This window comes from Chenopodium album, chromosome 21 (assembly GCF_948465745.1).
Source record: "Chenopodium album chromosome 21, dcCheAlbu1.1, whole genome shotgun sequence".
Taxonomy (NCBI): domain Eukaryota; kingdom Viridiplantae; phylum Streptophyta; class Magnoliopsida; order Caryophyllales; family Amaranthaceae; genus Chenopodium; species Chenopodium album.
The window spans coordinates 40,368,033-40,438,758 of record NC_137854.1 but is presented as its reverse complement, the minus strand read 5'-3'; the positions used below and the strand labels follow the sequence as shown (position 1 = coordinate 40,438,758).

Here is a 70,726-nt window from a genome sequence, read left to right as displayed (position 1 = left end):
TTCTGCTTTATCTTATGATAATGTATTGATTTATATCTAAGTAATAATATACTTATCTGTTCTTCTTTATTTAACACACTTCTTTTATCACGTTTATCATTCAACAATCAAGTTGTCGCTATAAAAAAGTAAATATTATTATAGAATGATACTATTATAAAAATTTACGTACCATTACACGATTCTAATAAAATTTCAATACAACGTTCTCTCAGATGCTTATGTGAAGTCAGGCAAAAGCTTGAAAATGAGTAAGGGAAGCTTTGGGTTATAAAATGCTTTAAGAGGATCGAAACAAGAGAGGTTAAAGGAACATGAAACGGAGATATATACGTTTTTTAGTTAATGCTCCAAAACTAATGGAACTTTAGTGGCATACTATTTTCCTAAGTATCAATTTTATTATTAGAACGTAATTCAAAGTACTTAGCTTGAGTTAGTGTGGAGTACAGTGTTTACTAGTTCCCCACTTGTTTATTAGTTCCTACATTATAGCTTGTTACTCCCTTCGTTCTATAATTTCGTGCTTATTTCTCAAAAAATACGGTAATTAAGAAAAATGGTGGAAGTAGGAGGGTATTATATATATGTGGAAAAAGATAAAATGGTGGAAGTAGGAGAGTATTATATATATATATATATATATATATATATATATATATATATATATATATATATATATATATATATATATATATATATATATATATATATATATATGTGTGTGTGTGTGTGTGTGTGTGTGTGTGGAAAAAGATAAAAGGTTGATTTTTTGGGTATATTTATATTTTGTATGGGAAAGATGAAAAACAAGAAATAATTATGTGCTATTTTTAGTAACAAGCACAACATTTTAAGACAACTAAAAAGGAATACAGGCACGAAATAATGGAATAGAGGGAGTTGTTTTTAGAGTTGGAAGCCTATTTCTATGGGCATAGTATCTCCATTTGTAAAGTGAAAAGGAAATTAGATTAATTAAAAAAGTGTGTTGAGTTCAAGTATTCCATATTCAAAGTCCATCGCAATATGATTGTTAAAGTTAGCAGCAAATTAAGTTTAGCAATTATGTGTTAAGTTTTTGGAGCAAGGGAGGGAGAGATTATTAAGAGTATTATTATTGTTTGTTTTTCTCTATTTTATTACGCTTATTAATTCAACATGTTTTGCAGATTGTGAAAAATCAAATAGGAAAAGGAAAAAAAAAATAGTCAAAGAAAGTAAACAATATCGCATGTAGAGGCTTAGCAAAGCTAAGCAAGCTACTAGGAAGTATAAGATTTTTTTTTTTTTTTTTTTTTTTTTTTTTTTTTTTTTTTTGTACTAAGGGTTTGTTCTCTTCGATCGGCTTAATTCAGTTCAGTTCTCAGCTCCAATCAGATTAGTTCAATTTAATTCAATTCCTAATTTCCTTTTCTCACAAACAATTCATTTCAGCTCAGTTCAGTTCAGTTCATTTAAGTTAAGTTGTTTTTAGTAAATCGAAACATGCCCTACATACTCCAATAGCCTTAGCCGGATTATCCCTTCCCTAGCCCTTTGCCCCTTTCCTTTTCCTTTCCTCATACATGTCGAGGAATACAAGAAAATCTCAATTGGGGAGTGGACAATGGAGTAATTTTATGCAAAACTTAGCATTGGTTACTGGCTAGATTATCATTATTAATACCCTCATAAATTTTACCGCTGGTTAGTTGCATCAATTATGAATAATTTAAAAAGCGGAGGAACTGATTCATTAACATTGAAAACAATAAATTTTTGAAGAAAGTTAATACTCCATAAAAATAAGTAAATTTTACTCCGATCCATAGTTATTAAAGTGGATACAAAATACTCCATATTTTTTTATTAAAAAAAAAAGCAGATACTAAGCTATTATTATTATTATTATTATTATTATTATATTTTTTTAACTAAATACTACCTCCGTTACATATTAGTTGCAACTTTGAGGATTATTTGTGAGAGATAAAATATTCCAAAGTTGCAACTAATATGTAACGGAGGTAGTAAATTGATTTTCAGAGACATCAAAGATATTACATCCTATAATTTAGTCCATAAAGTAGGTAGGAAGGCTGTTTCTAGAGTGGACTGACGACATGTGCTAGGGTGGCCAAGACTTAGCTTTCATTGTAATGAGCTGGCCTTTAAAAAACGTGGACAATTACACTCAGAAAATTTTGTCGACCACAAGTGTGGCAGATGTAGAACAAGATTATATTTAATTAGTGGTCATGTTACGGAGTACCGAGTGTCCGAGTACATATTAAAAATCAATTTTTTTTTAATTTTATTTTTTTTAATTTATTGATTTATTTTAGGGTACGAAGGACAATAATATCTTGAAAAAATTGTCAAAAATAATACAACATTTGACTCATTTTTTATTAATAATACAACCTTTTGTAATCTCAAAATTCACAGAAAATTTGATTTTATCTTGTTTAAAATGAGCACCCCGAAAAGTTGTATTATTACAAAATAATTCAAATTTTGTATTATTAAAAAAGAATCGACCAAATGTTGTATGTATTAATTTTGATAATTTTTTCTATTATATTTAATATGATTTGTGAGGTTCATCTAATTAATCATAAGCCTAAAAGTCGAAGAGTTAGCCAATCATTATGAAATTAAAGATCAACTTGCTCTAGCTAATTCATAGTGAGTGATAGTGAGTTTAATTAATAACATTGATCTCCAACATATATTAAAGCCCAACACGACCAAATCCATTCTAATCAGATTAATTTGAAATAATAACTAAAAACATTTCAAGCATTGATCATCATTTCTACACCCTAAAAGCTTAGCCGGACTCGAGCCATGGTCATTTATTTGTACTACTTTATTCTTACCAAATTAAACAAGTCCCTAAAGAGTGGGAGAGAAAGTAAACTTCATAAATATGAAATTATGGAGTTTATAGTTTTTAGAATAATTCTAGCTTGGCAGTGGACTTGTAGTGGAAATTATCCAAAATCTGAAAATTCGTACATGTTTGGGAAAAAACTTTTGTGTACTTGGTTTACAATTATTATCTATTGCGCGCAATTGACGTTATATTGAATATAGTGACCTTAATTTAACATAGTGATCTTTATCAATACTTGTGTGACCTTTGATACTATACTGAACTTGAAGTGCATACGTGTAGGCATTATATATGTTGAACATAATGACCCTAATTATTGAATAACTTCTATTCTAGATTAAATATGTATGGTCATGGAAAGGTGAGAGGACAATAATGTTGGCCCCAAAATCAATTGAAATACACTCACATTTGTAATACCATATATGCCAATTAAATTAATTGCGTCTTTTATCCTTATAAAGTGTTTGATTATTTGTTTTATTTACAGTAGGACACTGAATTAAATGCGCGGTTGTGGTTGTTTAGTGCATTGAAGTTTACCACAGGTGTACCTGTAACTTTCTTTTTCACTTACCAAAACTGTTCATAAATTTCCTCTTCTAACATATAGTTTTAGTTCTATAAATAGCACCCTTTCATATTCATTTCTCATGCATCACACCCTAAACTAAAACAAAAAATGGCTTCCTTTCTCCTCAAAGTGACCGCAATCACTCTTCTTCTCTTCGTTCTCTCTCCTTCTCCTAGTGCCGCCGATCGTGTCGTAGACACGGAAGGCAACCCAGTAAGAAATGGCGGCAACTATTACATCCTTCCACACTCAAAAAACACTGGTGGCCTTATTGCATCAGACTCAACTAGACGCTTCCATGTCTGCCCTCGATACGTTGGCACCGCAGATTCCGGAGAAGATGGCTTGGACTTGAAGATCTCGTCACCGGTAAGAGTATTCGATCTCTTGACCTCTATTCCCGTCGAGTTAACCTTCAACACTTTCATCCCCATCTGCGGCTTGACGACCCCATTGCGGTGGTGGGTGGGTCCGAGTGATGCCAACGACAAAGCGCCGATAATTGTCGGTACTGATGGGCCGTTCAAGTCTAATTACGCTTTCTTGATTGAAAGATCTAATGTTGCTACAGATGTGTACAACATTAAATTTTGTCACTACCACGAGTTCAAGTTCGAGTCCAAGGCCAAGTCCAAGTCCAAGTCCAAGTCCAGAAGAATCAAAACTTCTGATGATGATGACGATGACGATGATGATTACAACGACGACGATGACGATGATTATAAGCAGTGTAGAGATGTTACCATTCTTGACGACGGACATTTGGGAGTCGCCAAAGATTCTCCATTCCCGGTTACTTTCAAGAAGAAGTCAAATTTCCCATTTTTAGCCGCCAAGATGTAGATTTCACACTTGCATGTGTCAATGTACGTGGTATTATATTATGTGGTTGTAATCTATGCTTCAAATAATTTCTCCTATAGTTTATGTATGTATAGGCTAAAGGAGAAAATTCCCCCTTTTATGTCATATTTTAGTTTTGAGTGAAGATATGTCATTTTATTGTGTTTGTTACTGTCTTTATTTCTTAGGTAGTTAGGTCTACTTTGCAAAATGTTCTAGCATTACTCGGTTTTTTGCAAATGTTAGTCTCTTTTTTGTTAGAGCGAACTGAGAAAAATGCTGACTGATATTAATCCTCGGGGTCGTCGGAGGGTGCGGTACTTGAGCTAAATTTGGAACCAAAACGTACTTAAGCAGTTAAGCTCATCATGTCAATTTAGCTAATGTTCGTTGGCGAATGGCGACAATGTAATCTTAACTCTTAAATGACCTAAAAAAAACAATTAGGAGTTGATACTATGATACTCCCTCCATCCCTGAAAGAACAACTCTTTTGGGTTGATTTCGCTAGTATTAAGAAAGTTAAATAAAAAGAAGTTAAAGTATATTGGAAAGATAAATTTACATATGGGCCGGGGTTTGTAAAAAAGTAGAAAGAGAAAGTATTAAAATACATGAAAAAAAATTTATATGGAGAAGCTAATTTTGTGCAAATATTGTTGTAAAATTAGTGGGTATTTTAATGCATTTAGGTCGATCATTTTGGAACTAAAATTACACTAAAAGGGTCAAACTTTAGGGGACGGAGGGAGTATATATTATTTGGTGCTAAAAACAAAAAAAAAAAAACAATTATTGAATTTGGAGACTATTTAAGAAATTTGGAAGTTACAATATTTAACTATTATAATGAAAGATTCATACCACGATGGATAGAAGGATATGTCACCTGTGTACTTTGTCTGAAATATCTTGGTCTTTTTATATTCTGTATTTTATCCCTTTTTGAAATTGCAAAATTGGAAATTTTAAACTATATAAACACTTATGACTTATCTAACTGTGATTTATGTGTTAGAAAAACATAGATGATAATGTTTTATAAGACTCTTCTCTATACATCACAATATTAACTTTTTATAACTTTTACATAAGTATAATTAAATATATAAGTGATATAAAATATCATTGGAAAACATAACAACCCCAATGTTGCAATTAACGTATGAAATATATGGACAATACAAAATTGACTCATGTACGTGATTACTTTACTTGAACCAACTCTACACTCATACTTGACACTATTTGACATGATCTGAACTAACCTGAAAATTGATGTATTCTAATGATGTATTGTATTTAAAATAAGTATTACGACCACATAATTAAAAATAATCCGACACGATTTGATTCGATCACGAAAACAACTCGAATAACTCTTAATTGAACTGAAACCAATCCAAATAACATTAATAAAATATTTTTATTGGAAAAAACCTTTTAAAAATTTTGTTGGAAGTTATAAATCTTTCTAATTATTAAATAATTAGTGAAAGTTATGACCAATTAGAATAATTAAGGGTAAATTAGTGATTAATTGAGTGATTAGAGATATCTGGTTGTTTTCAACAAAAGTATTTTACAATTTGGTTTCTCCTTGTCAAAAAAATTTATAAGGTTTTTCCCAACAAAATAGTTGTTATAAATGGTTTTTTCTGACAAAATTTCCTTTTTTTTTATTGTAGTTGCTCACTATTAAAATGTTAGTTTATTCCATTATTAATAATTTTTTGTAGGCGAGGATTGGAGAGGAAGTCCTAGTTTGAGTTAGCAGACAAGGCCCCTTGAGAGTGGGGGGAAAGAAAATAGAATCACCACTACCTCCAAAAACTCGTGAGATACAATTTTTATTATCAGACCAATCATTGATTACTAGTTGATAACTCTATTAATAATGAACATGCACGATATTATCTAATAGGGTTTAATCGCACAACCTCATAATTATGAATACTAACTTAATCAATAAAGCCTTATTCAATTTAACTTAAATTTTACAAAAATAATTTAACTTAAGTAAAATAATTTTATTTCGGTGAAAATAAGGTCAATACTACACAATTTCAATTCAGTAAAAATAATTCTGATTCATCAAAAATAAGGTGAAGTGTATAGTGCCTAAATCAAGCAACTTACTTTGTAATAACATGCATGATTGAGGCAGGTTGTATATGATAGAAGTTGCAACACATCAACAATAGAATTAAATAGTATAAGCAAATAATTCGCATACGATGTTTTCCGTTGCATTTGACAAAATAAAAGATATCACAAAGACCACCAATCAAATACTTGTACATCGTGTCCTACATATATCACAATTTTGTGGTGGACGACAAAAGTTTTGAGAGAGCTTAGTTATGTAATTACCCACGTTTTTCTATTCATATCCTTATCCAATTGTACTCCATGTTTCAACGAGAACAAGTGATGATCGATTCTCATATTAAAATCTTATCTACAACCTAAAATTATCTACCAACTTCTGCCAAATTAAAATAGATCTGATCTAATTTGCATGCACCTTCAATTTGCCCAATTTCAATATTTTTGATCTACCACAATAAGGAAAATAAATCATACGAAGTATCAGCTAGGGGTGTGCAAAAAATCAAGACAATTAAAACCTAATCCGAAAATGACAAAGGAATAATCGCGTCGTCAAACAACTATCCCTAGATCAAATACAATTTATACAACCTAAACAAACCTAATACGAGTATAAGGCAAGCATAGGGGTCGAACCACAGAGAATGGATAAACACCACCAAATGTTATCGACAATTAAGCTAGTCCGAAATAGGAGAAAAATAACTAAAGTCTAAATATGCTAAAACAAGAAATAAAACATTAAGGGAAATGGTCTAGGAGTAGCATTCACTTGAACATAAACAAAGGCATAGGAGTTGAATTAATTATGAACTAAACATGCTCGAATATCGAAGTAAGGTCCAATCTAACCGCCTTCCGGGGCTAATCGGCTTCTCCTAACATAGCCTCTATGTTTCCACATTAGAACCATATACTAGGAGGTACTATCAAATAACAATCGATATAAATGAACTTAGCTAAGTCAACTTCCGTTTCATGTTAGCAAAGATTCACTCCCAATCAACTAACAACATGCATTTTGCAAGTAGATTGAAGAACATCAAGCATATAAAGACTTTAATCACAATAAATCAATTCCAAACCCTTGAACATTCTCAAGATCCAACTACACCACAACCATCCCCTTAATGGGGAAATTACTCACTAATCATGATAATAACAAGATTAATCAACAAATAATCAAGAATCAACATGATCAACAAGCAATACCAACAACAAAAATAATAATCAAAATAAAACAATAAAAATAGAGGAGAGAGAGTTAGAGATTCTCATTGATTGAAGATGAAAGTCTACAAACAAGATGATCAATCTTCTTCTTCAAAATCCAAGCTCAACAATGGTGAAACCCTCACTTTCTCTCTCTAAACTACTCTAATCCTAAGCTAAACCTAGAGAGAGAAGCTCTCCTAAAACTAGGGAAAAAGATCTAAAAGAATGAAGTTCCTTTTTCATACAAAACAAGCCCCGCAATATATAAAGAATCGCGCAAAAACGCTGAACAGGACCCGCTGTGCGCCCGCGCAAGGATCTGTGCGCCCGCGCATGGTAGCTGTGCGCCCGCGCGTGCGCCCTCGCAGCGGTCTGTGCCCCCTCGCAGCAGCCTGCGCGCCCGCGCAAAGTAGCTGCGCGCCCGCGCATTTGTGGGTTGCGCGACTTGTGCTTTGGTGTGTGCGCCCGTGCTGCTGGCTGCGCGCCCGCGCACCGTAGCTGCGCGCCCGCGCACATGTCGCGCAAAACTTTCTGCCTCGATTCTGCAATTTCGCCAATTTTGCGCGGGTTCTCACAGGGCTGCGCGCCCGCACATTATTCGCGCCCTTGCACCTTGCTTTCTTCGATTCTTCTCTCATGATTCCTTGGCTTCTTCTTTGCAATCCAAGACTTCAAATACCTAAGCACAAACACCAAGGGAAGCAATAAGGTATAGGGAACGGTGCAAATACGCAATGAAGGCAAGCACACAACAATATACGCGATTTCATTAAAATCACATCGAGACATGTATGCACGCATTATTTGAACAAAACAACTACAAAACACCCTAAGACAAGCTAAAACAAGGCATAAACACTATCCTAGGAGTGACATAAATGTCACTCATCAAATTCCCCCAAGCTAAACCTTTGCTCGTCCTCGAGCAAAGCTAGAGCAAAAGAGAACAAGAGGAAATTATTGAAAGCAAAAGAAACAAAATAGAAACAAGGAGAAAGAATGTACACTAACTCACTATCGTAGGAATCACGGTTGTTTTTAGCTACAACAAGCCCTTAAAACCCCAAAGTCGCCTATGAGGACGAGTGAGGTCTCGTGAGGGTTTCCTAAGAGCTTACCCCACAACTCTTGAGAAAAACCAAGGCAAGGCAACAAAAGGAAAAGGAAAAGAAACATAAAGAGAAAAAAACAAAACACAAGCTCATATATGGACAAGAGATAAGGACAAGTACTAATGAATGCAAACCTTTCTAAATAGACAAATGTATGCACGTTCCAAGATGTCAGTGGTTGATTGAAACATAACACATGCTAAGCATAGAGAACTACTTAGGACTCAATCCACCCTAGCCCCAACCAAACGGGCCACGTTCTCTCCACTAGCTTCAAATCAACCCTTAAGCTAGTTTCTCAAGATTCCACGAAGGAACCGGAAAAAGATAAAGAAATGAAAAACTTTGAGAAGGTAATCCCGACGTCTCAACTATGCATACTCTTTCCATAGGTTTGAAGTCTATCTCCCTCCACCGTTCTTTTGACCTAACCCACTAGAGTCTAAGGGTCTTTTTATTAGTTGTAACGTAAGGCTAAGGGTTAAGGCGGGGTAAAAATTTTAAATTTGGTGATAATTCCTAAGTGAAGCAAAAAGTGCGGCCGACACTCAAAAATAACTCAAGAATTCACTAAATATCAAGCAAAAATACCACTAATGCCATTCCCCAAAGCTTATTCAACACAAACACACAATATTCCCCCCCAAGCTTGAACAAAGCATTGTCCTCAATGGTTAAACTAAGGAAGAAAATGAAACCAACTAAATATTTTTTTTTTTTGACTTTATTCATTGTCCTTGCCTTTTTAACTTTGGACGGCTTTTTCTTGAAACTTCATTTGATTTCCATAAATTTTCATATTTCTTTACAAGCTCAACTCTAACCAAATCTCAAAGTGCTTCTTGTTTATGATCAACAACTCTAAACTTCAAACCTCACATGCCAATGCTTCACTAACTAAAGGGTTGGTAAACATAGGTCATTAGGTTTGTAACTTGGTTTAAACAAGAGCGGGAAACATAAGGCTCAAATTGGTTAGCAAGTAGGTTTATGCAAAATAGAAAATCAAATTTGTAACAAAACAAAAAGAAAATAAAGGAAAAAGAGAAAGGGTGCCCTTTTCCTCCCCTAGAGTGCTTTGGTCACGATCTTGGGAGCTAAAAGTCAAAACAAGGATCAAGATATGCATAGCTAAGGAGCCAAATGCGCCACACAACAAAGTGATGAAGGCTAGAACAATGTTACCTCACACGGGATTATAACTAAGCAAATACCAATTAAGGGTGCCAAATCCACTATAGAGAGCAACACCATCTTACCACATACCACGTGAACTAGGGCTTCATGGATTCCTAAAAGTTCTTAACCCGGCTACCTTAGCATGTAATATCCTAGAGTCAACCAATGACACTCTCAAACCGTGCACACATTAACCACTTAGGAAGAAAGGCATTCAAGAGTAAACAAATCCAGAAGATATAATGTCCAATTAAGAACAAACAAAACACAATTTTGCTAAACTTGCCTTGAAGTAAACAAAAATATTTTTGGATTTTCCAAAAGCATGAAAAACATGGAAATGCATATACTCAAGTGCATGACATTTATGAATCAACATCCCACCAAACATGATAGAATACCCTCCCCCAAGCTTGAATGAAACCAAGCTCTCAAATCATAAATGATGAAACCAAGGAGGGGAAAACAAGGAAAAATTAATCCAACATTACCAACACATGATCTTCAAGTCACAATAAGTAAGAGAGAAGGGAAAAGAAGGATATTACCGGATATGGGATAAATGCAAAATCACACAAAAAAAAACCCGAAATAACCTCATGTGAGCCACAATCTCTACAAATAAGGCTTGAATTCCACATGATAGGTAAGTTGAGGCACATTTCCTTGATTCTTGATCATCACCAATGCGCAAGAGTATATCAAGTTGTGTACCTAGCAAGGAACACAAACACGTCCATGAGAGAAAATCTAATCTAAAAAGAAAAGAAAATGAAAGCAATAAAACACGGGTTACTTCCCGCAAAGGCTTGCTTAACGTCCAAGCATGACCAAACTAGTAAATAATAATTCAACGCACGCAAGAGCTTGTCAAATGCACTACTACACATTTCATGAGGGTGTAAATAGGCAAATGACGGGATAAGAACGTGCAACAAAATTATTGCACGTAAGTGAAGAGGGAGATGCCAAAAGAAAGAAGAAGAAGGATCGAAAGGAAACTCAAGGAAGTAAGAAGTAGAAGAAGGAAAAGAAGAATGGAAAGAAAAGGTAAAAGGCAAATCCTCATCACAAAATTTTTGGTTGGCTTTGATTGAATCAGGATGAGTATATGCAACTTGGAATCAGAATGAACTTGCACTTAGAACTACTGGAAATATGAATGCCATTTAACATAATAGAAAAACATAGTAAAAATAAATTGAAAAAGAAAGAAAAATTTAATCAAGGAACGACAAAGCAATAACTTAGCACCTGAACCGAGTCACTTACCCATACACAGCTAAGACACTATGGAACCAATATCAAATGCATCAGCAACTGTTTAAATTTGCATTGATGTGAAGAGCATTATTAGATATACAGGCTACACAAATTTGCATACAAGACGGAAGAAATTAAACAGTAGTGAACACGCCTAATAAAACCTATATGAGGGTTATAAGCTATAAATTATCAAAGAAGAAATGCCAAATACTAATTCTTCTAGGAAGATGTACTATAAAGTCTAGACATCTTTTTAGTCCTTTAATTTTTTAGTTCCCTGTGTCTATGTCCAATGAGGTTAAAGTGAAAAGCAAAGGAATTACTCTTGTGCCTTATTGTTATTCTGTTTGGATTATTCGATTGATACTCAGGCAACAGTGTTCCCTCCTCTATGTAAGGAGGAAGATTGAAGTGACTCTGTCGCTGATTTTTTCCTAATCCCCAAGAACAAAAACAAAGAAAGAGATGAAAAGGGAAAAAAAGAAAACAAACAAAAGGAACCTCAAGTCAGCAACATCATTAACAGAAGAAAACAACATACTGCCACCAGGATCATGAAGAAGGTAGATAAGTATCGGCAAAAGAAATAACCATTTGTAAAAAAATACCTCGTGTGCGTGTATGTGTGTGTATCAGTGTATATATATATATATATATATATATATATATATATATATATATATATATATATACACACGAGGTAGGGTTATTACTTGGAGAAGAGGCAATATTGATAACAAAGCAGGCTTTCTTTTTATGGAAACAAAGATCAAACCCAAGCATGAGGCATGACCATAGAGAAATCTATTGTACATTACTCATTAAAAAAAAAAAAAAATTGAGGGCCATTACTCATTAAAATTTGTTAGAGTAGTGTTGCCATACTCCACTTTATAGTAACATATAGATAAAGAAACAACAACAGAAGCAAATACATCCATAATCAATGTCAAACCGCTAACCACCTAAACACATGAAGGGTAAGGGCTGCCTATGAGATAGAAATTGAATCATTTGGTTTACTCGCAATGAATATAACAAAGCAAGGAACAAAACAAATAATATCTTCCACCCACACCACCCCCACCCCCCCCCCCCCCCACCCCGGAAAAAACACACACAATTCACCAATTAACCACCTTGAGCATATTAATGAGTTGAATAGAATTGTATACCAGAAATTTTTGTTGCAAGCCTTGCAGCATTGTCACTATGTCTTGCGAATACAAGAGTCCCAAGTCCATGACTCATACCTCAAAAATCAAAGACTTCTCACTGCTCTTTCACTAGCTAGCAAGCTTCCTTGATTACGGAAAACCTTTATTCACAAACCCAACGGCCTAGAACACACCATAAGTGTTTATCCTTGATTGACACACTGAAAGGGGCTACCAAGAGTCACTGCCCCAGTCTGCACCATGCTGAACCAGAACCATTTATGATTACTGCCTCTTGGTAATGTTGGTATGCTGCAAGATAGCTTACAGCCAGACGAACCATAGCAAAAGACTGTCTCACAATGTCCTCGTGCAGTTCGTGATAATCAATTAATCATCCACCCAAAACCCTACACAACTGTAGCAAAGCTGCACACTTCTGCTGCCTGTTGTACATAACAAAAGACCATCTCAATGTGCACTCACGCAGTTCTCGGATAATTATCCCCCCAACACGCAACACAACTGTAGCAGCTGTGGAAAATTTTGCAGCCTGACCAATCTGCAGCTGAAAGCTGTTTCTCTTCGAGCTTGACCTGCACAAAACCACCCTCACACCACACCTTTTCAACACTAGGATAGTAAAAGACAGCAGGGATATCTCACTTGATTGCGCACACTGAAAATTCTTTTCTAGATATTCATTCTTGTCAGCAAACACTGGAAAATTGTCTCTACCTCTCACTAATGACTGCCTGACGACTCCATTAGCTGATGATCCCCAAAGACCAGCAATTTTTCCCATCAACAAAGAAAGAAAGTACCTCTCTACCACACACACAAAATGGCTGGGCAGACCAAAAATTATATAATAATATTAGATAAATTAATAGATTCATCTTCTGAATCATCCACAGTTTCAACAGGGCCACCAGAACATTTTTCCACTAAACTATGATCAATCCACTTTTCAATCCATCCCAATCTTCTTTCTAGACTGAGCATACCAATATGCATAACACGAATGTCAACCTGGACCACTTTTGCACAAGATCTAAGTAGGATATAGTAATCAGCATGGGCAACGCAACCTAAAGAACCATCACCCCTCTTCCTTGAATAGTGCAGGTGGTCAAGTCTCTTGACTTCCACCCTTGGTGGTATGTAACAGAAACGGTGTTCTTCCATATCTATTTTCAGATATTTAAGAGCTATATCTTCCAAATTTTGAGATGAAGCCTCATCTCTATCCATAGTTGCTGGAAATTGACATGTTTGTGAACTTTGCTGAGTATTATCAGCACTTGGATCCCAGCTACGGCTGTTATAGTTAGACTGATACCCACTATCAGCTGCTGGAGAGCTGAAAATTTCTTTATCTCTATGCTTCTTGCTGTCCTTTGATTTGGTACTGAAAAATTTATCATTGTCCCTTGACCTCTTCTGATTTGATCCAGATTCAAACTCCCCAGATGTTTCAACGTCCTGAAGAGAACTTCCTTGTTAGTAAAAAAATACAATTCTTTAAAAAAAATTATTAAAAAAAAAAAAAAAAAAAAAAGGAAGATGTACAATATATTATGAGTATTTTCATCACAATAGAGGTGACTTAATTCAATAAAGAAACTAAAATTCTACCATCTACCAGTTACTAATGCTAGTTACCACTTACCAGTTGGCAAAAACAAATTCACAGCAAATTCTAAACTACTGAAAAATCTGGACCACCTTACAAATTGTTCCCATATATGTTTAAGCATAGGCAAACAAATCGAAGCCCAAAGCATAACATTGTGGCACACACATTAGACTTGAGGCACCACGTTCTGCAAGAACTGCAAGAATACTTATAAATCATTAAAACCATGTTTGTTTTGACTAGTAAAATAATAGCTACTCTCACTTCCATCCCTAAATTTATTCACACTTACTTAGAACTCCATTAAAACTCTTATATTAATTTGCATACCCTTTTTTTGTTCTTACTTTACACAACCATTTCTTTTTTTCAGCCCACTTTCATTTAATCAATATTCTGGATGTATTTCATTTTTTTGGACGGTTCCTTATGACGAGATTCATGTTAGCTGACCCAAAATCATTTTGGGACTAAGGGCATAAGGCCCTATTATTGTTGTTGAGGTTGTTACTTAATAAGGGTGTCCTAAATTGTTTCACATTTCTTTTTTGGGGAAAAATCACCTATTTAATTCCCCAAAATACCCTTAAGGGCACAAACATTAACTCATATTTATCTCTCTTTCAAAGTATGCCATATGCTCCACTGACCAATTTCCATTTATAAATATTAAAACAATCACATGTTTTACCCTGCCTTTTAATTTGATAGGATACCTCACCCATATTAAAGCTTGAATATATGTACCAAACCCTTCAGCAAATTATTTTTTTTAAAAAAAAAAAGAGTTGCAGGGAGTATTATAATGAAATATTCACATTTATTCTATTGAAGTAATTGAGCTATTATTAATTGAATTTAATAAAGAAGGACAAAAAAGGACTGAAGTGATGAATTTAGATCAGGTAGCTTGTTTTGGTGCACTGAGTCTTGCACTTCACCAAATACACTATGTTGCTGTGAAGAAGTCAGTGCTTCCATGTTAATTGTTCCTCTTTGTAAAAACTAAGCTCTAGGAGAATTAACCGCTAAATTGATGTTGTTCAGACTTTTCCAAAGAATTGAGTTCTTAGAAGTATCCAACACAAATGCAGAAATCATTGCATGTTTCCCTATTGTGTTTCAAAGATCCCACCCAAGCATCCATATATTAGATGTATGTTAAATGAAAAAGAAGGATTTGGCACGACATTGGAGTGTTAGAGTAACAAAGTATTCAAGCCATAGCACCAACCACTTCATGAAGGCATCAATCAGGTTAGCATTATCTATCTAAATAATAAAAATCAGTAAATCGAAAATAATAGCCAATGCAGATATATATTTTGATTAAGAAAGGCTATGGCTTATCAGAAAAATTTATCAATGTACCTCTCGATTTTTCTCATAAAAATCCCAAAGTTCTTCTATAAATGTAGGATCCTTGTATAATGGCTCAACACCAGCGAATACGACATCCTTGCAATACTGAAGATAGGTAGGTAAATCTTTGGAATATTCTGCCAAATCGAGAGAATAATAAAAGGGCAATGAGAAAGAAACAAAGCAAACAACACAACACAACAAAACATACATATATATTTGGAAGTAGATAGCTAGGGCAGTGAATATTTTTTCATTTGAAAAAAGTGCTCCAACATTACCAAATTTATCACTCAAATCATCGTATTTCTTTTCAAGGTTGCGCAAAAGCTCAGTGCTATCAGATTCAAATTTATGAACAGACGACAAATTTGTCTCAGGTTCTCCACCCAAATTTGTAGATGCTTCTTCAGCCCCCTTCTTTGCATTGGACTTGTCAAAACTTGCTGCCTGACCATCCTTTGAAGAGACAATTGGAGGAGACAGAGTAGATTCCCACTTGCCAAAACCATTGAGATTATATAGAATCCTAATTGTGACAATCAGTATTGACATCACACAAACACGAGACGGAAGCTTTTCCTCACTTGCAGACAACCACAAATCAGGAGGCATGGACCACTCTTGTATGCGGCAGGCATATGGAAGAATTTTTTCCACAGGAAGAGACAACTGCTTTAGATAACGGTAAGCTATTCGGTAAAAGTTGACCGGGGGCAAATTCAGGCCTACAGATTGAGCTATAGATGCTGCCATTGACTCCAACTTCTGTAAAGGAAGTTGTTTAGGCTTAAACATAGAACTTGCTTTTAATGGACATACAACCGAAGCATGTTGATGGTATTTCTCAATCTGTATGATGGATTCAGCAATCTTAGGAAAAGCACCAAAATAAGGAAGCTTCCCTTCAATAGACCATTTAATAATGTCGGTTGGAAGAACCGGTTCTTTAGCAATATGACAGGCCAAATACGAAACAGCCAAGGAGCGTGATAAGGGTATCGTTTTTTTTAAAGATTTAATCCATATGATTACCATGCGTTCATTAAGCATATTTCGAGGCTCCTTTACACAATGGCTTCCGACTTGTAATCTCTTTTCACCTGAAAACAAAAACAAGGCCCTCTGCTTGAATACGCAGGCCAAATGACTAACTAATATATGGACAAATGTTGAAGTGTTTGAGAAAACAAAATCTTCAAACAGACTGGTCTCAAGTTAAGCTTAATAATACATGATATACCACCTAGCAGGCTAGCATATCAAATTACTCTACATTCAAACCGCAAAACCAAAACTCTATTTACTCAAGCAGCACTAATCGACACTTATGCAACCATACTCAATTTAACTTATGCATCCACACCCAAAAAATCAATCACTACACTACCTTCAGCACAAGTCAATATTCTAAGACATTCTCAAGATAACCAATGCAGTCATACCAATAAATCGATTGCTACACTATATTTGCACGAGCCAGTAGCACATAAAATTCTCAAGATAACAAATTGCAACCATACCCAATAAATCAATCACTACATTAGATTCAGCACAAGTCAATAGTATAAGACATTCTCAAGATAAATCAATGCAGCCATACCCATAAATCAATCACTACACTATATTTGGCGCTCAGTAGCACATGAAATTCTCAAGATAACAAATTGCAACAATACCCAATTAACTTCTCATAATAACCAATGCAACCATACCCGATTTATCAATCACTTAACTACATTCAACACAAGTCAATAGTATAAGAAATTCACTAAATAATCAATTGCAACCATACCCAAATAATCATCAACAAAACAAAAACATCAAAAATTCACAAATAATAACAAATTTATTATACCAGTTTCAGAATCCATGATAGTTTTATCAGCCCAATCATCATCAAAAACCCGAGTAGAAGCAACAAAACGCAACCAAACAGAAGCAGCAATCCCACAAATCAAAGGAGTAACACCAAAATTCTGCACAAGAGATTCACACTGAAACTGGACCATCAACTGAAGACCCAAAACATATCTCTTACGAATAGCATTGTAGTAATCTTCTTCAGTGAAAACACCCCTTTTACGGGTCTTCCCAAAATCAGCAGGTTGAGTGGGACCCAGATGGGTTTCGTGGGGTTCAGTGTCGGGGGCAGGAACAGGGGCAGCGCGTCTGTGGGCGGCGTTGTAGGTGGCGCCGCCGCCATGGGTGCGTTTATCGATGAAATCTTCGTCGGCGTTGGCGTTGTCGATGATGTCGGCGGCTTGAGAGTTGCAGTTGGTGCAGTAGAAGCGGCCATCGTCGTCCATGAAAAGGCCGAGGTAATCGCAAGTGCTGCATACCAATTTGCTTGGGTCGGTTTCCGCCATTGTTGGTGATGAATTAGATAAATTACTCTAAAACCATGCAAATTCTGCAAATTTGAGAAAGGATTGCTAAGGTTGGAGAAAGGATCTCTGTTGACTGTTGGTAGTTTGAGAGAATTCAACAGACGAATGAACTTCTGAATAATTTGGCCTGGTTTGAGTTTTTAAGCTGGGGTTTGGGGTTTATAGAAAGGTGTAATTTGGACCGGGTCGAATAAATTGGTTTGGTCTTCTAGCCAAGAAATTTATAGAAAGGTATTCGGTTCAATCTAGTCCAAAACCCTTTAGCATGCAGTCTTATTTGCTAGGAGTAGTTTAAAATTATGAATTTAAAGTTATAAACTTTGTACCCATCAAAAAAAAAAAGTTACTCCGTATAAACTTTGTGAAGTTTAATTTTTACTTTCAAAATGTTTACAAATATTTTTAAATCATGTGTTATTTCGTTTTAGACGTTTAAAATAGATCTTATATTAAATAATCATTTTCTTTTTTTACTTTCAACGTATTTTATGTGCGATTGGTCATATCATATGACCACATAAAAAGAACTAAATAAGCCCTATAATAATGACTGAATAACCTATGTAATATTGAACGAGTAAACCATAGAACACTGATGAATTTCCCCTATAACATTGACCGAGTAGCCCCTATAACACTAACGAAATAATTTCTATAATGGTTGTCTACGCCGTATAGCTAATCACATATAAAAATTGCAGAAAATAAATTAAAGATGAGAATGATGATACGTTAATTAGCCATATAAATAGCTTAAAGCCTTGAATGAGAATAGAGGACATCATGATTCATTAAAATAGAGAAGAGCCAGAGAGGATCTACTTAGAGAATGAGGAGTGGAAGCCCGGTTAGCCTTCCATCTCCCCCAGTGTGATGGGGGTTTGATTTCTCATCCCCCTCCTATGATATGAGGGGGAACCCTTGTATCTTACCATTTTTTAAAAAGAAAAAAAAAAACTATTTGAAGTACAAAACATTAACTACCTCTGCTTCAAATTACGCGCAACAAACATGTTGCGCGTGGACTCCTAAAAAGATCTTTAAGTGTAGTTATTGAAAAATAAGGGCATATACTTAAGTATTAATTCATCAACCCAAAAAAAACAAATTTAACAATATTAAAATAATTAACCCACCACCACCAACCCAGCAAATCCACGAAAACCACGATCACCAACACCACCACCAATCCCACGAAAACCACACATTTGGAATTAGAACCGACAAAACCCACCAACCACAAAACCACGAAAACCCTTGAACCCACCACCACCACAACCAACCCAGAGAACCCGTCGATCCCAGCGAAACCACTCACCCTTGAACCCACCAACCCAGCGAAAACAACTCACAACAACCTCCAACCCACAAAACCACGAACCCATGAACCCTTGAACCCAGCGAAACCACTCACAACCACCACCACCAGCCAGCGAGCCCACCGATCCCACAAAAACACCAAGCTAGTGGACCCACTAACCCAACGAACCCACCGATCCCGCGAACCCACGAAACCCTCAAATCTGGAAAAACCTTGAGAATGGGGAATAATGGGAATGAGGAAGAAGATGAAGAAATTTGATGATGAAGGAAGAGTGAAAAATAATGGGGATGAAGAAGAAGATGAAGGATGATGAAGGCAAGTGGCTGGGATGATAGATGAATTTAGATGGAAGGGGATTGATTTTGGTGAAAATAGATAAGTTAATTAATGTTAGAATTTAAGTTAATAAGATAAAATCAGTTTTTTTAATTAGGTTGTTTTAAAAAAAACAGGGAAATTTGTCAAAAAAAAAAAACCTTTTAAATGTCTCATTTTGCAAGAAAAAACCTTTTAAACGATTCTTTGCTAAAAAAAACCACCACGATCACTTTTTTTGTTTAATGAAACCTCATCCTTCTTTTCTGGCATTGACTCCAAATTTCAGGCGTTGACTCCAAATTTTCACTACTTACACCCAATTGTAATTATATTTGCACTACCTCTTTGTTTTCCCTCTTAAGGGCCTGTTCATATTTACTGAATTGAGCTGAACTGAACTGAACTAATTGGAGCTGAATTGAACTGAACTGAACTGATTGGAATTGAACTGAACTGAACTGAATTGAGCTGAAATGAATATTTTATGTGAGAGGGAAATTAAGAGCTGAACTGAACTGAACTGATTGGAACTGAACTGAACTAAACTAAACTGATTGGAGCTGAACTGAACTGAAATTAAGTAAATGTGAACAGGCCCTAAGTCTTTCCCCTGCATTCTCTTTCTCCTTTCTTCAATGAATGCTCTGCAACACCATACATCAAATTGGGTTTCTTTCTCTCTATCCTCTACTGCGCCATTAATACTTCAACCACAACTTGAGGTAAGTGTAAATTCATCTATTCTTGACTCGAAATCGTAAAAAAAAATTGGGGCTTTTTTAGACAATTGAAAAGCTCACGTTCTTGTTGTTGGGTGGTGGTGCTTAAATATAACACAAAAACTTGCTTGGATTGTTGAATTTTTTCACTAGAATTGTTCAATTGTTGCCCTAATTTATTTGTTGAATTTCTGCAATTTTGTTTGTGTTGGAGTGTTTGTCAGGTTTAATAGTAGAGTGAATTAGAGAAGACAAAGGAGAACTAGAGTAAGTGCTACAATGGTGAATTAAGCACTACAATTGCTGAACAAATTGTTGAAGAACCCTAATTTACCTAACAATTGATATGATTTGGGGGAGATTTGCACTATTTTTTCGTTGGAATGATTTACCCTAATTTTTCGTTGCACTGATTTGGGGATATTATAGAGGAAAAAACGCCTAAAAATGGCTGTAAGTAGGGAAAATTTGGAGTCCACGCCTGAATTTTAGAGTCAACGCCGGAAAAGAGGGGTGATGTTTCATTTAACAAAAAAAATGATCGTCGTGGTTTTTTTTTTAGCAAAGAATCGTTTAAAAGGTTTTTTTTTTTTGCAAAATGAGGCATTTAAAAGGTTTTTTCTAACAAATTTTCCAAAAAAGTAAGGGTAATTTTTTAAAATAAAAAAATTACTACAAAAGGAAAGAAATTATTTTGTTGCGAGTAATGTGAAGCGACCGTTTTAGGAAATTGTTGCGAGTAATATAAAGCGGAGGTAATATATCTAGTGGCCAATTAACTTTTTTTAGGAAATTTAGTCTAGAACTACACTAAAGATAGAATCATTTGTGAACAACTACCCGTTTTTTTTATATGTTTAGAACTAACTACCCATAAGGTATGAAACTTTGGGCGGCACTACCCAGTAACGTTTTTCGTCCAATTAAGACATTACTGGGGCCCACTTTTTCACTTTTCCTACCTAATTAAAAGGGAGTTAAAGTTAACGGCTCTCACAGAGCAGCAATAGTACCAATTTTTAATTTTTCTTTTATCTTTTAGATTTTAATTCATATTTAGTGAGTTGACACAAAAGCAAGTACCTATAATCACAAGTTTGCCATTGAGATTAAAACAAAATGTTTATCTAGGAGATTAAGGGTCTGTTCTCATACATTGAAATTCAGTTCAGTTCAGCTCCTAATTTCCTTCTCTTATTAAATATTCATTTCAGTTTAGTTCAGTTCACCTGAGTTCAGTCAATGAGAACAGGCTTTAATGGACTGCCTCTGAATAATTTTAGCGTTTTCTTGACTGTTTATACCAAATCTTTATTTTTAATTTAAAGTGATCTAATCAAAACACCATTTTTATACATGGGGCTCTTGATCGGTAAGAAGCAAGAAGCTCAGCTTCACAAAACAAAAACATATAATGATATATTCACAAAATCACATGATGCTTGCAATATGGTCTCATAGACGGGACAGTTTTAAAAACAAATATTATTTGATTGGATTGTGTTTAATTGTCATTAAATGTTTTATAAAACAAATCTCTGTTGCTAATAACTTAATATTAGTAAGTGACTTTTGTTGAATTATTAATTTCCTTGTAAGTTCGATGATACTGATTGCACACCTTCCTTGATTCCCTTAGCTTGACAAGAGTGCCAACATCTTGTTTGGAATAACTAAAGAAATTAGTAGGAGGAAATTACTCCGATAGTGTCAAATGAATGATTCGTGTAACATATATACATTCATACTTGTATTTTCAATCATTTAAAACAAAATCTAGAGATGATGATGTTCATGCATCTTCCAATTCTTGCATCATATATGTAACTCAATTAATGCAGGCTAAAAATCTTTATAAACGTTTGGACAACCGCGGATTGCTACAACATTAACTGGTTTGCATATCACAGTTTAAGATATTTTCATTTGGGAATCTTAGGGTATTTTATCGATCAAATCATTCTAAAGCTTGATTAATTACTCTGTATATTTTTTGTGTAGAGACACTATCGGATATGTAATGATTTAGATGAGATTTAATCTCAAGTCTTGAGTACCACTCTCCAATACTTTAATTGAACAACTAAACTAGTTGATTTGATCATTTACTTAATTGATTACTCTGTATGTAAAGTTTGAGGTTTTTCTTTCGTACGTATCTAATAAAGTACTACCGAGTAAGATATGGTGGTAGATGAAGATTAAAATGTGTTAGAGTTGACTTTTGCAATTAGTTTTGTTATTTTGTTAAAAACAAATTAAAAAAGCTCTTAATTCGTTATTAATTGCTAGATAGAATAAATTCCTAACAAGTATGGAGTGGAGTACTAGTATTAGAGGCGTAGAGCCCTTGATGATAATAAGTTACTCTCCTAATACTTAACAGAGTACTAATTACCAAATAAGTCATCAACGATGGAATGCAAATTATGTGTACTTCTGAATTCCAAAATACTAAAAAAGAATAGTTGATTAAACGACATACAACCTACGTAGTAATATTTATAAAGTTGCTACAAAACATAAGACCTAATTAAAGTGTTAATCAACCAACATTGCGTCATTAAATTAGTGTAATAAGTCAAAAAAGTGAGGTCTACTTCCGATAATAATAAAAACGTTGTATTTAAGCTTAGCCCAGTTTAAACTCCACCGACTCGGTTGGACCCTCCTTTCCAATACTTTAGAAGGCATTTTCCCACCACTACCCCCAAACACACTTCCTTCTCACCATGCACAATATTACTACCTTTTAACGTTTTAAAAAAGCCAAAAATGTGTATGGAACTATGCATGCATGTATGGAATATACATTAATATTGTACTCCGTATACTTGCATCCTTGTACTTCATCCTTTTATAATCTTTTAATATCTATTTAAAAATTTATATATGAAAAAAAATAATACAAGTATTATATTTTGAAAAATACATATTAATTATTTAACAATTATATTATGTAGTGATCATAAAGAAATTACACTACTACATTGATATTGCATGTTCCATGGCACCTACATTAAGGGTCTATCTCATTGACTGAACTGAAATGAATATTTTATAAGAGAAGGAAATTAGGAGCTGAACTGAACTGAATTTCAACGTAAGAGAACATGGCCTAACTCCAATTTGTAAAAAGTGAATTTAGAATGAAATACACTATACTCCGTATTAGTTAGTGTGGTGAAGGCTTTTTGTCACCTAAAATAAAGCGCTATTATTTGCATTTTTTAAATTTACTTTAAATATTTCAAAATTTTCTAATATGTGATTTATGAAGTATTTTTTTTGTTACCTAAACATGGACTTTTTATTAGACTAATATATAAGAAAGAAAAACACCACTATATCAAGTAAAATATTATTGGTTCATGTATGGAGAATTTACCAACTTTTACATTACCATAATTTATAAATAAACATATCAATAATTTGGATTTTTAAAATAAGTAAATGAAAATTGACAACTACTAGATGAGTAAAGTATGGCCAAAACCTTTCAGACCTAGTCTAATACTTGTATGACCTTTGAGAGTGAAGGATAGCTCAAGTGGTTAGAGCTCTATCCCGGTTCCAGGAGATCCCGGGATCGATTCTCACCCCCGTCCTTGTGGCTCTAAACATATGACCTTTGGTTGATTTTGTTGCACCTTTTTATAAGAAAAACATTAAAAAATGTATGCTTAGGACATCTTGCAATAAGTGTGTCAAAATCAATTTTTGGTATGTCAAAATTAATTAATTTTATAGGAAAAACATCGAAAATTTTATTTTTGGTAAACTAAAAATAAATTAGTTTTAAGGGCCTATTCACTTCAGCTTAATTCCAATTCAGTTCAGTTCAGCTTCAATCAGTTCAGTTCAGTTCAACTCCTAATTTCCTTCTCTCATAAAATATTCATTTTAGCTTTATTCAGTTCAGTTCAGTTTAGCTCAACTCCAATCAGTTCAATTCAATTCAACTTCAGTTAGTTCACTTCAGCTCAGTTCAATGTGAAAAGACTCTAAGTTCGTAGCATACAAAATATACGATACAACCAATGTCCACCCGACCCCATCGAAAAATATAAAAAAGCTTATAACGTGTCCGTAGCGGGAAATTTACATGCCCAAACAATAAATCAAAATATAAAGAAAGGTCCTCCAATGATGGCATAAAAAATCTCTTCCGTCTTGTTTGGGTCAGAAAATCACTAACATTTCCCTATTTATTTCTCACACTTGTTTGGATACAAAAACCTTTCATTTTCATCTTCCTTTGGAAAATTAATTAATTTCTCCTCCAACAATCTCGGCATATTAAGTAAATGTCCAAATTTTCCTACATTTTCTGCTCAAACTTCGGTTAATTACCACTTATCACTAATCAATCAGATTCTACTAAACACCAAATTTCCAATGTCCTTAAGTCACTACCTTTCAACTTTCTCTTTGCTTATAATGGAGAAATTTCTTTGCTTTTTTTAAAATTATGGGAATTTTCATGGGTTTAAACGCCAAAACCCAGTCTTTTTCTACCTAATTTGTCCTCAAAAAAAACATGCTGTCTGTCGGCAATTCTAGCTGGGGTTTTCTCTGGAGTTTAATTGTTCATGTTTTTCGCTTCATTTTCCGATTTTTTTGGAGGTAAGTTTGTCATTATTTGATGAAATTTGTTCAATTTGAAGAAGAATTTGTATTTAATTTTCTTTCTTTTAAATATTATAATTGCAGGTGTTTTGATCAGAAATCTGTGGAAAGGGAAAATGGATTAATTTCGGATGAATTTGATGCAAAATCTGATATGGGTATTTTAGAAAATTGCGAGAAAATGGATTTTGAGGAAGTTAATGAGGAAAATGAGATTCCTAAGTTGGAGTCTAAGGTAGAAAATGTGTGCAATACTAATACAAGCAAGTATCAGTTTATAACTGGGAATAGTGTTTGTGCATTTATAGAAGAGCCTCAAACTATGAACTTTACTGTCCAACATATGTTTGTGATATCCCATGATGAGCCTCATTCTACTCCCCTAAGGCTAGAATCACTAGAAAAAGATGATAGTTCAATCGATGTCGATTTTCGTGGAGTTTCGATTAGTTCGGATGATGATTTGATAAGCCATGATGTTGTGGGGGTTGTTGATTTTTGTTCATTGGAGCAAAATGATTGTGTTGAGTTGAGTGAAGAAGAGGAAGAGGAAGAGGAGGTTGTGAAACAGGGGAAAACAGAGTGCTCTGTAATAATACAGGGGAAAACAGAGGACTCTGTTTGTGATTATAGTTGTAATGAATTGGCAGTTTTGAGTTTTGATCAAGGTGAAGTTGTTGAAAATGAAGAGAGTTTTGTTGATGAAAAGGATAAAGTCGCGGAAAAGAGTGAAATTTGTGATGAAATTCGTTCTTCTTTAGCAGATAGTAATGAATTTTGGGCTACCATTTATAATTATGATGGGTTTTTAGGTGAAAATGAGAAGTTTGATTCAAAAATTGATGTTATGTTGTATGATAAAGGTTTTAATGATTCATTAGACCCTGCAACTCCAGTTGGTATAGGTGATATCAGAGTGGATTACGATCACGATAGTCCAAGTTCGACAGATGATGGCTCTCCAATTGATCATATAAATTCCGAATTAGATGATGTTCATATTGGATTAGTTGAGCAAGAAAGTGTTGAACCTTCTTACATTGAACTAGACCCTCAATCATATTGTTCAAGTAACCATGTTGAACAACATGTGATAAAGGATGATGAGTATTCGGATTCTGAAGACGACGAATTTCATGAAGAAAGATTAAAGGCAAGTGACTTGAAAGAGTTGGAAGGTGTAGACAATATTGAGGTAGATGAACAAATGGGAACAGATGTACTATTGGAGCAAAAGGAATTGATCCGGCAAATAAAAAAGGAAATGAGACAATTGAAGATCAGTGGACTTCCCACTATCTTAGAAGAATCTGAGTCTCCTAGAGTGGAAGAAGATTTGAGGCCATTGAGGATCGATGAACGAATCGGGCATAAAGATCGGATGGACGAGATTCAAACCTTCTACAGGAGGTATTTGGACAAGATGAGGAAGCTAGACATTTTGAGCCAGCAAACAATGTATGCAATTGGTAAGCTACTACTACCATGTTAGTCATTTTCTTCATGTTTTACTTTGGTTTATCTTAGGTGATGCTTATTCTATTAAATCTTTCTTGCAAAGTATAGATTCATATGCTACTATCTTTGAATTGATTCTATTACACCTAATCAATGTTATTCCATGTTTATCAAGATGATGAATTTATATCATGATTAATGGAAATCTACAAAAATTAAGACTTGGAATTTGGAAGGGATAGGCTAGCTATGTTGCTTTTTAAAATGCTATGTAGTATGTAATACTATACACTTGTTGGATTGCTAAGTAAAGAAAATAAGCGGGTATCTTATAAAAAAAATAATGCTATTTGGTTCAAATTGTTAGGTTTGGAGGCTAAAGTTCAACAATGTCAAATTTTAAAATACTTTTCAAATTTTTTAATTTTTTGTGAAGAAAATTACTTCTCAATACAAATGCGTGTTATTAAGAAAAGTCTTGTTATTTAATATAAGTCTTGTTAATTAGTTATATTTAGAACTGTAAAATAAAATTCTTACAAATTAGTTATATAAAAGTAGAAATTTTTTCCTTAATAACAAAATATAGAATTTTTTACGAAATTTGTAGTTAGTTTCCCATTGTGATAAAGTGTGTCTTATAAAGAAAAAATTTAAAATAGAATTATTTGTTATATAGATTATTAGATTGAAAATTGACCCAAATTAATGATTTATCACATAAAAAGTTATAAAATTAAGTTAAATAGCCCATGAAAAGTTACTTCAAAGATGCATTTTAAATTGGAAATTATAAAAGAACTAGTAAAAATTGCCTAAAATTCACATTTCTATTATAATAGTCAACTCTTGGTGTTTGAATTATAATTACCTTAAACACCATCAATAAACAATTTCTCATTCTCTTTAGCGTAGATAAATGATGTTTATTCCATTAAAAAAATAAGTAAAAGATGTCTTGTTATGAAACAGTGGGCATGAGTCAATCCTAAAAAGATTACTTTGCATTATACAATTACTTCACATATTAGGTCCATCCACATATATTAAGATTAGAGATTTGAATAACTGAACTCAATCTGGCACATAATTGAACTTGAAACTAAGTTGAGATGTTGAAAAAACCATGACAACTTGGACAGAAAATTGTATTTCAAATCAAGTAGTTGATATAACCCAATTGGAATCCAACCAATTCAAGTAAAATAGTCTAAAACATATACTTCGTATATTATAATTAGCTAACCTCATCCGTTCAAGATCTAAAAAAAGTAAAGCAATTATCTCAAAAGCCTAATAGAGATTAATACCAAAAAGCACTTGAAATCCGTTAACGATTTTTTTTTTGAAGACAAATCTGTTAACGAACTTAAACCTTTATCATTTCACTATTATCTTCTCATATTCTAACGTAAATTTATATGGAACAAAATTCGATTCCTAAGTCATCATCAATGTATCAATTTAGGAAAATTTAAGGGTGTTTGGAACCATTCTCTTCTAATACTACGTATTACCTATGTAATTCAATACTCCGTATGTTGGCAAACAAATTCTGTTAAAATAATACTCCGAATTGAACTATTGACCGCATAAATATTTAAAAACGGAGAAAATATTGTGCATATCATTTTTGTGGACAAGAAATCTTTGTTTATGAATGAACGAGTGAACGGCCCACAAAAGATCAATCATGTGTAACCCCAATTAAAGGGGTAGGGGTGGGCTGACCATTTAATTGTCCTTAATTAAATCTCTTTAATGACAATTGAACTGAAATTTGTTAGTCCCACCAAACAATCATGCAAATACTTGTACAATATTTTTTCATATATACTTGTATATTTTTTATTTTTTCTCATTAGACCTTCTTTTAAGAGAAGTATCACATATACAAATGGGTCTACATCATTCTTTCTTTTTCTTTCCCACCAAACTTTGCTGATCAAAGTGTTTTTGTATGACTTTGCATTTCCACTTGTCTACTCTTTCCTCCATGTATATATGTCGATGTTGTTACAAGTCCTATTTTCATGGATTTAATGTGAGCCTTCAAATACTTTTTCCCTCTCTTTTTTACCTCATATGCCTGAATAGTGTGATGTACTGATACTTGGTACAACCATAGGATTTATTGTCCCGATTAAAGTAAGCTTTGGACGGAAAGCATAGGATCAAAATTTAAATTGACATCGATGGCCAATTAATTGTAAGTCGGTAATAGGTGACAGTACCATGTACTATTATTTATGAATGAATGCGTACATAAACTTGTTAGTCGATATTGTGACAATACCTTTAGGCTTTAGGCTACATTATAACATCTTGATCTACAAATTTGTGTTTATCTTAGTAGAATCACTTAGTAAATAACATTAATATGGACAGTTGGACATTGTAATAGACTTTTAATTAGTAACAAACTAATTAATGACTTCATGTGTGTATACGTTTATAAATTTTGAAACCTTACTTATTTTTATAATATAATTTGATTCAAACTAATATAGAATTTGTATTTAGCACTAGCTTTACATTTCTGTTTAGCCTTTTAACATCTCAACAGTCATCAGTGGGTATTTTAAGCATCTTTTCAATCAAAGTGTGGAATTACATGCAAAGCCCTTGATCTACACTAAGAGGCATGTTACATGTTAATTAAAAGGATGGAATCAAAATTAAAATGACGTTGAGTTTTGCTCCAAAGTGTACAAGTTGCACAGTAGCACCCCTAATATGACTTCATAAAGCATAATTTGATTTAAATATCATTTGTTACTGATTATATTATGACTTATCTTAATAGCTTGCGCTTCTAATTTACTACTTGTATTAAGTAGCACACAATAGTTGTGTCATGTATCATTAAGTGTAAACCGACCTTAAATTAGAGGTATTGGGATAATGTTGACATTGTTCAAATTATTTCGTGTCAATATTGTGACTTTGCGAGCATGTTTAATAAACTAATGGACATCTACTTGGTGTTTTAGGTCTTCTCCAGTTGAAAAACCAAGATTTGGCCCTGAACAAAAAGGTTTCAGTTCCAGCAATAAAGTCCCTTCTAGCTCAAAATTTCTGGTCTAACAAGCTAAGAAAGCATGATCCAGTTCAGAAGTTAATTCGAGATTTGCAAAGGGACTTAGAATTGGTGTATGTTGGTCAGCTGTGCTTATCGTGGGAGATGTTAAAATGGCAGCATCATAAAGCCGAAGAGCTGCAGGCTCATGACCCTGATGGGTTTCGTCAGCACAACCAAGTAGCCGGAGAGTTTCAAAAGTTTCAAGTGCTCTTGCAAAGGTTCACCGAGGATGAGCCCTTTCATCAAGGCCCCCGAGTTCAGCACTATGTCAAGAGTCGTTGTAGTCTTCCTTCTCTTCTTCAAGTCCCCCTTATAAAAGGTAGTCCTAATAACTCGATGTTGAAATAACAAGTAGACATGTTTATATGTTCCATTCTGAGCGACTCTGTAAATTTGCCCTGCAGATGATCCTAAGAGTGATTGGAGAAAAAATAGTGACAGCGGAATTACAGTTAAAATGCTGAAGGATGCAATTGGGACATCAATGCGCGTATTTTGGGATTTTCTCCATGGTGATAAGGATGAATTCTGTGCTATACATCTGATGGGTATTCACGGTGTTCATCAAGTCGTACTACAAGATCCTTCTGATGCAGACTTACTAACAGAAATTCGTTCAAGTCTCCAAAAGGTCTATGACTTAAACATATCTTCTGTTTTTTTCTAGTGTATGCTGTTATAATTTTCTAACATAGGTTTTTAATTTTTCTTACTTGCAGAAAGAGAAGAGGCTTAAGGACCTAGTAAAAAGTGGGAATTGCTTAGTAAAGAAGTTCAAGAAGCATCAAGATCAGAGAATAAGCCACGAAACACTCGTAGCACAGGTAGAACTCCGGTTAGTCTCTCGGGTGTTGAGTATGCCGAAATTGACTAGTGATCAACTCTTATGGTGCCATAAGAAATTGAACAAGATTGATATTATTGGTAGGAAGATTTACTTAGAGTACTCATTTTTGCTCTTTCCTTGCTAATTATGGTCTAGCCCTTTAGTATACAGTACATTACTAGTAGTATATATTAGAAGAAAGCTTTGCTTAGTGCAAAGAATAGGGATTACAACAATGTATAGAAAATAATACTTAGCTTTTGTCATATACCAAATATGTATTATGATAAGCACATGAGTTTTGTATAATAGAGAAATTAAGCATCCAAATAATGGTGCTGAATGCATCTTGCTGTACTTGCCTGTTGTAAGTTGTAACAGAGATCTACTTTTTTGTTCATGATCATGTGCATAATTAAATTAAGCAAAAAATAAATTAACTTAAACCACTGATCATTGTAGACATTTTCATTTCCTCTCAACTTCTGCTCCATCTCTTAGATGTATATAGTAAACATTTTCAGGGGAAAACACATCTTCACATTCTACATATTGTGATAATATGTGTTGATTTGTGTCAAACTCCTCAAAGGCTCAAATCAAGAGTGTATTCCATTGATACTTATGTATAAAGATAACTATAATAACTGTTGTAACTATGTAATAAAACCTAGCATAACAAAGATCAGGAGTGTCTTTACGGATGGGATGAGTGTGCTCGATCAGGAGTCTTGAGTACTATCCTCATGACTTTAACCAACTAAGGGCTTGTTCACTTCAGCTTAATTTCAGTTCAGTTCAACTCCAATCAGTTCAGTTCAGTTCAGTAAATGTGAACAGACCTTAACACAAGGGATATCTACGTTCTTTAATGTATGTATATACCTTATGATCATTAATTAAACTTGTGTTTAATGATATTCTTTCTAATGTGTATTTCAATTTCTACCCACCTCAAATGAGGCAAATGGGTTGCAAAATCAACCAAACAAGTTAATAGTCGGTGAAAAACTCACCTTATAACTTTAAAGTCACAAGTTTAAACCCACCAACATTTGTTTGGGAGTAGGGGGATTTTCTTATCTTTCGTAACCCCTATGCGTTGACGTTTTTTTTTTCCAATGCGTTGACTTAACTCGTCAAAAATGATGATTCAATAATAAAAAAAAAACCTTATATAGGCCCACCCTGGCTAAGTCTACTGATCCACCTCTAAATGGGCCATACTAAACTCACCCCATATATTTACAGCCCATGAAAACAAACAAAACAAACTTTTAACCCAAAACCCAATAAGATTGGGCCGGGTAAAGAGATAACAGCCGTTAGATCTAGGGCAAAACAAGATTAGTTCCTTCCTTTATATGATAACCTCCAAACCATCGTAAAACCCCTTCTTCCGCTTCACCCCAAAAAAATTCTAGAGAGAAACCATAGACTGAGAGTTTAGAGGAGAGAGAAAATGGCGCAGAGGCTTACTTACCGTAAAAGGCATAGCTATGCCACTAAATCTAACCAGCATCGCATCGTCAAAACTCCTGGTATTTTTTTCAATCTTTTTTCTCTTTTTTTTTTCGAATTTTTTGATGTGATTTTGGGGGGTTTTTTTTTATGTTTTTTTTGGTGGTTGTTTTAATGGCGGCGGATGAATTTAGGTGGGAAGCTAGTTTATCAGACTACCAAGAAGAGGGCTAGTGGTCCTAAATGTCCTGTTACTGGCAAGAGAATTCAAGGGGTAATTTTCTCCATTTTTATTCTTTTTCAGCTTTTTTTTATTGTTGATTTTTATGTTTTGATTGGGTATTTTGGTATGATTTCAATGATATGTAGATGGGCATTAACTGTTATTAGTTAATTGATGCAATTTCTCTAATTTTGATTAGGGGATTTAGGATGTAATTGGTTATATTTGCTGTAATTGTTGACACATTTCTGAAATTGATGTTAAAGTTGTAATATTGCTTGTTTTTATGATGCATTTTGCTGGGTTTTTTTTTTTTTTAAATTATTGATTAATGTTGCTGAAATGTTATATGCATTCCTTTGTTGTGAAATGTTGTCTAATTCTCAGCTGTTAGGTCTCATTTGCTTGATTTCTATTAATCTTAATGTGAATTTCTTAGTTTCAGTGGAGTTATTGTTTGAATTTAGGCTTGTTTTTATTGTGCTACTGGCATGATTGGATTTCGTTAAACTTGGAAATTGTAGTTACTTTGTCTTTATCGAATGTGACGTGTGGTATTATCACTCGAGACTTGTTAACAAGTGATTGTGGAATTGGGGTTCTTTTTATGAATCATGTTGAATTAGAAACAATTTATCGTGTGTTTGTGGAAGGCGAATATCTTTAGCTTTTTAATGCCTGCCCAATGATGGAAAATCATAAATATTGAGTAGCTGCATTTGGTAATTTGTCATTAGGCTTTCTTCACCACCACTTATTCCTCTCCTTTCCATTCCTTTCATCTCATCTCCTCACTTATCTCCTTTCTCCCACCTTTCTCATCATTCGTACTTCTGTTCTCCACTTACTACTATGTTTTCTCGGTGGTGGTAAAAGCCTTTTGATAAGTTCCATATGCTGATAGCTGCATATGATCTACTAAAAGCTATGAGATCTGAGGGCACTAACAGAAAATATTTATATAGAAGATGTCATTTAGCTCTTGTGGTGACATTGCCTATTCTGTTTCAATACATGTAGAATGGTTCTATGATTTTGGAAACTTTATTGGAATACCTTTTATAGAAGCATATTTAAATTTGATCAAAGCTATACTTCTCTGTTTATGCATAGTTTTTCAAAGCAACTTCGTACCTCTTTAACCAAAGATCTACGCATGTTTTTCATCTCTTGACATACAGTGTGTGATACGAATTATGCATTTTTTTTTGCAATATGATTGCCATTTGTACTTTCTATTGATGCTATAATTTTATATGATTGTGGTACTTCTAAGCTTTTATTATGTCTGTCCTCCCCTGAAGCTTACTAATGGAATTTGTATGTCAAATACAATGCGTGAAAGCATTGCCCAATGATGGAAATCTATGTACTTGAGTAGTTGCATATGGATGTCTGTCGCTATTAGCCTTTACTTACCACCATTACCATTCACTTCATGTAACTCTCTTTCTCTCCATGCATATATACTCACGAACACACACACACACACATTTATCTATCTATCTATCTATCTATCTATCTATCTATCTATCTATCTATCTATCTATCTATTGTGATGGTGGTATTTATATGGTTTTTGTGATTGCCCTGTGCATGAGCTGCACATGATTTGTTAAAGCTATGAGATCTGAGGGCTTTTGAGAAGTAGTATGACGGCATAGTTTGTTTTGTACATTTTGATATTAGTTTTGTTCTAATTAATTCCATTCTTTGTACCTGTTCAGAGGTTTGGGTTTTGTTACTTTCTCCTCTTTCTAGTGGATTAGGAAATCAGGAATCAATTATTTGTAGGGTGTTACTGCTGTGGATAAGCATTAGAGTAGCATTAAACTTTGCGTGCAATCTCCCTGACTCCCTCCTTAATGGTGGATATTATTGTATCTTTGAATTTGTATATCCAATCTCGATGTCAGTTACTTGTCTACTCCATAGTAGTTAACTAAACATTTGAATCCCCTATTTATTTAGTGGGTAATTTTAATTTATGTAATCATATCGTGGGATTTTTTTGGTAGTCATTCAAGGAAATTTATGGATGTACTCCCTCCGTCCCCGAAAGAACTACCCATTTGGGTTGATTACGTGGGTATTAAGAAAGTTAAATAAAAAGAAGTAAAAGTATATTGGAAAGATAAATTTACTTGAGGTTTGTAAAAAATAGAGAGAGAAGGTAATAAGATTACATGGAAAATCAAATTTTTATATGGGGAAGCTAATTTTGCACAAATATTATTGCAAATTGGTGGATGTTTTAATGCAAATGGGTCATTCTTTTTGGGCCAAAAATTAAGCCAAATGGGTCGTTCTTTCAGGGAAACGGAGGGAGTATTATTTATAAATGTGTTGAATGCTATTTTTTTTTTATATCAGGTTACCAAGTCATCTTATAATGTTATGTAATCTGCTGGTCAATTGGTTAACTATACAGTAAAACTAGTCACTCTTCACAATTTCTGAAGTTCACCTAATTTGTGCACTTGCAGATTCCTCACTTGAGACCCACTGAGTACAAGAGGTCTAGATTGCCCAGGAACAGAAGAACTGTTAACCGTCCCTACGGTGGAGTTCTGTCCGGTAGTGCTGTTAGAGAGCGGTATGGTTCTTCACACCTCAATTCATGAAATTTTGTTTGTGATGGATTGATGTTTGTTGGAGGAAATTCCTAATATTGGTTTTATATCGCAGGATCATTAGAGCATTCCTTATTGAAGAGCAAAAGATTGTGAAGAAGGTTTTGAAAATCCAAAAAACCAAGGAAAAGCAGGCTGGAAAGAGTTGAACTTAGAAGCCATTTATTCTGATGGTAAATTTTGGTGCTTCAGTGAAGCCAATCATGGGAATGGGGAATGTGATGTGAGGTGTCTTGAGAATTGGATTTGTATCTTACAGTTGGATACTTTCAGCGTAGTTTCTAGTAAAACTTTGTCGACAACTCTGCTTTTCTGTGTTTGTTCCCTTGAAAATTTTCTTGATTTTATGTCAAATACATCTAAGATAATTGTTTGTGCAATATTAGATGATTTTTTTTACCTTTAAAACAGCATTTATGAGTAATTTTCTGGTGTTGTGCTCTCTAGATGTGCTTTTAAGCCTTGAAGACTTCCGAGAGGAAGTTTAATATCCATGTTGTGTTGCTGTTCTATTGTTCTATTACACGTCTACATGTAGCAGTAATATGCGGTATGTATATTAAAATGCATGAATATGAATGTTAAAAAAATGTGTATAACTAGTGAAATTAACTAATGACGTTTATGAAGAATTTAGAATGTATCAATCTAAACACGGTATTGCCTTACTGCCAGAGATTTATTAAACAGTTTCACAACTCATTACACTACTTTTCTTAATTTTAATATTTCAACTATTAGCAGCTTCCTAATCTTCTTACTCCCACGAATCTTCCATCATCTCCCTCAATTTTAGTTGGTCAACTTCCAAAAAAACACCCACAAAATATGATTACTAGTCATTCTGTAATCCCAGCAATCTTCCTCCTGATCCTCTTTCCCCCTCTTGGCAATGCTGTGCCTGCTAACAATGTCGTCTTTGACACTAAGGGCCGGCCACTCCGAGCTAAGTCAAGGTACAACATCCTTCCGGTGGCTCAAGGCCAAGGTGGTGGCCTAACAATGTCACCTAAAAACAGAACCTCATTTTGTCCTCTTCATGTTGTGCAGGAGGATCAGGAAATTTACCCTGGCCTTCCTGTATGGTTTCTTCCCAAAGACTCAAGCCAACGTGTGGTTACTCTCTCCTCTGACCTCAACATCCTCTTCAATACGGTCAATGTATGCCTGCAATCTGCTGGGTGGCAGTTAATCGTAGATGATGCCACGAGGAGGAAGTATGTGACAACTGGAGGAGCCATTGGAAATCCAGGGGAGGAGACGATAAGTAGTTGGTTTTACATAGATAAGGCTGGGAGAGGGGGTAATATAGATGATTTTCACTATATGATTGTGTATTGTCCAAATGTCTGCCAATTTTGTATGGTAATGTGTGGACATGTTGGTGTTTTTGTTCAAGAAGATGGGAGTAGATTGCTGGGTCTTACAGATCGCCCTCTTCATGTCATGTTCAAGAAAGCTAGGAGCCGCTCAAAGTCTTCGTGAGTATATATTGAACTGTTGGACTGAACTTATGTTTTCCCTTTCCTCATTTTGTGACTTCAGCTATATATACTAATATAAACCAGCTAGTGTATATTTTATGCTTCTCTGAACTCTCTGATAATTCACAGAACTGCTGTGATTAACAGCAGTTCACATTGATGCTGCGGATGCAAACTCAGAAATAAGCAATTAAGGTAATTGAGTTCAACACTTAAACTCAATGTTGGTGTTTGGATGAATGAATGTTCATTGTCTAGTACCTACTGATACAGATTCTAGTATCTCGTACGCGATCGTGAGAATGTCTATCTTGCATCAGAGTTATTTATTTATTCATTTTTTTAGTTCCAAATATAAGGACTAATTTGATTGCGGTCAATATGTACAGATTTACAGAGAAACCTTACATGTCCATAACTTTATATGTGTTTCGTGGTTAGGAATTCTATACTTGGTTGGCTTTATTCCTCTCCCTATCCCTCCTTTATACTCTCAGTGTATAATATGTTAATTCAGTTTGCTTTGGTCTTTTTTAACCTTGAAGCTCATCTAAACTAGACCTTATTATCTGGCACTTCTATTCTTCCCTGTTTTATAAGTGAATATCAGTCGAGAAAGACCTACATAAAGTACATACATGGAAAAATTACTACGTATTTGAATTTTTTTCCCGTCTGTGATGCTGCAGTTCTGATTCAAATATAGAAATAGTCCGACAATTAGTAAAAACACAAGAAATCAATCTCAAGTTGCTGCACAATAATGAAGTCCACACGTCATAGGGCTGTCTATGTATCATAATTATTGTGCAAACGTCGTAGGGCTGTCTATATAATATACCATCAGTTTCTGAGAGAACTGGAGACTGATCCTGAGAAAAGGATTACGATATCCTTATATAGTAGTGGTATAAATGATGAATGTTAACAGGAGATGAAATGTATTGCAGCTAGTTGGGGATGTGGTGTTGTAAGTCCCATTGGAAAATTTATTTGCTGATCTAGCCTCGAGTACGAGTGACACTGATGATGATGCATTGATGCTTATATTACTGATGCAGAGTGATACAGATAAACATGTTGAATAAGGTAAATTATTTCAATCAGCACCTAAAGTACGTCATATGAGTAGGATTTTTTTTATAATTAGGACTTACTGCCCTTATAAGCATCCCCTGGGTGGTGTGTACGTTGTGCCCTTATATATATATACTTTTAATTTTTATTGTATTTTTTTTTTAAAAAATAATTATTAACCTTTTTTTCCTTCTAAATAATGTTTATGTCATTTTATTTAACAGCTTAGATTAGTCAAATTTAGTAAAGGGCTAAGATTTGAAGTAGAATAATGCCAATAATGGTCACAATCTTTGTGTAGCCACTCAAAAGTCGTCATAACAATAATTTGAAGAATCTATTTGTTTTTCTGATTTTCACTTAAGTTTCTAAATGACAATTTAACATTACATATAAATATTGTACGTTCTCTATCACCTTACAAACTTTTAAATAGATCTGATTCACATTAATTTATTGTGAATCACTAATATTAGGGACTATGCTTATTGTCGTCGACCATTAATTTAATGTTGCTTTTTACAAAGTAAATATAAAGGTGGTCATTATATTAATAAAAAGGTTATTATGTTAAAATAAAAGTAGTACTCCGTATTATGTTGAAATAAAAGTCATTGAGCTAGTTATAATAAAGATTATAAGAGATTAATAAAATTATATATTGGAAGTTTTAATGTGCTGGTTAAATGATATGAATAATAAAAATCACTATACATTAAAATTAGGGTCACTATATTCAATATAGTATTGGTTGGATCTATGATACACAATATATAATTTTTAATAAAGATCACTATGTTAAAATTAGTGTTACTATATTCAATATACGTAGTAATTTGTTGGCTCGTGTGGCCTTGGGTCTATAAATTGTGAGTAAAGTCCACCCAAGTTTTTTCCCTATTAACTATTTCATCCACACTCTTTCTACAATATTTTCTCAGGCCTTACTTTTATTGATTGCATTTATTTTCATTTCAATTCAGTATATAGAATGGGGTATATTCTCTAGTTATTTTTCTTCTTCTTCTTCTTATTTTTTTTTTTAATTTTTAATTTTTTTTTTGACAATCAAATAATTACTCGACTGTTTTTATATTTCCCTATTGTTAAATGTTACAATAGCGACAAATCTATGTTAGCCTTCTAAAATGTTCCAAACATAAAAATAGCCAAGTAATTATATCCTCCGTACATAAAACTTGAATGGATTATTGAAAATGATTCCCATAATACATTTATACATCGAATATGTATTACAAGAGTACTCATTATTCATGACATAATATGGAGTACATTATGTACGGACTACGGAGTACTCATTATTCATGACATAATATACGAAGTACATTATGTACGGACTACAGAGTACTCATTATTCATAATATAATTTTATACATTAGGTACGGACTACAGAGTACTCATTATTCATCGCACATAATTGATTATGTCGTTGGTACTACATAATTGATTTCCCAAGACTATTGCCAGGATTACTAGCTCTCTTAAACTGAACAATAAGTGGATCCTCAATTGTGACACCCAACAACCCAGTCTCCTTGATAATACCTAAATCACCACAATATTTTTCAACTCCACTTTCTAACGATGTACAATAAGTCCTTATCTTGTAAGTATTCTTCTCTTTCCCGGCCACCTCAATGGTGAATGGGTAGTAGAAATTACCGGGCTCAAAAACACTAGCGGTCACATACGATTGCCCGCCGGTGGTCACTTGCCACATCCGGCCCTCGCAAAGCGTAATGTTCGCTATGAAGGCAATATTAATAGGTGAAGAAGACGGAAGAAAGGGTATTCTAAGAGGGGAAGACATCCTCACTGGTACGCCAAAAGAGTTGGCTGTACGAGTTATATAGAGTGGGCATGGTGAGCTCCCTACTCTTTGCGTAAGGCTGAGACCTCCATTACTGCCGTATGGGACGACATAGTAGGATCCACCAGCGTTCCGTACTGGATTACCGTCGGTGTCTGTGACACCGGCGGTGAGCGTTGGGAAAGGGGAGAGACATACAAGAACGGTGAGTGCAAATGGGATGAGAGTATTCATTTTTTGCTACTACTTTGTGTGTTATTTGGAGGATGGATGGGATAGTGGGAAGGGAAAGGATGTATTTATAGAACGTGTTGTCTGATTTTGTAAATGGATAGTTTCATTAATTAATTCAAATCGTCCATAGTTTTGATTATTTGTGGTGGGTTAAGTACGGTCTTTTGAGTAGTATATAAATACTATCTCTATTTCGAATTTTATATTTTGTAATGATTAGACATATTTTATTCACAATTTATGTCCAGAATTACGTTTTTTATTTTTCACGTTTATAAGACATATTTTATACTTACTCTTTTTTATTAAAACATGTCAAATATGTACTACTCCCTCCGTTCCGTTTTGTTCTTTACGTTTCCAATTTAGGTGTTCCTTTATATTCTGTATATTTAGTACATTTCCTTTTTAGTCATAAATTTTAGACAAAATTACCCTTGTTTTATAATTTCAATAATCAAATATCCTTACTTTTCTTGTACTTTTAGTACTATTTTAATGGTTTTCAAATGCTCATTATTACTTTCTTTCTCTTGTCTCTTCTTTTTCTTTCTTACTTTAATTTTGTCACCCTACATGTACAATATTCTTTTTTTAAAGTAAAGTTGTACTTTCAATCATTAAATTATTCTAATGTATCTATACTTTACACAATTTCTTAATAACCGCGCATAATTCCAAACGTAGCAAACAAAAGGGAACGGAGGGAGTACCTAATATTATTTCTACGATCACATTCATGCAATATTAGACATGTTTTATTCCTACTCATTTAACCTGACATACTACATATTTTATTTCTACTCTTTTTATTAAACCTTGTCAAATGAAAAGAGATGAAGAAAGTAGCTTAAATAAATATACTCCGTACCAATTCTTGTAGTAAACATGCTCCTATTGTTTTGGTTACGGATAATAAATAATCGACCCCTAAATTATCCTCTTTTAGATTTCAAAGGCATGTACTTCTGATATAGAAGCTCAACAAATTATTGCTAAAAATTAGAAGCTTCGTTTCACTGGTTCCCGCTTTTACTGTATTCTGCAAAAGCTAAAGCATGCTAAAACCGAGTTAAAACATTGGAATCATTCTAAATATGGGAATTGTTCAAATTAAGCTAAAACTCAATTAGACTAAATTGCTCTCAGTGGAGGCTCAGTTGCTTCTTTATCTAAATAATATTCATATTCGCTAACACCTTACTTGTCTTATTCGTCAACGAGAAAAGCTCCTTCTCTTTGGTAAAAAATTTTGGGTAAGTATGCTATGGTTAAGTAAAGGTGATCGTAGTTCTAGGTTCTTTCATGAGACTGTGAAATTTCGTTCAAGTAAAAAACAAATTTTCAGACTACAAAATGATGATAACCAATGAGTTGATACTTCTTCCGACATTACTAATCTTTTCTATAAAGAATTCTCCATTCGTTTTAAGTCTGAACATCCCCAGGGACGATTTATCTCACTTCCTTGGATTGAGCCAGTTATTACTCATACAGACAATCTTGATTTAACACGTCCCATTACGAATGAAGAAATTAAAGATGCCTTTTTTGACATGTCACCCTATAAGGTCCCTGGATCAGATGGCTATGGCCCCAAGTTTTTTCAACATCATTGAAATATTATAGGACAAGATATATGTAAAGCCATTAAAGGCTTTTTCTTTAATGGTGTTCTTTTAAGAGAGCTTAATCATACGATTATTACATTGATTCCTAAAATTGATTATCCTTCTAAAGCTAGTCAATACAGACCTAGTCTTTGTACTAATATGTATAAGGAAATTTCGAAAATTTTAATTGCTCGTCTTAAGCCCTTTCTTAAGAAAATTACTGGTCTTTACCAAAATGCTTTTGCCCCTGACCATGCTATTCAAGATAATATTTTGCTGGTTCATGAGATTTTAAATCTCTTTACTAAGTCTAAAAATAAGCAAGGATGGCTAGCTCTTAAATTGTATATGGAGAAAGCTTATGACCGTATCGAGTGGGATTTCTTGTGGGCCACTCTTGCCTCCTTTGGTTTTAGTCATACTTGGATTAGTTGGATTAAAACCTGTGTTACCACAGTCTCTTACTCACCAGCGATCAATCATACAACTACTAACCTCATTAAGCCTTCCCGTGGCTTGAGGCAAGGCGACCTCCTTTCCCTCGTTTTTTTTGTAATTTTTTATGGAAGTTCTTTCAAAAATATTGCTTCTACTTAGTCAGAATAAGTCACTTGGTATTGGCATTAAGATTGCCCCTTCAGCTCCTCTTATTCCTTGTTTACTTTTTGCAGACAATAGTCTTTTATTTTGTAAAGCTACTCCTACGTCTTGTAATGCGTGCCCTGTGAAATACGTTAGCTGACTTTACTTCGCTATCTGGTCAACTGTTTATTTTTTTAAATCCTCTATATATAGTCTTTTCTAAATATGTTTGTAGGTGTCGTTCGAAGTGCGCCTCCGGTAAGCATGTGGTGAATATGCTTGGCACTCATAGGAAGTGGGAATTGACATATACGATTAGGGACAACGATTAGGGACAAAGCAAAGTAGGGAGCCGTCAACAAGTTTTTAAGGAACTTGTAAACCGTTCACGGATCATAAAAGGCAACCACGATTAAGGGACAACGAAAGGCAACAACGATTAACCCGTGAAGGTTACACCCCATTCATGCTGAATAATATTGCTGTCCCTAATTTTGTAATATTTTAGCTTTCTTCTCGTCATACTTTAGCTTCACGTAATATTGCTGTCCCCACTTTTTGTGCTCTTTGTTCTAATCATGCTGAATCCCAGGATCATCTTTCTTCTCTTGCCCATTTTCTATGGCACTTTGGTCTTCTTCTTCTGTCCTTCAATGGCTTCGTTGCATCCCTCAAATTAATCATTTCCATGATTTATTTCGCTTTCTCAAAGTCAATTTGCCTAGACTCCTTCCTAAGATAGCTATTTTATTTTGTAGCATTTGGAAACATCGTAACACAGTTATTTTTAAGAACTCTTCTGCTAATATTCATAGTCTTTTTATTCGAGCTTTCTCTATGTTTAAGGAATGGGAGCCTCGATTTCTTCTTGACGCTATCCACTTTCCTACTACGATTCCTCTACCACCACCTCCTCCTAACCCCCCATCCATTGTCTCGTGGCCCCCACCCCCGGCCCGTTCGATTTTTGTAAACTTAATTTTGATGGTTCTGCCAATCAGAATTCTGCAATTGCAGGTGTGATCATTCGAGACCACCTGGGTAATCAAGTGGTCAGTGGTACTTATAATTTAGGTTCTTGTCCGGCCTACCTTGCAGAAGCTATTGCCCTTCACAATGGCCTCCTTCTTGCTAGAAATTTTAATATTTATGATATTTTTATTGAAGGCGATAATCTTACTGTTATTAATATTTTACAGGGTCATTTTAGCTGTCCATGGAAACTTCAGCTTCTTATGGCGGATGTCAAGACTATTTTGGATTCTTTTTCGAGTTTTCAGGCAAGACACATCTATCGGGAAGGAAATTGGACAACAGATTATGTTGCCTCTCTCGGTTACTCTACTCCGACTCATCAAGATATAGATCCATTTTTAGATAGTAAATTTTCTTATTTTTTACTACTTGATAGTTTAGGTCACGATCTTGTGAGAAAACGTACCTAATCTCCTCCATGTATCTTACTTTTTTTTAAAAAAAAAAACAAAAAAATGAACTATTATTAAAAACTTTTACGTTCACATTTATGCATCCACATGTATGTACACAGTACACAGTACACATATATCTGTTCTGAATAGATGACTCACATGGACAATGACCTGCATTATCCTTTGTCAACTAGGCTATGAAACCTTGCGCGCGGCCCGTGGCTTGCGTGATAGATGGCATGCTTGTACTCAGTCGAGATTCCTTATTGACTACTACTTGTATTGCTCATTTTTTTTTTTTTTTTATAATTTTATTATTATTATTATTATTATTTTTTTTTTTTTTTTTTTTTGAGGAGGAAAACTTGCATTGGTCTATTTAGATTAGGCAAAAGCTAATACTTTCTCCATTTTTTTTTATTAAGTGCATTACTTTCTATATATAATGCAAGTTAAATTTAGATGAATCGCTTTTTAATTTAGTCAATTAATTTCCCATTTAAGATATTGCTAGATGAAAGCCCATTTGATGCACGGATTTTCAACACACACACACACACACACACACACACACACATATATATATATATATATATATATATATATATATATATATATATATATATATATATATATATATATATATATATATATATATATATATATATATATATATATATATATATATACTTCCTCCGTTTTTTTTTTACTTGCAACACTTCTCTTTTTACGCTTGCCGATGCATTATTTCAATCGTTTATATCTTTAATTAGCAATATGTAAAAATTATAAATGCTAGATATTAAAATAGTATAAAACAAAACGAATCTAACAAGATCACACATGACTATATTTTTTTTAGCTGTAAATCGTCAAAGCTAGTCAAAGTGGAGTACATGAATAGTGTAAAAGTCAAACTGTTGCAAGTATAAGAAAACGGAGGAAGTATATATATATATTAGACTATAAAAATTTATATAATATCCCATTACAAATTAATGAATAAATAAATATCTTTTTTAAGATTTATCTTTTCAAATATTTTTTTGGATTTGTTACATCAGTATAGTATGAAATGGTAAAAAAAAAATTACTATGTTTATCTTTTTCCTTTTTTACAAAACTGAAGGTTAAAACAACTTGTGTTCATTAAAATTGAACAAAATGTTCTTTTCTACAACCATACACCTTATTACACAACATAATGTACATTCCGCGTTTTTTTAAAAAAATACAAGACCTGCGTTTTATTTACAAATGAGTGTCGTTTTGTGGCAGATGCACCAGCACCATGCGGATTGCGCATCCGCCTGCAGGAACCATCGATTAACACCAATTTTAGTACATCAATTTTTACGTATTATTAAAAATTTCTATGGTCACATCAATGCATTATCCACATGATACACACATGTTTTCAATAGACGACTCACATGGACAATGACATGCAAAAGCTTGGCGTCAACTAGGCTACGAAACCTTAGCGCGAGGCCCGTGGCTTTCTCTGAGTATTTAAAGATGATAAGTGTGTGTGACAGGTGGCATACTAGCTTGTACTCAGTCAAGACTTCATATGACTTTTTGACTACTCGTATTACTCTGTCAAGATTAGGCAAAAGTGACATGAATGGAACACGAAAAAAATAAAAATAGTGTTAATGCTTTACATATTGACTAATCGTATTACTCAGTCGTTGAACCTAAAAGACAACTTCAACTTGTCTTTCAAGAGCCATCTTATGCCAATTTTTGTATATAATTCGATCAGTACCAAGAATAGTTGACAAATTCTCTGTAGCATAATTGCTTGTATCATGCTCTAGATCAGATGACACATGGTTTTCAGCTAGCAGGGACGTTCTTGATATATTATCGGTCTTAGGCAAAATTATGTACTACCTTTGTTTACATCTTTTGCAATTTTGAAGACTGCACGGACTCTTAGGCAAAATTTGTTTGTGAGTGTAAGATAGAAAGAGAAAAATAGGAATGCATGTCATAAGGAGAGAGATAGAGAGAAATAACAACCTAAAAGAAAAAGAAAACATTAGTTCGTTGCAAATAATGTGTAATTATCCACTTTTAGCAAAAGTTGCAAAAAATATGAAACGGAAATAATATATGGGCTCCATATGTGAAACAGTATCGTCTATAAAAAATATTAGCTTCAACTAAATTAATATACTACCTTCTTTTAAGTATTAGTTGTAACTTTAGAATAATTTTTACCTCACAAATAAAACCCAAAATTTCAATCAATAATTAATGAAGGTACGTAGTATATAATTTTTGTATAAGTGAAAAGATCATAACCTCCAAATAGAGATTTAAAGTTTTTATGAGACATACATAAAAATAAAAATAACATGGGTAACAAGTCTTGTCCGTAACCTTACTTGTCCATAACTCCATATATGATTCGTGGTTAGGAATTAATTCTATACCTGATTTGCTTAATTGCATTACTCCTTTCCTTAAACGTCCTTTATTATATCATTTGGGATCAATATGTTGATTCAGTTTGCTTTTGGTCTCTTTTTAACCTTGAAGCTCATCTAAAATAGACCTTATCATCTACCTCTTCTATTTTTCTCTGTTTTATAAGTGAATTTCAGTCGAGAAAGACCTACATAGTACATATACAAGGCAAAATTAATACGTATTTGAATTTTCTTCCCATCTATGATGCTGCAGTTCTGATTCAAATACATTGAGTACGGACTATAGAGTACTCTTTATTCATGACGTAATTTTATACATTGAGTACGGACTATAGAGTACTCTTTATTCATGAAGTAATTTTATAGTACATTGTGTACGGACTACGAAGTACTCATTATTGATTACATAATTGCGCACACATACTTCCAAGGCAACTATAGAAGTATAGTTTATTTACCATGTCGTTGGTGCTACATAATTGATTTTCCAAGACTATCATCACCAGGATCACTAGCATTCTTAAACTGAACAATAAGTGGGTTGTCATTTGTGACACCCAACAACCCAGTCTCCTTGATAATACCTAAGTCACCACAATATTTTTCTTTTTCATCTTCATCACAAAAAACCCTTATCTTATAAGTATTCTCCTTTTTCCCAGCCCTCTCAATGGCGAAATAAGAAAAACCGGCGGTCACATACGATTGTCCGTCGCCGCCGGTGGTCACTCCCCACAGCCAGCCCTCGCAAAGCGTATTGTTTGTTATGAAGGCAATTCTAATAGGGGAAGAAGACGGAAGAAATAATATTTTAAGATAGGAAGACATCCTCACTGGTACGCCACGAGAGTTGGCTTCATGAGTTATAAAGAGTGGGCATGGTGAGCTCTCTACTCCTTGTGTAAGGCCGAGACCTCCATTACTTCCGTATGGGACGATGTAGTAGGATCCCCCACTGTTGTATACTGGCCTACCGTCGGTGTCTACGACACCGACGGTAAACCTGGGGAGACATACAAGAATGGTGATTGCAAATGGGATCAGAGGATTCATTTTTTTGCTACTCCTTTGTGTGGTATTTGGAGGATTGGTGGGAGAGCAGGAAGGGAAAGGATGTATTTATTTATAGAAGTATAGGACGTATTTATACACATGTATGTACACACATATGTTTTGAATAGATGACTCAATGGACCATGACATGCAATAGCTTGTCGTCAAATAGGCTATGAAACCTTTGCGCGCGGCCCGTGGCTTTCTCTGAGTATTCAAAGATGATAAACGTGCGTGACAAGTGGCATTAGGACAACGGATCGGATTCAGGTTGGATAGAGCTAAATCTGAATTCGATATGCTTTCTCATCGGATCATGGACTCGGATCCGAATCCGAATCCGTTGATTCGAGTCTGAATCCAATCCAATCCGACTCATTATTAATTATGTTGCTTGATATATTATTGTTATTTTTTTATCACGCATTTTCCAGCAGGTTTAAAGGAAATTTGTATTTGAAATCACGCATAATAAGATAATTAATAATATGGTTTAGGCTAATATGATTTTAATTCAAGTGATCGCCAATAATAAATATATTTGTGCATTAAAAATCAACCAACATTGATTAAACAGGTTTAGGACTAACCCAATGATTGTATATTAGTCAGAAAGCGCACATGAATATGAGAATAATAAAGCAGAGGCCTATTTTAGGGCGGGTTCAATCTCTTCTAGGTTGGATTCGTACCTTCATCCTCGAATATCCAGTCATGGTTCTAAACTGCTATATATGGAGTTAGCGATCTCTAGGATCGTGAAAGGGTGTAACCTTCACCTTGTGAATGGTTTTCAAGTTCCTAAAACTTGTTGGTGACTCTTTTACTAGCTCTAGGTTCCTTCCCTTTGGAAGCCACCATGCTTTAGTGCATGATTACAGTGGGCTCAAGTTTGATATGCTTGAAAATATTCCCTACAAATACCATGTTAAAATATGAGTAAATATTTGATTGTTTGTATTTCTCTGTGTTGCACTTTAGTTTATTACATGCCTTGTATATACTGCATAACTACAGAGCCCTAGTATACAATGAGGAAACAATAAGTCATACCCAATACATAATATGGGCTTTTTCTATACATCCAATACTCCCACTTTGTCTCAGCTGCGCTATGTATGTACATACTGCTCTAGAATGCAACGCTTTCTAAGCAGATATATATGAAGTATATGTTTGTAGCATTCACATCACGACGCCTTTATGTTTACTTGTGAGCTAATAAATGATAATGTAAAGCAAAAAAATACATGCTGGGTTAGTGTAGCCCAAATTCCAAAAGCCCAACTTATCATGTCTAAGATTTATAGAAAATTCTAACACTTGAAAAATTGATGGAAAGACCTAAATTGGTCAATGCTTAAGAAGGTTCTAGATTCATGTGGAAAATTTAAAGAGCATGCATATGTGTACACACTTTTTTTTTTTTTTTTTTTTTTTTTTTTTTGAAAGAATACACACTTTTTCACCTCCTTATATCAATTATTATATATAGTGGTGATTTAAGACGTCATTTTTTTATCGGAAATTTTTGGTCATATTTGGGAGATGTATCCACATGCATCCATTATTAATTTATTAATTAACCAACAAGAGTTGGCTCAAATGGTAAACAATTTGATGTCGCTTAAGGAAGGTCAAAGTCTTGTAGGGAGACTCACCCAGCTACCCGAGTCGGATCCAGATATAGTTGGAGCTTAGCTCCGATGAACCGGGAGGGTGTCCTAAAAAAATAAAATAAATTATTATATTAATCAAGTAATTATATATATGTATACCTTGTATACAAAAACTCGAATGGATTATTGAAAATGATTGCCATATTACAATTATACATTGAGTACAGACTAAGGACTCATTATTCATGCAGTGGGTTTCTGGTGCGGCTGGCCGCACCATGCGGCAGGTTGTCAAATCAGCAAGTGACAAAGTAACCCCCAGACAAAGTAACCCCAAGACAAAAGTAACCCCTGACTGACTTAGTAACCCTTGACCAAATAACCCTGACTGACCTAGTAACCCTTAACCGACCTGGTAACCCCCGACCTAGTAACCCCAAGTAACCCCTAACCGACCTGGTAACCCCCGACCTAGTAACCTCAAGTAACCCCTAACCGACCTAGTAACCCCCGACCTAGTAACCCCAAGTAACCCCTGACCGCCGACCTAGTAACCCGAAGTAACCCCTAACCGGTCTAGTAACCCCCGAGCTAGTAACCCCAAGTAACCCCTGACCGACGACCTAGTAACCCGTAACCGGACCACCTAGTAACCCCGGATCTAGTAACCCCTTACCCACCACCAACAAAAAACTACCACCAACAACCACCACCAACGAACCACTACCAACCTAAACGCCTTGCCACTAGCCCCTAACCCACAAACAAACTCCGATCCAACCAAACCATTAAAAAAAAAATCAAATCAAACAAATACCTTTAAATTTAACAATGGTTTTGAAAATCACTTCAAATATGGCTAAAAAGGCCAAATTCGACCATGAAAATTCTAGATATAGAGTTTTCATGGCCGAATTTGGCCTTAAAAACTTTGAACTTGTTTTCCGACGACGGAGTCACCAAACCACCATTACCCTCCCAGTGAAACCACTATTTCCGACGAACGAATCACCGACGAACGAACTATGAAGACGACTATTGATGACGATTGCGAATTTTGTGTTACGTTCTCTAAGAAAATGAGATGAATGTTCTAGCTTGAAGAAGAAGAAAAGAGGAGAGAGAAAGAATTTTAAAAAATAAAAAAAATTGTGGTGTGGCCAGTCACATATGAAACTTTGTGTTATTCATGACATAATTGCGTACACATACTTCCAATTAAGGCAACAACTCCGTAGAAGTTTAGTTTAGAAATTAAACTATATCGTACTACATTATTGACTTCCCAGGATCGCTAGCTTTCTTAAACTGAACAATAAGTGGTTTATCATTTGTGACACCCAACAACCCATTTTCCTTAATAATACCTAAATCACCACAATTTTCTTCCAACGATGTACAAAAAGTCCTTATCTTATATGTGTTCTTCTCTTTCCCAGCCACCTCAATAGCGAATGAATAATTGAAATCATCAGCGGTATTCACATACGGTTGTCCGCCGGAGGTCACTCGCCAATCCAGCCCCCCGCAAGTCGTAACATTGGTTACGAAGGCAATACTAACACGGGTCGATTCTAGAATATCGAGTATTCTAAGAGGGGAAGATATCCTCACTGGTACGCCGAGGGAGTTAGCTTTACGAGTTATGTAGAGTGGGCAAGGTGAGCTCCCTACTCTTTTTGTAAGGCTGAGACCTCCACTACCGTCGTATGGGACGACGTAGTAGGATCCGCCACTGTTACGTACCGTCTCACCATTGGTGTCTAGGACAGCGGCGGTGAGTGTGGGGAGAGGGGAGAAATATACTAGAATAGTGATTGCAAATGGGATGAGAGGATTCATTTTTTTTTCTACTACTTTGGGTGGTGTTTGGAATATTGATGATGAGTAAGAAGGAAAAGGATGTGGTTTTTATAGAACGTATTGTCTAATTTTGTAAATGGGCAGCGTACGTGGTACTTTCATTAATTAATTCTAATCGTCCTTAGTTTTGACTATTTTGAACAAGTTAGGTTTTAGTGATTTGACTTATTAAATAAAAAAAATTAAGCGAATACTAAATTGTAATGTATATATAGGAAAATTGTGCACCGCTTAATTGCGTTATCATTAGTTTGTTAATAGTTAATATTCCTCATACAAGTGACAGCTATTAGCACAGCTGATGATATACCCTAGCAACTATGTGACTATGTGCCTAATAAGGCCATATTATATAAGCTTAGTTTAATTTGTTGATATACACTCCGACTTGGTTAGTAAATCATGCACTCAACCTTTAATTTATTATTTTATTTCGTCTCAAAAATTTCTTTATATTATTATCCCTTCAATTGTTATTGTTTGATCAATTTTCATTTCCAATGTGATATAGAAAAAGATGATGGAAGTATTTTTATGCGAATATACCAATTTTAATACATTAAGGTTTATTGCTATTAAATATTTTTATGATCATGCATCCACATGTATGTACACACATCTGTTATGAATAGATAACTATATCACAAGGACAATGACATGCTATAGCTTGTTGTCAAATAGGCTACGAAACCTTTGCGATGGCTTTCTCTGAGTATTATTCAAAGATAGTAATCGTGGATGCATGACAGGTGGCATACTAGCTTGTACTCACTCGAAATTCCATATTCACTACTCCATATGATATGAAATAAGCACCGGAAAATTGGAATAGTATTAGGAGTTTATACATGACACGTTTAATTAAACGATATACAATATGATAAGATTAAATGGGTGGGGTTAGTACATGCTGAGAATCCAACATCATGTTTAGATTTAACAGGTTAAATCTAATTATGATAAAAGTTATTGGCGTTTTCGTTAAATTATATATGTGCGGTAAGAATTATCCATTATTGATGTATAATCATAAATTTTTTTTTTTTAAAGTCTAGTGCACTTTTGAATGGAGTTGAAGCTAAATGCAACTATTAACTTATTACAAATAATTTTCTACAAATAACTTATTTTGGACGTTTTCATTTTTATTTATACTATGCATTTTTCCTCATTCCTTCCACAACTCAAGATCTCTTAGGAAGTCAAACATCCCCAAAAGTCAACGATAATGACTCATTTTATCCTCCTACTAGCCACCTTCCTCCTCTTCTCCCCTCCATCCACCACCGCCATAAAAACAACTCCCATCCTCGACATCAATGGCCGCCCTATCGAAACAGGTTCCAACTACTATATCCTCCCAGTGATCCGAGGCCGAGGGGGTGGCCTAACAATGTCACCTAAAAACGCTAAAGAATCATGCCCACTCTACGTAGCACAAGAAAACCACGAAGTCTCTAATGGCCTACCCGTTAAGCTCTACACGACTAATCCAAATGACAAAAGAGTCCCTCTAGGCTCTGACGTAAACATTGTATTCGATGCCGCCTCCATCTGCGTACAATCCACGGGTTGGACCCTAGCCTTCGACGAGGCCACTGGAAAGCAACATGTGGGAACCGGAGGAACCATTGGAAACCCGGGGGTCGATACCTTGAGCAATTGGTTCCGGATTCTTAAGGGTGGGAATGGAATGTATGATTATAAGATTTCGTATTGTCCCGGTGTTTGTATTTTTTGTACGGTGATGTGCGGGGATGTTGGTGTTTTTATCGGCGATGATGGTACTAGGTTTTTGGGTCTTACGGATGATCGTCCTCTATTGGTTAGGTTCAAGAAAGCTTAAAGATTTCGACTTGTTAGGTACATGTGTGAGTATGTGTACCGAAATATGAAGTTAAAATAACTTCTATGACTACTTTATAATCATCCTTCTTCCAATTTCTTAATACTTTGTTCTTAAAAATCTATTTGTACTACTACTAATCTTAAATACTTGTTACTCAAGGATTAATTATGGTTCACCTATATTTGGGTTTTAACCTTTTAATTAATCTGTATAATTTGTATGCACCAATGCACGGGTCGGTATTGCCATTAACGGAGTACTTTATTAATTGATCATTTTTTTGTACTTACGTTGTTTAGGGTTTAATTTGCATGAATCATTGTTTGTTAAATACCTTCCTTTAAGTGGGAAAAAAAAAAACCGAGAATACGAGATACATACACTCAATAAAAGTAATAAAAGCTTAAACTTATGGTAGAAAATCCAATTAGGAATATGTTATATACTCCATTAGTAAACTTGTGGATAATTTAAATTAATTTTATGAGTTGCTGCAATATTCAAATTCCGATTGTTTGTCAGTGAATCGAAATAAAGGTTTCTCTTAGGCCCTGTTCTGTTCACCTTAAAAAAATAATATTAAGTAAAAATAAGTTCAGTTCAGTAAAATTAATTTCAATTCAGTAAAAATAATTTCAGTTCAGTAAAATTCAGTTTTCTTAAAGAAGATTTATAGTAGAAAATCAGTAAAAATAATTTCAGTTCAGTAAAATTAAATTTAAGTTCAGTTAAAATAATTTAAGTTAAGCAAAAATAATTTTAGTTCAATAAAAATAATTTTCAGTTCAGCAAAATTAAGGTGAAGAGAACGGGGCCTTAGCTTCTACCCCAAGAGGCCAAGACTCAATATTGCCATTCAAACCATCAACGTCATCACTTAGATCATTCAAAAGGATGTAACGTGCATTTTTATGCGGATACGCGTATATTTGTGTGAGTGCATCGGTCAACTAAGTTTGTGATCCACTTGATCTTATTTGATTCAAATAACTATGTAGATTTTAGATGTGGACATAAATATTTTATCTTTAGAAAAGTCAATGATGATTAATATAAGAGATAATAATCCCGTTACATTGCCGTACATGAGAATATTCAACGCCCTAATTACCAAATCATTACACTATTAAAAAAAGCATTTATTTCTAAACAAGCAACTTACTTAATAAAAAAATAACAACGATTTCCTTTAAAAAAAAAAAAAGAAAAAAAGAAATAACGATTGTCCAAGAGAAAAAAAATGGTATACATACATATAAGTTACACTCTAACTTGTCAAAAAAAAAAAATAAATAAAATAAAATAAAATTGTTGCACGCTATCTTTATGCACAAAACTTGTATTATACTATCAATCACTTTTGTATACACCCGGTTTTCAGTAATTTACTGTACATCGAGTTCACTTTTGTCAAATTTAGTGTCACTTTTGTCAAATTTAGTATCACTTTTGTCAAATTTATCAATAAAACATAAATAACTTTTATATATGTCAGAGTAACTTTTGTGTGTTTTAGTGTAACTTTTGCGCCTTTTATTGTCACTTTATAACGGATGTTCAGTAATTTACTGAACATCCGTTTTATTTAAAAGTTTGTGTTATCCTATATCAAAAAGATAGATTAGGACAAATGGAGCACTTGAATTCCATATACTTCGTAAGCATTGCAAGTTGCAACAGTTTCTATGTTTCTTTTTTAATTACTTCACATTTTTTGTATCATGTTTGTTATGTATATATAATTTCAATTATAAATACATTAATTATCAATAAGTAAAATTTTAAATAATTTATTTTATGAAATTATAAAACAAGACGAATTTGACAAGATCTCGCATGATAATGTTTTTGCTTAACCATAAATCACTAAAGTCGATCAAACAAAAATATATACTTAGCTGACTTTCGGCTTTATAACAAAGAAAGTTAGAGCAAAGCCTACCGAACTAGGAGGAAGCGTATAAGGAACCAATTTTCTGACTTTCTAGCCACATTGACATAAGAACCAATTCAATTAGAAAATCTGTATGATAAGTAGGACAATCAAACTAAATACTTTCAAATTAAAAATAATAACAATCACTACTAGATGTAAAACATTCAATTTGTTCAATCTAAATACATACCTAAGCTCTTGTAGACTGTAAATAGGTTGTGTGATGTGTTGTTTTAGACAAGAGTCAAGTAAGCATAGGCATTAGGCACACTGTCTAATACAATGTGATATGTTTTAAACACTTTATTATTATCCATATTACTCAATTTAATTCAATATACATATAAAAACATTAGCACATTTTGATCACTTAGGTTTACATAATAGCTTGACTTTAAATAGTAAAATTTAGATAACTTAACACGTGCACAAGATAATATGGTCCAACTTAGATGACATTGACATGTACGACTAAGTTGTTATCATTTACTACAACTCAACTACTCTGGTACGTGAATGTTGTTATGTTGTACGAGTAGTAGTACTGGTCGGGTAGTAATTGATAAGTATAGTATATCTCATACGGAGTAATATTTTTAGCTCAATCAATTTTCAATAAAGACACTTTGGATTTAGTTATTGTCTTCTTTTAGCCTTTTCCAAATGGACCATGCTCGTAACACAAATTGAGGGCCTATTCACATTTACTGAACCGAACTGATTGGAGCTGAAATAAGTTTGTCCTCTTATATTAACATAATTAATCAATTCGTTAGCCTATTATATATCTTTGTCAATAAACCCTACCTACATGGAAAACTTTGCAAGTACTTGCACGTTATATATTACCTCTGTTTTATATTATTAATATAATAAGAGTGAAGAGTGTATATTCGTTACAAATAAAATGAAATGGAAGTAGCATTACGAGTACAAAGAAAGAAGAGCAAAGCCTAGAGTGCCAGTTGGAGAAAGCGTATAAGGAACTAATTTAATGACTTTCTAGGCGTATTGACAAGAGAAGAGGACATAAGTTTGGAAGAACATGCACGTAAGCTAGTTATATTGTAATTAAGGGCTTAAAGATTTTGTGATAAGATAAATACATTTATAAAAAAATAAAATTAAAAAAAAAAAGAAGAAAAAAAAAGAAGAAAAAACCAGAGAACAAGTGATGCAGTTAAATAAAAATGGCTACTGAAGGAAAGTGATGCACTAAGGACTAAGGAGTATTTTGTACCATGAGATTATGCATATGGCTGGATCAATCACCACTAAAGGAGCTTTGGTGATAAAAAAAATATTAACCTAACCTTTTACTTCTCTTTTAATAGATGACACTGGAGGTTTCTGTCAGATAGGATACATTTTTTTAGTGCTAAGAAAAATACACCTAACACGTAATCGAGTACGTGTCTATTAGACATTCACGTAGTACAGTCGATCTATACATTATAAATTGTCACTCTTCTTCATTCTAAACTCACAACAATTTCAATCTCAATAAAGTACACAAAATATGACCAACTTAATCCTTTCAGCAGCCACCATCTTGATCATCCTTTATACCTCTCCTCTCACCACCACCGCAGCCAACACGGCCGTCCTCGACATCGATGGCCACCCTCTTCAACCAGACACAAACTACTACATCCTCCCAGTGTTCCGAGGCCGAGGTGGTGGCCTAACACTAGCACCTAAAAACACTACTCAACCATGCCCCCTCTACGTAGCTCAAGATAACCTCGAACTCTCGAAAGGCCTACCTCTTAAGTTCTACCCCGTAAACCCTAAAGACCGTCGAATCCCTCTATCAACTGACCTCAACATCGTGTTCGACGTGTCCACCATTTGCATTCAATCCGGTGGATGGAGCTTGACAAGTTTTGATGATGATGAGACTCAAAGGTTATATATTGGTATAAGCGGAGTAATTGGAAGTCCCGGGATTAAGACGATTAGTAATTGGTTTAAGATAGAAAAGGCAGGAAGTGGAAAGTATGATTATAAGATTGTGTTTTGTCCTGGTGTTTGTGAGTTTTGTAGGCCAATTTGTGGGGATGTTGGTGTTTTTATTAAAAAAGATGGAACAAGATTTTTGGGTTTGTTAAGTGATCAACCTCTATTGGTTAAGTTCAAGAAAGAAGCTTGAAAATTATGTAACAATATTATCTTGAAAAAGGCTATATTGTTTAGAGATCAATAGATCATGATCATTAAAATTGGATGTGTGTAAAAATAAATGATGTATACATATGATCAAATTACTCTTGAATAATAATGTTCCATCTTCATTGTATGATAAAGTTCCTTATAAAATGATTTATAAATCTACAGTCTAAAGTTAACCGCTCTATTCGTTTGGTCAAAGTTGATGGCTTTGAACTTATTTTTTGTACTTAGCTACTTTAATTCGTACTCCCTCTAAATGTTATTAAATTACAAGCTTTTTCGAATAAATGGAGCTTATGTGACAATAAGAAAATACATACGATTATATTATTATCATCAGTCATTTTTGAGAACAATAATTACTTGGTCTATTAGTAAGGAATGTATCTCATTTTGAAGTTGTGGACCAACCTTCATTAATTAAGAGCATTATAGGAATGATTTTCCTTACCTTTCTACCTTAGTCACAATAAGCGTTACCTATTAACTTTGACCGAGTTGACCTTTGATAATTGCTGGCATTAATTGCCTAATACACATGCATTGCATGCACTACTTTATAAATTGCCACTCTTCTTCTTTACTCTCAACTCAGACCCTCTAAACTTGTCAAACTAGCTAGCCTCACTCTCTCAAATATGTCCAACTTAATCCTCTCATTAGCCACCATCCTCACCATCCTTTATCTCTCTCCTCTCACCACCACCGCTGCCAACACAACTGTCCTCGACATCGATGGCCAACCTCTTAAAGCCAACACAACTAACTACAGCATCATCCCAGTGAACCGAGGCCCAAATCATGGTGGCCTAGTTTTGACGAGTAAACTCGTATTTCAACCATGCCCCCTCTTCATAGCTCTAGACAAAAGGGGATATTTTGATGGCTTCCCTTACAAATTCTACTCCGTTAACCCTAAAGACACTCTAATCTTTCTCTCCACTGACCTCAACATCGAGCTCGAAGTGCTTAACTTCTGCATGCAAACAAATATATGGCAGTTATACAATGATGATGAGACCTTGCAAGTATTAGTGAATATACACGGAACACTCGGAAACCCCGGTGCTGAGAGCTTGATAGTTGGTTTAAGATCGAAAAGGCCGGAAAAGGAGAGTATGATTACAAGCTCGTGTATTGTCCTAGTGTTTGTAAGACTTGTAAGCCACATTGTGGTGATTTGGGTGTTTTCCTTAGGGAAGATGGGACGAGAGTGTTGTATTTAACTGATCATGATCCTCTTTTGGTTAACTTCAAGAAATCTAATATTACAATTTAGTTGTATTAGAGTTATTATGAAAATCAATTTGGATGTAATTTGAAAAAAATATGATGTGAATGATTTAATTATGAAAAATAATAATTCAAAATTTCATTTGAATTTTTATTTTCTAAAGAAAGGAACAAAACTTATTAAGGTAACTATTAATTGCAAATTAATTATTCTACTTGTTATAGGTTTACTTTGACCATATTTTATGTACTATTATTTTCTTGTTTTTCCCTTTGAATTTTAGGAAAATTTGCAAATTGCAGTCATTTAAAGTAAGTATTTTGCAAATTGCACCCCAAAAGTTCTTATAAATTATAAATTGCAGCCCGATTTAACTTTTTTATCGGTTTACGTGTCGAGGAATATTCAGTGAAGGTTTTAGGGCGATTTTAGGCTTTAAGGATCTGAATTGAGCTCAGAATTAGTTAAAAAATAACGTAAGTTCGTCATTTTTGTAACAAAAATGTATCGATTTGTGGGCAACTATTTTTGTTGTAAAAACGAGACACTTACGTTATTTTTTTTTTATAATTCCGAGCTCAATTCGGATCATTAAGGGCTAAAATGACCCCTAAAACCTTTACCAAATATTTTTTTTTGACTTTTTAACCGATAAAAAGTTAAATCGGGCTACAACTTACAATTTATAAGAACTTTTGGACTGCAATTTACATTTTTTTTAAATGGTTGCAATTTGCAAACGACAAACTTTTAATAGCTGCAATTAGCGAATTTTTCAAATTTTAAATGGTTTTCTTTGACCATGCTTTATGTCTTATGTACTAATGTTATTTTCTTGCTAGTTTAAAGTATCCTAATTTAACTTTGGCATTATTGGTATACTCTTATTCGACACATGGTGGTGATATATGTATATGAAAGAAATTTTTATTTATATATAGGGTCTTCTTAGGCCCTATTCACCTCACCTTAAAAAAATAATATTTAGTATAAATAAGTTCAGTTCAGTAAAATTTAGTATCTTTAAAGAAGAAATATACAATAAAAGACAATCAATAAAAATAATTTCAGTCCAATAAAATTAATTTCAGTTCAGTAAAAATTATTTAATTTCAACAAAATAAATTTAGTTCCGTAAAAATAATTTTAGTGTAGCCAAAATAAGGTGAAGGGTGAATGAAGCCTTAATAAACAAAACATCTCAATGTATAATTTTCGAATGTTGCTCATATGCTCACTACCCATGAATGTATCTTAAATGCAAATCACCGGTTGCAATTCAAGTTGGCCTCGGACTCTTGACCCTTATATTATATAATGTATTTGGTCTAATTAGGTTACATGAAAACATATACGAATATATTTCAATCATCTAATCCATTATATTGATTGGGATGGTTTATTATTGATCTTATTGAATTATATTTTCCATATTTAAAATAGGAATACCAAAATGAAACGAAATTGAAGATTGAGAAAGGATGGACTTTGCTACACGAATACGTTATGTTTATTCTCTCTAAAAAAATGAATTTAATGTATTCGATAACTAGATCTAGTCAAAGTTGCTGACTGAAAAAATAAATTATTGCATATAATTAGTTAATCATCCTTGACAGCTCATCTTGTCTTTATACTTTCTATAAATACCACTCTACATCTACCCTTCATCTCACACATCAATTAATATCACTAAAAGTCAACCCTAAACCCAAAGTCAACAAAATGAACGATTTTATCTTCTCATCAGCCACCATCCTCCTCTTCATCTTTCTCTCCCTTCACACCACCACCGCAGCCAACCCGGCCGTCCTCGACATCGATGGCCACCCCGTTCGTCCCAACTCCCCCTACTATATCCTCCCGGTTGTCCGAGGCCGAGGCGGGGGCTTGACAGTAGAACCAAAGAACATCACTGACCTTTGTCCTCTCGCCGCAGCTCAAGAAACCCGGGTACTCAACAATGGAATACCTCTAAAGCTACACTCGGTCAACCCTAAAGACAAAAGAATTTTTGTCTCCACTGACCTTAACATCGTCTTCGATGCCGTCCCCCTTTGCGTGCCCTCCGGCCCGTCCTTTATCTGGCAGTTAGCCATCGATGAAGAGATTGGGAGGCGGTACGTAGGATTCGGAGGACAGATCGGCAACCCGGGTGTTAAAACGGTTAGTAACTGGTTTAAGATAGAGAAGGCGGGAAGTGGTACGTATGACTATAAGATAGTGTTTTGCCCTAGTGTTTGTAACTTTTGTAAGGTGATGTGCGGAGATATTGGTGTTTTTGTTGATAATAATGGGAGGAGGTTATTGGATCTTAATGATCAACCACTATTGGTCAATTTCAAGAAAGCTTAAAAAAATTTGGAAGATTAGATTAAAAGATTATATATAGTTGTTACAAAATTATATATTGTAGCTATTGTACCAAAGACTACCCTGTTAATTAACAGCATGAACAATCTTGTAAAGTTACTGAATCTTTGGGTTGGAGTATAATGCATGATGACTTGATGAGTGATTTTTTGTTTAATGTTTATTATATGATATTGTAATATTAATAATATGAATAATGTTGAATCTTGTAATATACTTTGCGTATGGATATGTCGAGTGGTTTTATAATAAAGAGAAAAGTTTTTTGTTACGTACTTTCTCCATTTTGTAATTTACAAATTAAGCTGTTTCATTTTTTTGCTCTTATTTATTCTTCTGCTGTTTAGTTTAGATAACCTCCTAACTAGCCTATGTTGAATCTTTCGATTATGTTTTTTTTTTGATGCAAACGAGGGCAAGGCCCGAAACACACAAAACAAAATTACACCACCATTCGTGGCAAAGCCACCCCCACCGTATCCTCCCAAAGAAGGTTCTTTATTTTGATTGGAGGATCATCGAAATAAACCACCTTCTCTTGAAGAATAACACCCATATTAGCAAGTTTGTCTGCTACTCTATTCCCTTCCCTAAAACAATGAAACATAACAAATGAAGAACCAAAAAAATTACAAAGATTACGACAATTATTAACTAGGTGCACGTATTCTCCCTGCTGCTGGTTGGCATTTGTAATTGCTTCCACACATGCTTTATTATCCATTTGTACGACAATGCTTGTAATTCCCAGTTGTCTTGCTAGCTTGAGGCCATATTCAGATCAAGAGCTAAAGGTTCAGCTCTATATGCGTGACAAATCCCGAAGTTAGCAGCAAACCCCTTCACAAAGCGTCCTTCTGCATCTCGGATGATACCTCCACCACCAGCTAGTCCTGGAGATCCCTTCACAGCCCTATCAGTATTTAAGGTCCACCAGCCATGAGGAGGGGCTAGCCATCGTACAAGAATTTCAGACTTTTGTTTAAGTACTTGCCCCTGCTGCATCAGATGTGTCTTCGGCTTGGTGAATGTTTCCCAAACTTCATCAACTTGGTGAAGAATAAAAGCCCCTGTTTCCTTAGGAATTTCAGCACTTCTGTTAAAAACATAGCAATTTCTCCATCTCCAAATCCACCATAGTGTGGTAGCAAAACAAGTCGGCCATTTTTCAGAAACATTAGGACTATTTGCATCCAAATTTCGCACAATCCAGTCATTGAGGTTACCAGAAAAGAAGGCAGGAAGACGAGCCATACCTCCAATATTTTTCCAGATATCAATCGCAATTGGACAGTCTCGAAGGAGATGTATCAAAGTTTCATCCATGGGAGGAGTGCACCTTGGGCAACGTGGGTCATCTGTAAGCTTTCTTTTCAATCTATTCGAGTTGCAAAGAAGCCTGTCATGGAGAACAAGCCATAAGAATGTGCGCACTCTTTGCTGGGCTGGAATTTTCCAAGTAAGGTCCCATCTAGGGTCTCTTGGTATCACATCATCATCTCGCATAAGCTTTAGAGCACTTTTAATGGAAAAATTACCACTAGCTGCACCCTTCCAATAGCGAATGTCTTCAACGTCTAAGCTATCCACAAGAGAATAAGCTGCAATTTGCTTCAATTGTTGGTCCGGAAGAAGATGAGAAAATAAATCCCACCTCCAACCGCTTTGGTGATCCCACATTTCCTCAACAATAGCACCCTCAACAGAGCTAGGGATTGTAGCAGTGGCAAAGTCACGAAGAGGTTTTTCTGAGGCCCAATTATGATCCCAAAAAAGGGTTCGCCTACCATTTCCCACTGCAACTTGCGAGCCTTGTTTAATCCAAGCAGCATTATTAGTTATACCTCGCCAAACATTCGACATGTTAGAGGTGGGAATAAACATATCAATGTCGCATCGGCCTTTACAATACTTGGATTGAAGAAACCGAGACCAAAGGGCTTGGGGTTCCTTGAGCACACGCCAACCAAGCTTCATGAGGGAAGCCGAGTTGGCTTGTCTAGCAGAGCGAAGGCCTAAGCCTCCCTTATGTCTCGGCAGTTGCAATGTTTCCCATGAAAGAAGGTGGATTTTTTGTTTCTCATCTGAGCTTACCCATATGAATCTCCTAGCTTTTCTATCAATATCATCGCAAATTGAACGAGGCAATTTCGCGGTTTGCATTGAGTAGTTCGATAGAGTGGTAAGGGTCGATTTGGTGAGAGTTATGCGGCCTGCCAAAGACAAATATTTTGTCTTCCACCCTGTCAAGCGTCTATCTATTTTCTCACAAAGATGAGCAAAAGTTTCTCTTGAGACACGATTGGTTAAGGTCGGCATTCCCAAGTAGAAACCCAAGTCATCAGTAGATTGCATCCCCAAGGCAGTGTTCATATCATCTTGAATTGCAGGCTGAATATTTCGAGAATAATAAACCCGAGACTTTGGAAGACTCACCTTTTGCCCTGATGCGTGACAGAATCGATCAAGGCAGTCTTTGATCACAAAGGCTTGCTCCACCGAGGCTTCAGCAAATAAGATCAAGTCGTCGGCAAAGAAAAGATTTGAAAGTAAAGGACCTCCTCGACTCGCATAAATAGGTTTCCACTTATCTTTGCAAATTGCCTATTCGATTATCTGATTAAGCCTTTCCATGCAAAGAACAAAAAGGTAGGGTGAAAGAGGATCACCTTGCCTTATGCCCCTTGAAGGGTAAAAAACATCGGATTTTTTTCCATTCCAAAGGACTCTCATCGAGGGGGAAGTGACACACTCCATGATAACCTCAATCATAATTTGCGGGAAGTGCATTTCGAGTAAAGTGTCTCTAATAAATGACCACTTAAGCCTATCGTAGGCTTTTTCGAAATCAATTTTAATGGTCATATATCCTTTTCCACCTTGCTTTCGTTTCATGGTATGCAAAACCTCTTGCACTATCACAATGTTGTCCGTGATTTGTCTCCCCGGTACAAAGCTAGCTTGAGATTGAGCAATTATTTTTGGAAGCACCAATTTAATTCGGTTCACAATGGCCTTTGTGATGATTTTGTAAGTGACATTGCAAAGATCAATTGGGCGGAATTGGGAGGGCATTTCGGGATTGTCAAGCTTTGGGATCAAGACTAAGAAGGTTTCATTAAGAGTACCCGGGAGACCCTTGCCCTCAAGCGCTGCCAAAACCATCTCATAAATATTCGGTGCCACCAAGTTCCAATTTTTCTGGTAGAAGAGAGCCTGAAACCCGTCGGGACCCGGTGCCTTAAGAGCACCCATATTCTGAATAACAAAATCAATGTCAGCTTTAGTGTAAGGTCGACAAAGCTTACTCCAATCTTCCTGGGAAAATTGAGAGCAAAGTCCCCTAGGAATATTGTAGCTGCTATCATCCTGCTCGGCAGTAAACAAATTAGCAAAGTAATTTACTACAATTTGTTTAACTTGATCCTTATCATGAACCCATTCTTCATTCGAATCCTTGATAGCAACAATTTTATTTCTCCGTCTCCGAATAATTGTACTAAGGTGGAAGAAAGTAGTATTGCGGTCTCCATCTTGAATCCAATCAACCCGGGCTTTTTGATACCAAAGAATTTCTTCATGGTTTAGTACCTCGTCAAGATCTTTTCTCAACTGAGCTTCCAATTTTATCAAACCCGAATCACGCCCAAGAGCCAATTTACTTTGAATTCCTTGAATTCGAGCCATCAGGGATCTTTTCTCGCGAAAGATATTATGAAAAATCTCTTGGTTCCAATTTTGTAAATCCTTGGAAAGAGAATGTAGTAAAGGGACAATTGGAGCTGTAGGTTGCCACTTTGATTCCAAAAATTCGGTAAACTTTTCATGAGATAGCCATGTAGCTTGAAACCGAAAAGGTTGGCCAATAGCATCCATTAGAGCAAATCCATTCGAAGAGATTAGTAAGGGACAATGATCGGATTGAAGAGCTGGTAGGTGTTTAACACGGGCTGTATTAAACCGGAGTCCCCAATCAGTGTTGCATAGGGCTCTATCCAACCTGGCACTTCGTCTAGTATCAATCGAATTACCACGAGCCCATGTATGCAAGGGGCTTGAGAATTCGACCTCGATGAGATGATGGTCTTGCACCCAGTGACTGAATTGCCTACTCCTTCGAGAGGTCTCTGCACAACTAGAGCTTCGTTCTGAATCAAAACGAGATTCATTAAAATCACCCGCAAGTAGCCAAGGTTTATTGTTCCTCCTTGCAAATTCAGAAAGATCACGCCACAAGTCTCGTCTATTGGAGGGGTCCGGGCTAGCATAAATCGTGGAGAAGTACCAAGGCTCTTCTCCTATTCTAGTGATCTCCATAGTGATATATTGGTTAGATTGCTCAATTGGGTCAATGGTTACAAGTTCACTCTTCCAATACACCCATATACCACCACTAAAACCTTGTGCATCAACACGAGTGTGTCCCGAATACCAAGAGTGTTACCAATTTGAGTAGCACGCTCACCTCCCATATGAGTTTTAACAAGTGCAAGAACAATAGGCTTATTTACTCTAACTATTTCACGAAGGACCGCAAGAAATTCACGGCTCCCTGCTCCTTGCACATTCCAGACCATACATGTGATATGAAAGGAATTTGCTACAAGATTATGTCCACTATTCATAAGATCTAGTGATTGAGGAAACTTAAACTGATAAGCATTAGACAGAGCTCGAAAGGCTTGATTAACCTTCCAAGGCATCTTCAGAGTTACTATTCCGGCATCATTTGTTCCGATACCGTCCATGAGTGTATCTCCATTGTGATCTTGTGAATCAGGGGGTCTACCGTGCCCAAAAAGGTCTCTGTCATCGGAGCTGTTACACACAAAATTTTCTCCGGAGGAATCCGGACTGAGATTGGGTTCAGTGGTTGGAGAGACATGGGTGAAAGGTAGGGAATTTTATGGCTCGGGGATTTGCTTTGTCACGGCTTTTTGAGGGGCTGTAGAGATGGCTTTTTGGTTTGCTTGGAATATGGTAGTAGAGTTTTCTTTGCCAGCTAGGTCGAAAGGGGTAGAAATAGAAATATTGCTTGGGGTAGGAATATTGGTAGAATCCGATAGAATATTTTTTGGCTTATTCTTATCTTTTCTTTTGATTTGTTGCCATTGTTTAGCTCCTCCTAAAAATTGTCCACCAATTAAGGGATCTTCAGAAGATTTACCTACATTAAAGGAGTTATCTTTTTGTGTAGAATCTCCTAAATCGGTAGTCAAAATAGATGAAGTTCGTGAGTCAAGGCTATCATCAGCAATATCCACCAAATTATCCTCCTAGATGCTAGCTTCAGTTTCCTTATTTTGCTCTTCCAAAACCGAGAATCTCGATCCCTTGGACTAATTCTGTGCAACACTAGCTTCATGAACTTGCCCCTGATTGGGTACTACATTCTGCTTTGGTTGTTCAGTGGTTGCCGGAGCTTTTTCAGGCCTAACTGGACGCCTCCTTGGTGGCGGCTTTTTGATTAACATCCACGATCCATAGTCTTGTTGTTCTATGGTTGGTGGAGCTACATCCTTAGACAGCTCTGGGACAGTGACATTATGAGGTTCAGGGTCCTCAACCATCAAAGCATCTTTTAAAGGACAATGTTCATTTTGATGACCAATCTTTCCACAGTGAAAACAGATCATCCTTAAGCCCTCATATTGAATTTGCCAAATTCTCCCTTTAAGCCAAAATTTGGATAGCAAAGGCTTATTCAAATCTAACTCCACACTAAGCCTTGTGAATTGACCCCTTTGAGCTAACTCTGTATTGTTATCAATTCGAACAACTTTGCCAATTTTTCCCCCAATCTTTTGGAGAAATTCTTTGTCAAAGTATTTGACAGCAAGATGAGGGATTCTAACCCAAGCAGTGAGGAACCTTAACAGAGCATCGTCCGAGATAAAGTTCGGAATCCATTTGCGGATTGTGAGATAATTATCATCAAGCATCCACGGGCGTTGGGTTAACACATGATTATAATCACCTAGGTTTGAAAACCTTGCAATGAAATAATCATGGCCAATATCAGTAAGGACTAGTCCTCCTTTTAACTCCCTTTTCTTCTTCAACCTCTTCATCAATGCCATATAGCCTATTTTGCTATTAAACATCTTGATAAAGAGGGTGTGCTTCCATGGTTGTCGCATTCGACGCTTTTTCTCTTTGGAGAGTAGTATCACTGGGCATTTTGGATCATCTTGGATATCATCAGGGGGTTCATCGTCATCCGAGACATCATCATCATCTAATTCCAATTGCTGCAATCTAACCCTCTCCATTTGAGATTCATTGGCTAGCATGTCTCGAAAGGACATCGAACTCCTAGGGGCTTGAATCATAGGTTGATTTTGGATTGGGTTAGGGGATGGTGTAGTTTCTTTAGAAAAGATTACATTGGTAATCTTTCGTTTAGGTTTTTTGTAGGATCGAACAAGTTGATCTTGTTCCTCAGTTGAGGTTTCATGGGGGAGAGAGTTTTCTTTTGTCGAGAGCATGTTGTTACATAAAATCCGAACAGTGAGACGAATCCAATAAAATCCCACATGAAAACGTTATCTTTGATTAATTAATGGATTTTGTGCTCAAAAGTTTATACTCAAATATTTGCAACGAACGGTACAAATAAATAGTGACAAAAGGAATAGTTTATCCAAAAATATAAATGTTACACTAAAAAAAAGGTGAGGGGGTATTATAATGAACTTGTAATAGAAGAATATAATCTCTTACGTTTGTACCGAGTGTATATGAAGATTATCTATACACTCGATACAAAGGATATTTGCCAGTGAGTAGTCATTAATTGAATCAAACCCCTCTTTTCATGAAGGTGTATACAAGCCAAATAATGGTATCATCAACCATTGAAGTTGTATATTATTTCAACTTTTCTAATCAAGTATTTTATTTCTCATGCAACTTGCATGTATCACTACAAGAATGCAGCTAATTACCGATGGCTACAATCCATCGGTAACTTACAGAAAAACCATCGGTATATAGTTTACCGATGGCTGCCATCGGTAAAAAGCCGTTGGTAGTCTATTCGTCGGTAAATCTAAATTTACCGATGGCTAATCCATCGGTAAAATATATAACGATGGTTTTGCCATCGGTAAAATTTGAAAATACGCATCGCCATATCTTGTATATACCGAAGGAATATACCATCGGTAATTATTTACGATGGCCAATAACCATCGGTATTTATATTTTACCGATGGTTTATGGCTATCGGTAATAATAGTGCCACCGATGGTATATAGCCATCGTTGATGATCAACAATTACCGATGGCAGAATACCATCGGTAGTTGTAATTTACCGATGGCCTTTGCTGTCGGTATCTGGCAAAGCAATATTGAGAATTTTTTAATTTTATAAACTACCGACGGCTGTTGGCCATCGGCAATTTTTAATTTTTTTTTTCCAAGCTTATTTTTTTATCTTCTGCACCACTACTTTAAACCTGTTTTAATTACCACCATAATCTAATTTAAAACCTGTTTTTATATCCTGCATTGTAATGAAACATACCACATTCACAAAAGCATTGTTCACATCGATTCAACCGGATTAGTGTCAAAAGTACCTAAGTTTTCATGCACTACTAATAAGTCATACTAACATAAAAGTCATACTAACAATTACAAACCAACTAAAAGTCATACTAACACCTTCAAAAAAAAAAAAAAGTCATACTAACATAGTCTAGCAGGAGGGGCAGGCCTTAATTAGTTTTTCTTGCACTACTAATAAGTTTTCAGGTTAAGGCAAATAACAAAGGCCTATACACAAGCAGCCCCTGAAGCACCATTGCCGTCCGGTTCACTATCGGGATGCATATATATTCCAATTTTAATTACAAAAAAATTGTTCTGCTTTATCTTATGATAATGTATTGATTTATATCTAAGTAATAATATACTTATCTGTTCTTCTTTATTTAACACACTTCTTTTATCACGTTTATCATTCAACAATCAAGTTGTCGCTATAAAAAAGTAAATATTATTATAGAATGATACTATTATAAAAATTTACGTACCATTACACGATTCTAATAAAATTTCAATACAACGTTCTCTCAGATGCTTATGTGAAGTCAGGCAAAAGCTTGAAAATGAGTAAGGGAAGCTTTGGGTTATAAAATGCTTTAAGAGGATCGAAACAAGAGAGGTTAAAGGAACATGAAACGGAGATATATACGTTTTTTAGTTAATGCTCCAAAACTAATGGAACTTTAGTGGCATACTATTTTCCTAAGTATCAATTTTATTATTAGAACGTAATTCAAAGTACTTAGCTTGAGTTAGTGTGGAGTACAGTGTTTACTAGTTCCCCACTTGTTTATTAGTTCCTACATTATAGCTTGTTACTCCCTTCGTTCTATAATTTCGTGCTTATTTCTCAAAAAATACGGTAATTAAGAAAAATGGTGGAAGTAGGAGGGTATTATATATATGTGGAAAAAGATAAAATGGTGGAAGTAGGAGAGTATTATATATATATATATATATATATATATATATATATATATATATATATATATATATATATATATATATATATATATATATATATATATATATATATGTGTGTGTGTGTGTGTGTGTGTGTGTGTGGAAAAAGATAAAAGGTTGATTTTTTGGGTATATTTATATTTTGTATGGGAAAGATGAAAAACAAGAAATAATTATGTGCTATTTTTAGTAACAAGCACAACATTTTAAGACAACTAAAAAGGAATACAGGCACGAAATAATGGAATAGAGGGAGTTGTTTTTAGAGTTGGAAGCCTATTTCTATGGGCATAGTATCTCCATTTGTAAAGTGAAAAGGAAATTAGATTAATTAAAAAAGTGTGTTGAGTTCAAGTATTCCATATTCAAAGTCCATCGCAATATGATTGTTAAAGTTAGCAGCAAATTAAGTTTAGCAATTATGTGTTAAGTTTTTGGAGCAAGGGAGGGAGAGATTATTAAGAGTATTATTATTGTTTGTTTTTCTCTATTTTATTACGCTTATTAATTCAACATGTTTTGCAGATTGTGAAAAATCAAATAGGAAAAGGAAAAAAAAAATAGTCAAAGAAAGTAAACAATATCGCATGTAGAGGCTTAGCAAAGCTAAGCAAGCTACTAGGAAGTATAAGATTTTTTTTTTTTTTTTTTTTTTTTTTTTTTTTTTTTTTTTGTACTAAGGGTTTGTTCTCTTCGATCGGCTTAATTCAGTTCAGTTCTCAGCTCCAATCAGATTAGTTCAATTTAATTCAATTCCTAATTTCCTTTTCTCACAAACAATTCATTTCAGCTCAGTTCAGTTCAGTTCATTTAAGTTAAGTTGTTTTTAGTAAATCGAAACATGCCCTACATACTCCAATAGCCTTAGCCGGATTATCCCTTCCCTAGCCCTTTGCCCCTTTCCTTTTCCTTTCCTCATACATGTCGAGGAATACAAGAAAATCTCAATTGGGGAGTGGACAATGGAGTAATTTTATGCAAAACTTAGCATTGGTTACTGGCTAGATTATCATTATTAATACCCTCATAAATTTTACCGCTGGTTAGTTGCATCAATTATGAATAATTTAAAAAGCGGAGGAACTGATTCATTAACATTGAAAACAATAAATTTTTGAAGAAAGTTAATACTCCATAAAAATAAGTAAATTTTACTCCGATCCATAGTTATTAAAGTGGATACAAAATACTCCATATTTTTTTATTAAAAAAAAAAGCAGATACTAAGCTATTATTATTATTATTATTATTATTATTATATTTTTTTAACTAAATACTACCTCCGTTACATATTAGTTGCAACTTTGAGGATTATTTGTGAGAGATAAAATATTCCAAAGTTGCAACTAATATGTAACGGAGGTAGTAAATTGATTTTCAGAGACATCAAAGATATTACATCCTATAATTTAGTCCATAAAGTAGGTAGGAAGGCTGTTTCTAGAGTGGACTGACGACATGTGCTAGGGTGGCCAAGACTTAGCTTTCATTGTAATGAGCTGGCCTTTAAAAAACGTGGACAATTACACTCAGAAAATTTTGTCGACCACAAGTGTGGCAGATGTAGAACAAGATTATATTTAATTAGTGGTCATGTTACGGAGTACCGAGTGTCCGAGTACATATTAAAAATCAATTTTTTTTTAATTTTATTTTTTTTAATTTATTGATTTATTTTAGGGTACGAAGGACAATAATATCTTGAAAAAATTGTCAAAAATAATACAACATTTGACTCATTTTTTATTAATAATACAACCTTTTGTAATCTCAAAATTCACAGAAAATTTGATTTTATCTTGTTTAAAATGAGCACCCCGAAAAGTTGTATTATTACAAAATAATTCAAATTTTGTATTATTAAAAAAGAATCGACCAAATGTTGTATGTATTAATTTTGATAATTTTTTCTATTATATTTAATATGATTTGTGAGGTTCATCTAATTAATCATAAGCCTAAAAGTCGAAGAGTTAGCCAATCATTATGAAATTAAAGATCAACTTGCTCTAGCTAATTCATAGTGAGTGATAGTGAGTTTAATTAATAACATTGATCTCCAACATATATTAAAGCCCAACACGACCAAATCCATTCTAATCAGATTAATTTGAAATAATAACTAAAAACATTTCAAGCATTGATCATCATTTCTACACCCTAAAAGCTTAGCCGGACTCGAGCCATGGTCATTTATTTGTACTACTTTATTCTTACCAAATTAAACAAGTCCCTAAAGAGTGGGAGAGAAAGTAAACTTCATAAATATGAAATTATGGAGTTTATAGTTTTTAGAATAATTCTAGCTTGGCAGTGGACTTGTAGTGGAAATTATCCAAAATCTGAAAATTCGTACATGTTTGGGAAAAAACTTTTGTGTACTTGGTTTACAATTATTATCTATTGCGCGCAATTGACGTTATATTGAATATAGTGACCTTAATTTAACATAGTGATCTTTATCAATACTTGTGTGACCTTTGATACTATACTGAACTTGAAGTGCATACGTGTAGGCATTATATATGTTGAACATAATGACCCTAATTATTGAATAACTTCTATTCTAGATTAAATATGTATGGTCATGGAAAGGTGAGAGGACAATAATGTTGGCCCCAAAATCAATTGAAATACACTCACATTTGTAATACCATATATGCCAATTAAATTAATTGCGTCTTTTATCCTTATAAAGTGTTTGATTATTTGTTTTATTTACAGTAGGACACTGAATTAAATGCGCGGTTGTGGTTGTTTAGTGCATTGAAGTTTACCACAGGTGTACCTGTAACTTTCTTTTTCACTTACCAAAACTGTTCATAAATTTCCTCTTCTAACATATAGTTTTAGTTCTATAAATAGCACCCTTTCATATTCATTTCTCATGCATCACACCCTAAACTAAAACAAAAAATGGCTTCCTTTCTCCTCAAAGTGACCGCAATCACTCTTCTTCTCTTCGTTCTCTCTCCTTCTCCTAGTGCCGCCGATCGTGTCGTAGACACGGAAGGCAA

General features: G+C 34.6%; 7 protein-coding genes and 4 pseudogenes across 7 annotated transcripts; 6 read left to right on the top strand and 5 right to left on the bottom strand.

Annotated features, from left to right (window-relative positions):
• Positions 1-11,880: 11,880 nt before the first annotated feature.
• Positions 11,881-17,840, bottom strand: LOC145602080 (TATA box-binding protein-associated factor RNA polymerase I subunit B-like). The gene is made up of 4 exons (XM_081658220.1): positions 17,199-17,840; positions 15,622-16,443; positions 15,350-15,477; positions 11,881-13,824 (listed from the first exon to the last, which is right to left on the bottom strand). The coding sequence occupies exons 1-4, from the start codon at positions 17,707-17,709 to the stop codon at positions 13,204-13,206; spliced, it is 2,082 nt and encodes a 693-aa protein (XP_081514346.1). The 5' UTR covers positions 17,710-17,840; the 3' UTR covers positions 11,881-13,203.
• A 6,379-nt stretch (positions 17,841-24,219) lies between these two features.
• On the top strand, positions 24,220-30,486 carry LOC145601639 (uncharacterized). Its single transcript, XM_081657690.1, has 5 exons — positions 24,220-24,717; positions 24,805-26,189; positions 29,172-29,579; positions 29,665-29,891; positions 29,980-30,486. Exons 1-5 carry the CDS (start codon positions 24,632-24,634, stop codon positions 30,229-30,231), a joined length of 2,358 nt encoding a protein of 785 aa, XP_081513816.1. The 5' UTR covers positions 24,220-24,631; the 3' UTR covers positions 30,232-30,486.
• A 983-nt stretch (positions 30,487-31,469) lies between these two features.
• LOC145600951 (large ribosomal subunit protein eL34) lies at positions 31,470-34,783 on the top strand. The gene is made up of 4 exons (XM_081656832.1): positions 31,470-31,627; positions 31,742-31,821; positions 34,257-34,366; positions 34,459-34,783. Exons 1-4 carry the CDS (start codon positions 31,549-31,551, stop codon positions 34,550-34,552), a joined length of 363 nt encoding a protein of 120 aa, XP_081512958.1. The 5' UTR covers positions 31,470-31,548; the 3' UTR covers positions 34,553-34,783.
• A 448-nt stretch (positions 34,784-35,231) lies between these two features.
• Positions 35,232-35,888, top strand: LOC145600838 (kunitz trypsin inhibitor 5 pseudogene; annotated as a pseudogene).
• A 2,532-nt stretch (positions 35,889-38,420) lies between these two features.
• On the bottom strand, positions 38,421-39,029 carry LOC145600837 (trypsin inhibitor BvTI-like). The gene has a single exon (XM_081656697.1). It carries the CDS (start codon positions 39,027-39,029, stop codon positions 38,421-38,423), a length of 609 nt encoding a protein of 202 aa, XP_081512823.1.
• A 6,537-nt stretch (positions 39,030-45,566) lies between these two features.
• Positions 45,567-46,148, bottom strand: LOC145600836 (trypsin inhibitor BvTI-like). Its single transcript, XM_081656696.1, has one exon. It carries the CDS (start codon positions 46,146-46,148, stop codon positions 45,567-45,569), a length of 582 nt encoding a protein of 193 aa, XP_081512822.1.
• A 2,788-nt stretch (positions 46,149-48,936) lies between these two features.
• LOC145602796 (trypsin inhibitor BvTI-like) lies at positions 48,937-49,633 on the bottom strand. Its single transcript, XM_081658948.1, has one exon. The coding sequence runs from the start codon at positions 49,607-49,609 to the stop codon at positions 49,037-49,039; it is 573 nt and encodes a 190-aa protein (XP_081515074.1). The 5' UTR covers positions 49,610-49,633; the 3' UTR covers positions 48,937-49,036.
• Positions 49,634-50,670: 1,037 nt separating this feature from the next.
• Positions 50,671-51,764, top strand: LOC145602619 (kunitz trypsin inhibitor 5 pseudogene; annotated as a pseudogene).
• A 3,127-nt stretch (positions 51,765-54,891) lies between these two features.
• LOC145601860 (kunitz trypsin inhibitor 5 pseudogene) lies at positions 54,892-55,770 on the top strand (annotated as a pseudogene).
• Positions 55,771-58,546: 2,776 nt separating this feature from the next.
• LOC145602579 (kunitz trypsin inhibitor 5 pseudogene) lies at positions 58,547-59,465 on the top strand (annotated as a pseudogene).
• A 488-nt stretch (positions 59,466-59,953) lies between these two features.
• LOC145600835 (uncharacterized) lies at positions 59,954-63,511 on the bottom strand. Its single transcript, XM_081656695.1, has 2 exons — positions 61,864-63,511; positions 59,954-61,698 (listed from the first exon to the last, which is right to left on the bottom strand). The coding sequence occupies exons 1-2, from the start codon at positions 63,509-63,511 to the stop codon at positions 59,954-59,956; spliced, it is 3,393 nt and encodes a 1,130-aa protein (XP_081512821.1).
• Positions 63,512-70,726: the final 7,215 nt, after the last annotated feature.

Coding starts and splice junctions, on each gene's coding strand:
- LOC145601639 (XM_081657690.1), top strand. CDS start 24,632: ATGCTGTCTGTCGGCAATTCTAGCTGGGGTTTTCTCTGGAGTTTAATT. Junction 29,580..29,664: donor TCAAGTCCCCCTTATAAAAG/GTAGTCCTAATA, acceptor TTTGCCCTGCAG/ATGATCCTAAGAGTGATTGG. Junction 29,892..29,979: donor TTCGTTCAAGTCTCCAAAAG/GTCTATGACTTA, acceptor TCTTACTTGCAG/AAAGAGAAGAGGCTTAAGGA.
- LOC145600837 (XM_081656697.1), bottom strand. CDS start 39,029: ATGAATACTCTCATCCCATTTGCACTCACCGTTCTTGTATGTCTCTCC.
- LOC145602796 (XM_081658948.1), bottom strand. CDS start 49,609: ATGAATCCTCTCATCCCATTTGCAATCACTATTCTAGTATATTTCTCC.
- LOC145600835 (XM_081656695.1), bottom strand. CDS start 63,511: ATGGAGATCACTAGAATAGGAGAAGAGCCTTGGTACTTCTCCACGATT. Junction 61,699..61,863: donor TTCAAGGGGCATAAGGCAAG/GTGATCCTCTTT, acceptor TATTTGCTGAAG/CCTCGGTGGAGCAAGCCTTT.
- LOC145600836 (XM_081656696.1), bottom strand. CDS start 46,148: ATGAATCCTCTGATCCCATTTGCAATCACCATTCTTGTATGTCTCCCC.
- LOC145602080 (XM_081658220.1), bottom strand. CDS start 17,709: ATGGCGGAAACCGACCCAAGCAAATTGGTATGCAGCACTTGCGATTAC. Junction 15,478..15,621: donor TGATTTGAGTGATAAATTTG/GTAATGTTGGAG, acceptor TCGATTTGGCAG/AATATTCCAAAGATTTACCT. Junction 13,825..15,349: donor TTTATGAGAAAAATCGAGAG/GTACATTGATAA, acceptor AGTTCTCTTCAG/GACGTTGAAACATCTGGGGA.
- LOC145600951 (XM_081656832.1), top strand. CDS start 31,549: ATGGCGCAGAGGCTTACTTACCGTAAAAGGCATAGCTATGCCACTAAA. Junction 31,628..31,741: donor TCGCATCGTCAAAACTCCTG/GTATTTTTTTCA, acceptor GGATGAATTTAG/GTGGGAAGCTAGTTTATCAG. Junction 34,367..34,458: donor GGTAGTGCTGTTAGAGAGCG/GTATGGTTCTTC, acceptor TTTATATCGCAG/GATCATTAGAGCATTCCTTA.